At 48.5% G+C, this 57,504-nt stretch overlaps 1 protein-coding gene across 10 annotated transcripts; it reads left to right on the top strand.

Moving 5' to 3' along the window:
• The first annotated feature begins 1,228 nt into the window (after positions 1-1,228).
• On the top strand, positions 1,229-53,102 carry ZC3H7B (zinc finger CCCH-type containing 7B). Of its 10 annotated transcripts, XM_075051730.1 has the most exons (25): positions 1,236-1,800; positions 8,281-8,341; positions 10,865-10,898; positions 11,270-11,467; positions 12,340-12,498; positions 15,556-15,711; positions 15,798-15,878; positions 17,436-17,495; positions 18,897-18,939; positions 23,017-23,276; positions 24,197-24,545; positions 25,532-25,590; positions 26,523-26,685; positions 26,772-26,933; positions 27,793-27,998; positions 32,107-32,207; positions 32,893-33,074; positions 36,827-36,912; positions 42,408-42,541; positions 43,800-43,905; positions 43,991-44,125; positions 45,246-45,354; positions 47,085-47,218; positions 48,020-48,183; positions 48,976-53,102. In XM_075051730.1, exons 2-25 carry the CDS (start codon positions 8,289-8,291, stop codon positions 49,166-49,168), a joined length of 3,327 nt encoding a protein of 1,108 aa, XP_074907831.1. In that variant the 5' UTR covers positions 1,236-1,800; positions 8,281-8,288; the 3' UTR covers positions 49,169-53,102. The 10 variants fall into 10 exon arrangements, 9 of the variants coding, with proteins under 9 accessions (XP_074907831.1, XP_074907834.1, XP_074907833.1 ...); XM_075051733.1 differs by lacking the exon at positions 15,556-15,711 and having other exon boundaries at positions 1,239-1,800; positions 17,439-17,495; positions 25,532-25,644; XM_075051732.1 differs by lacking the exon at positions 15,556-15,711 and having other exon boundaries at positions 1,239-1,800; positions 25,532-25,644.
• The last annotated feature ends 4,402 nt before the right edge of the window (positions 53,103-57,504 follow it).

Below are 57,504 nucleotides of genomic sequence, written 5' to 3'. Positions count from 1 at the left end.
CATTTAACGTACGTTTTGCCCAGCGGCTTCTACAGCAGAGGCCCAGCTTGGTTAGACTCTCCTCATTGTCATGGTGTCATTGCCTAAAAATAAGAGGTAACAAATCTGCTGAAGACATAATATAAATAAACATTGTCTTACCCATGAATAACAGCAATCTTTGGATCATAATAAATATCTAAAAAAAAGTGCATTGTGATTAAATATTGTGAAGAGCGTAAGACAGTGTTCTCCAGTGTCATATGGTACATTATACAATTCACAGCCTATATTTCATAAATTATCAGTTTATTGTGTTGACAGAGCTGCCAGAAGCCAATCCTACTCAATATAATAAAGTCTTTCCTTTTCTGATCAACATGTTTTAAATATTAAACAAGTTTAGTACACTTCAGATGATACCTTCTACCTGCCTCTGAATCTTGTCGGAGTTGCTTAGCTGCAAAGCACAAAGTGACACTCTTTTTTTGGGTCACTGTAAATAGAGAAGCGAGACACTGAGGAGTAAACATGTCACGGATTACATTGGGAAAGAGGTGATAATTTAAACCAGTGTCAGTCTGGAAATGATGATTTGACGGTAGACAGAATCCTTTAGGGAGAGGAAAACCTATCCTACCAGGGCGGCTGGGTGGGGAGCCGAGAATAAAACTCATTTCAGAGGGTTCTTTGAAGTTAATAGTAGTCCAGCTGGGCAGGGGTGGATGAACCCCCCGTCTAAGGCGGTCTGCGTACTGCTGTCTTCACAACCATTTCCCACGACAGAAGAACGTGTGCCGCCGGGCCCCCGCTTCCCACTGGCAGATCTGTTCCTGGGGCTCTGTCTGCATGGGCTGCTGTGGAGATTCAGTCTACTTTCTGGGAATATTGAGGGATTTGGGGTGAAAACAAGCCAAAAATCTGGTTCCAAAAAAAAGTGTCTAAACTCATACGTGTATAAATAAATATAAAAACAGATATATAAGCATGTACATATGTATGTATATTGTATAATACACAACAGTATATAATATAATAATATTATGTTATATACACACAGACTGCATATTCTTTTCCACCCAAAGATTGATGTTTTCAGAAGATTTTATTTACAGGGAACCCCCTCAGCAGTGCGGGGTGGAGTAAGTAAGGTCTGGCTAGAATAGGTAATTGCTCTGCCATAAGCAATGGCTCTGGCCCCCTTCCAGCAAACATACATGGGTGGGCAAAAGGGTCTCTGCTTCACGTATATGATAATCCCATGGCGGGGGGGTGTCTCGTAATTCAGTTCATTGCTGCACTTTGCATGCATGCAATCGCTCTGCAGAGGCAGCTTTCCTTTCTTTTGGGGTATATTTTATATATCGGCGAAGACAACCAGGAAGAAAAATGTTGCATTAAAATAAGAACAGAGCCTCGACTGCTTAAGCACTTTCTTTTTTTTTTCTTTTTTTTTTTTTTTTAAGCCTAATTCACCTTAAAGAATCTCAAAACCAACCACAAGGGAAAGATCTGTGAATTTTTGTAATGGAAAGCGGTAGCCTCTAGGGCCCAGAGGATATGCAGGGAGGCATTTTCTCTTGCTGGTGCAGCTGAGAGCTAGCGAGCGAGACCTGGAAATGAAAGTAAAGAGATCAGAAGGCACATGGAGGGAGCTGCAGGGGCAGCCGATCCAGAAGCAGAATGCTGCCTTCTATAATTAAATAGCACTTACTATTATTATTACTTCTAGTAATAATACATTAATAATATCTCTAGTAATACAATACCATTTATCAAGGAAAGTTTATACATAGTGTGGGAGGGAAAACCCAAGGAGAGGTGAGTCCTTTATTATTATTTTGGGGGGATTATTTTTGTCTTAAACCATTTCTGTATGTGTGTGTGTGTTTGTGTATGTAGAAAGGGGTGGACTCGAGAAACAAGAAAATCTGGATGTTGCTTCATTAGAAAGTAAAGGTTTCAGATAGTAACTGCATGGATGAAACGTTGTGTAATTGCAAATAAAAAAAAAAGTGGTGAAAAATAATATGGGCGAGATTTTGAAGCTAACCCCCTCTTCCGCCAAAAATGTGGGGTTTGCAAAAAAATAATTGTCAGAGATCCTAATCCCACCCCCTGGAAAAAATGTGGTAGTAGTCTAGAAGTGGATAGCTAGGGGAAAAGCCCCTGGGTTTGTATGAAAAACTTAGTATTAATTGCGTTTGTGCCGGTTTGTGGTTTGTGGGTTTGAGAGCTGTGTTCAGGTCTGTATTTAGGCTGCAGTTTTCCCCCTCTTGTTTGGTATAAACCCCATGAAGCAGCAGAGGAGCCGTTGTGGAATAGCTTTTCAGATGTACCTTCCGTAGGGGCTTGTAAAGTTTATCAAATAAGAAGGTTGTGGGATTTTTTAAATTTTCTTTTCCTCCCCCCCCCCCCAAATTCTTTAATGCTTTAGACAGTTTCCGGGTGGCAGGGGAGGTTATCTTTTTTTTTTTTTTTTTTTTTTTTTTAATCTTAAAGCCGCCTCCCAGGCTCCTGGAGATGTGTGATTCTCATTTAAGCGGATGGGGGGTGGGGAAGGAGGAAGAGTATGTTTTGGTTTGTTTTCCTTTCCCCGGGGGAGCCTGGATATCTCCTGCCGCGGGAGACCCCTCCCAGCAGGACCGGGGCGGCGGGCGATGCCGGGGGGCCGGCGCCCGCCCGGGCTGCGGGGGGTGCGGGCGGCGCGGCCGGCCCCTCTCCGTCCCGGCCGGCCGAGGTGGCGCTTTTGTCCGCGGCGGCGGCTAGGCAAGGCCGGGGATCGGCGGCCTAGTGCTGGGGGTGGGGAGGAGGCGAGCGGCGGCTCCCGCTCCACCCGTGTTGGGAAGAAGACCCGGGATATAATTTTTAAAACGAGGCAGGGGAGGGCGAGCTGGGTGGGCGCGAAACCAGGAGCAAGTGGCCGAGGGACGGGCAGCGTCACCCCGCCGCCGCCTCCTCCTCACTCCTCGGCTGCACTGCGGTGCCCTGCGGGCTGGGCCCGGTGGGCCGGGGCAGGAGGAAGGGTGGCCTGCAGGGCACGGAGGGGTTACGCGTGGGGTGGCCTGCAGTACAGGGGGTGTTACGTGTGGGGCACACGGCTGGAGGGAGCTGAAAATGGGGTGATGGGGGCCGGGGTGGTCTCTTGAGGCTTTGACCACCACCTCTGTCCCCCTCCCCGGGCAACTTGCGGTCGCTGCTTTTCTTTTTGGCTGGGGGCGAGGGGATTGTCGCCACCTCGCCCTGTATTCACTGGAGGTGTTGCTGGGTGAAGCCGGTGGTGCCCTGATGACGGCCGCCCCGGTGTGGCTGTGGGGCCGGAGTAGGACCGGTGGGGTGCTGGGGTGTGGGAGAGCGGCCATGGAGGTACCTTGGGGTGGTGGGTGCATGGAGGGACGGGGTTGTCGGGCCCGGTGGGCCCAGCACGGTGGTGGGGACTCCCAGAGCTGTCGGCTGCGAGAAGCGTTCAAACCCAGGGAGTGGGAGCATGGCAGAGGGCAGCCACGGGAGCAAGCGGGGGCCCATGTTTGTAGTGGGCTGTGCGGCTCGTCTTCTGCTTGACGTGAGTCCGGTTACCCATCCTGCTGCACCACTGAGGTGGCCATACTGCGGCCAGTGAAAGACCATCTTACAGACTAGTGCATCCTGGAGTCTTTTGCCTGGAGGAGAGCGCACGCAGCCTGGGGCTGAGCTCCGTTCTCAGCTCTACAACCTGCCACTTGCATCTCGGTGCACTTATTTCTGGCTGAAATGTTACAGTCAAAGCCTGGAAGTCAGTCAAGTGTGAACTCATGGCCATCCCAGAAATATAGTATGAAAAACTTTGCCCAAATTCGGCTCTGGCAGGGTTGGGAATAACACCCAGGTCCTTGATAAGGTAAATTCAAGTCTTTATGTTCATCTCATAGCGTCTCGTAGAGTGTATCTACCCAGTTTGTGATTGAGTCACTCTGTTTACTGGCTCATGCTTCCTTCTGAAGGCAAGAAAACCATTTTGCCTGTCTGCAGCATTTTATTTCCGTCTGGCAAATAGTTTGTAACTCATTGACAAACTATGAATAAAGTCCTTTCTAGATGTTGGACCAAAGAGGATAAACATCTCTGGACTGGAAGGATAAGAGCTTTGTAGTGGAAATATAAATACTCTGGATTCAAATTCTGCTGGTGATTTGAGCAGACAAGTCTGGACAGACAGATGTGGTGGGCGAAAAAAAGAGGATGCTTAGGCACACTGCTTCATGAAATGTTTTCCACTGCGTTTCTAAAAATATTTGAAAGGCTGAGAAAACAAAAGCTAAACAGGCTCTGCGCTTAAAATTAATTATGCATCAGCCATGGTATGGCGTGCAGCAGAACTGAAGTATTGCACGTATGGGTGGCTCACTGTGTGTTGGGTTTGCCAGCGTAACGAGCGTGCAGCTTGGTCCGAGGGTCAAATGAGACACCGTGGAGAGGCTGCAACGACAAGGGGAGACAGAAGTGACCGAGTTTACCAGGGAGGTGGCAGGGGAGGAGGTGTGAGGAGCGAAAGGAGCCCGAATGGTAGCCTCCAGCAGTGACAGGGCAGGCAGGACAGGGGAGAGGTCTGCCACACGTAGAGGAGGGTGCTGCTGTGGAGTCTGATGGAAAGGGAAAGGTGTTTATTCCCGAGAGATGTGAAAGAAGTTGTTAGGGCAGCAGCACGTGGTGTGCATTTTGTGGGTGTAGCCATGAGGAGATGAGTCTTATGTGCAGATTTGTGACATAAGCCTGAAGGTGTGTCAGAGCTTAACAGGAGAAGCTGGTCACCCACTTGCAAGGAGAAAGGAATGTGTGGCAGTATCAGGGAGCAACAGTCTGGAGTGGAGATCAGACCTGTGGTTTTTGTCTAAAGAAGGCAATGGAAGGTTTTAGGTTGGAGAACGTTCACTGTGGAAGATGAGGGTAGGATTGCAGAGAGTAAACAGCATGCAGGGCACAGAGGGGTTTTTTTAGGAGGGTTTTGTAGCAAGGATCAAAACTGTAGCTGGGCATTGTGGGACTTACAGAGGTGCGGTAGGTTGGTCAGCTATCCACATGGAGCAAGGATGGAGATATGTATATTGGATGCAGTGGCAATGGTGGTGAGGAGAGAAAAACCAGTAGGGGAGCTCTAGGATGCAAGAAGAGTTGGGGAGCTCTAGGAAGGAGACGTTCTGGAGCCTTTCCCTGTAGCTCTTTGGCTCCACTCCAGCTTTTGGTGGTAATGTTTGAATGCCCTTCTCTGTGGGTGAGCAACAGTAACCAGTGCTCCTTGTAACACATGCCCACATCCTGTTGTGTGGGATGTTTTAGCAGTGGGGTCAGGGTAGCCATGAAAGCAGGTACTGATCTCTTCGCTCCTTGCAGTAGTGTTTTAAAAACTGAGCTCAGAAGCAGAGGTTGAAGCTTCTGTGCGTATCAGAAGCTTTTCAAGGTGATGATCTGTTTTGTGGATACACATAATTGTGAAGGTGTGCCACAGCATTTTTGGAGTGCAGCCACTGACTTTGTGATGACCAGCCAGTGTCAACTGCTCTCCCCACAGTTCCCAATAATCTCCCTCTTTATCAGATCCGTGGGCTGCCGCTTCACTTCCCTGACTTTTGTTCTCTTCAGTGTGGCTCGTGTCAGGGAGCAGCAAGAGCAGGGCTGCTCCTCCAGGGAGTACAAGCTAGGAGCCGAAGGCGATGATGACGGCCACCAGCAGTGCCCTTGCTAACTAGGGTACAGTCCCACCATATCTGAACAGCGCAGTCAGAACAAGTTGCTGATAGCAGGGGTCCATTGACAGTACCAAAGAAGATGAGGTGGTGAATCAGGTCTAGGGTTCACCCAAGGAGTCCAGCAGTAGGAGATGGTGCCAGAGACAGGAGTGGAGACAAGCTGCCGACAGTGCAGGTCCAAGGTTTGTCCAGGAGAGAGGGCTGAGGACAGGTCCACCTATAGTATAGCTCAGACAAGGCAGTATGCCTGGACTTGAGCTGAAATGGAGCTCCTGGACCATGAATGGGCAGAGGGTGCGTGGGTGAGGGTCTAAGGTGAGGCCCCAAGGTTGGGGGCATTTCAAGCCTGTTAGTGCACTCAGGGACCAGACAGCTAGAAATTCCTCCTTCCTCCCTGTGGTTTCCCCCATGAGCCATTGTGAAGGTCCACTTGACTCTTTTGCTCCCCGTCCCCCAGTTTATCTCTTGTGTTTATCTCTTGTCATTTCCCATGGCGGCTCTTTCCCCACCCTTGTCTCTGATGGCCCTCGCAGTTCTCCTGCAGTGGTCTAGGGTTGCTCTGTCCTCTTTCGTGCCTTTCACTGCTGTCTATGTGGAAATGGTTCCTACTGCTCCTTTTCACCTTGTCTTTTTTCTCTCTCTTACTTCTTCTGTCTTTCCAGAATTTCATACAAGGAGAAATATCAAATGAATTGCCTCTGTCTCTTTTTCTACCCCTCAAGCCTCTCTGCCTGTGGTGTTGGTGATCATATAAACCTCACAATCTCCTTGTTAAATTTCCTTCTTTCTTCCTGATTGCTCATTATCCAGGCTATCTATAAATCATTCCAGGCCTTCTGTTGGTGTTGTGCTGAAGTCTACCTGCTCCATCGCTTCTGTTAAAAGCCTTTGTAGAGATGCTGATCATCACTCACCTTGTCTGTTGGCTTTCCCTTTCTTGCTGCACTGCCCATCCCGTTCCAAATGCAGCTGCTTAAAATCTTCTACCTGGTGCTCAGACCAGATTGCTCTCAAATTTAATGTCTGATGACTTACAAACTGCACAGTGTCACTTGCAAGCTCTTGCTTTCTTCTGCTGCCACTTCTTTCTGGTCTTTCTCTTGTTCCTGCTTTTCCCCCTTCCCCCAACTCTCCTTCTTGTTAAAGGGCAGGTATCAATTCTTCTACATTTTGCATGGCACAGAGCACAATCAATAAGGTCTTGCTGAGTTGTCAGGATTGATTTTCACATACCTTAAAGGTCCCTTCACCCTTTTCCAGACTGAACATGCCAGAGATACTGTAAGACACCTTAGGGATGGTCTTAATGTAAAAGGGAGCTGTGAGATAATGCTGTCCAAGCTGTTGTAGAGTAGAGTTAGAGAAATGACTTTTGTTTTTCTTGTGATCTCTTCAGAGGCAATCCCAGGCTTGGAACGCACAACATCTTCAGCTCCATCTCATCTCAGTGTTTCTGTGCTTGCTGCCTTTGTCCCCAAGTTACCATTCCTCAAAAGCTGAGCATTGTTTGTGATCACAGCTGGTTGATGGCAAGGCTGGGAAATTCACTTTCCCAGCAACTCTGTTTTGCCACAAAGTGCCATCCCTTCTGCCATTTATTCTTTTCTTGTGTGGCAGACCTGTGTACCTTGGGGAAAGGTCAGGGAGGAGCCATTCTAAGCTTTGCTCCCACACTGCAGGGGATGAAGCTCAACTATCTAGTGGTGTGATTCAAGCCCGTTTCAGTTGAGAAAAGGGACATTACTCCAAAATGGCTCCAGCATACTTATTTGTCTGTGCTCACAGAGACCCAGACTGGATTTGATCAAAGCCAGACAAGTTACTGTGCCCATTTGTGTCCCTGGCTAAGTGAGGATAACTCTCTCTTGAGCCTTCCTCAGGCACTGCCCACCCCAATTTAAAACACTGCAGGATGGGGCCCTGTTCCCTCTTCAGAGGAGCATTCCCAAGTCTGTGCTGCTCTTGCCTGCTGATTTTCAGCACAAAATTCCAATTGCATAGATTCATCGCTGTCCTTTTATGTGGACCATGGCAAGCAATTCCATCTCCTTCCTTCATGTCTCTCTGTGATATGCCTCTATTCACCTTACATAGATTACTTGCTTTGTCTGCTGTGCAGTAAACCAGTTTAAATCCAGCCCAGATAAATAGTGGTCAGAATTGCTTATCGTGGGAGGGTCTCAGCATAAATTCCTGAAATGACTGCTAGTGTAGGGGAAATGTTGATTTAAAAATAAAAATTTTTTTTTTCCTTTCCTAGAAGTCAGTCATGATAACAGTTGGTTCCCATTGCTTTGTTTACTGGCAGCCTCAGTAGAGAGCTCAAAGTGAAGTAATTCCTCTTTGCTCATGTATCCTGGCGGTGGCATGTGAGAAAAAGCAGATACTTGGTAGTGAGCTCCTTGCCGTTCTGTATCTGCAGTGTGGATAAATCACGGACTTTGGTGTTCAGGGCATCTGGTCTGGAACATTTTGTTAGTAGTAAATTCAGGCACACACAAAATACTGTGCTGCTTAATTGCCAGCAAGACCTAAAATGACTCACAATGTTTTCTTTCTTTTTCTTCTTCCTGTGCAGCAACTATAATGGAGAGACAGAAGAGAAAACAAGAAATAGAGAAAGGACTTCAGTTCATTCAGTAAGTGGACAACCTCATTGTTTCCTGTGGCTTTGGAGGTGGTTGTCTTCGTATCGAGGATTGCAGGAACTGAGTTCTTCCTATTCACTGCTTTGGGTCTGCTGCATGGGAAAGAGATATTGGTACTGACGATTTTCACTGTGATTCTTCAGGGTGCTTCTTGTCCTGCCAGCTCTCTAAACTTGAAATTCTATCATTTTAATTTCCTTGGGTCTTACCCTCTGCTGCAGTTCCAGGATGATCTTTATAGTCAGCATAATGCTAATAGTACTTGGACCTTCTACTTCATCTTCAGCCTGAAGATCTCAAAGTGCTCTCTCAACAAGGTTATCCCACCTTTCTTAGGAAGGGAAGTAGTGTTTCTATTTTGTAGGTGGGGAAAGCAAAGTAAATGACTTGCCAGGTACCCCGTATGGTGCCTATAAGAGAAATAGATGACCTGGGCTCTTTTACAGTTGCCAACCTGGTAGGTGCCCGAGGTCATTCTTCTGTGAATATCGTGTCACCTTCTAGAGCTTGAAGTAGTTGCTTATGTAGTAGTTACAAGTCCAAGTACTTCCTTATAAAGTAAAGTAGTGTTTTTTCCCTCCAATATTTGAGTTAGCAAAGGCCTCAGACTCAGGTCCAGGTCCTGTGGTGAGTAAGGAAGTAGCAAGATTCTAATCAGATTGGTTTGGGTTTTTTTAAAGTCTGCTTTGAGTCCTGCAGTTGTTATGGCTGAAATCTGTGCATCTACAATAGGAAAAAAAGCCAAATCTTCCATGTTACCTATTTATACCCTGTGGCATGGCAATGATATTTTCACCTGTTGTGGTTTAACCCCAGGCGATAACTAAGGACCACGCAGCCACTCACTCGCTCCCCCCACATCCAGTCAGATGGGGGGAAAGAATCAGGGGAAAAAAAGTAAAACTTGTGGGTTGAGATAAGAATGGTTTAATATAACAGAAAGGAAGAAACTAATAATGATAATAATAACAATAATAACATTACAATAATAATAAAAGGATTGGAATATACAAAACAAGTTAGGCACAATGCAGTTGCTCACCACTCACCGACCGATGTCCAGTGAGTTCCTGAGCAGCGATCCACCCCCTGGCCAATTCCCCCCAGTTTATATACTGGGCATCATGTCACATGGTATGGAATACCCTTTTGGCCAGTTTGGGTCAGTTGTCCTGGCTGTGTCCCCTCCCAACTTCTTGTGCCCCTCCAGCCTTCTTGCTGGCTGGGCATTAGAAGCTGAACAATCCTTAACTTAGTCTAAACACTACTTAGCAACAACTGAAGACATCAGTGTGTTATCAACATTCTTCTCATGCTGAATCCAAGACGTAACACTATACCAGCTACTAGAAAGAAAATTAACTCTATCCCAGCTGAAACCAGGACATCACCCTAGTCTGAGATTAAATGGGGCTGATAACCCAGTTTCAGAGAGGCAGTTGTGAGGTTTATTTTGGTAACATTTATAAAAATGTGCAAGATTCCTGGAAAGAAAATAATGTAGAAATAACAGCGTTGTTGTTCATGCTTCTGGAGTGTATCCTGAACTCTGAACTAGGGGCAGTGTCATTTGTTGGCTTGTTTTGATGTGGAAGAGGGGTACTCCAATTTTATAAGCAGAACAAATGTTTCTACATTTCCTGTAGTTCATTTTAAGGAGCAGCTGATGATTAGGTTAGATTAGATGAAATCTAAAAAATGTTTATGCTCTGACCAATAAGATCATGTATACAGTGTTATATTTCAAAGGTGGGGAGGGCTAGGAAAGGTGCTAAGGATTTCTCTAGAGCCTAGTGTTTTCTCCTTGAAGAGAAAAAATAAATACATGTGAACCAAGCCTGGATGACTCGGATGGTCTGATTTGAAGGACAGAACCTTTCTCCTAACTCTCAGTGCTGTTGTGGGGTAGGTGTTATCCACACAAGCACTGCCAGTTTTGTGGCACGACTTGGCAGCCAAGACAGCTGAGTTAAATGGCCTCCTGAACCTGAAATGTTTTCTTACTTTTGTGGTGTAGGTGTGGAGGCATGTGGCTAAGTTAATACAGAGGAAAGTGATTGCATTTATCACTCTCTCTTTGGTCTCACAGAGGACTTGAGAAGGGCTTGGAGTGCCAGTGTGGTGCCTCTCATTAGAGCTAGGTGCACTTAAAATATGCTTGTATTCTCCATGGCAGTCTCTCATGGGAGTTTCTTAAAGATGTTGTGTTTTTAGGTGGCTGTCTGAAGGCATGTTACAGAGAATTGTGTATGTGCAGAAAATAGCTGAGAATAAGATTCCTCTAGTCTGAGATGCCTTTGGGACCTGACCATCTCTTGACACCACTGTGGCCATCGCTGAGTGTAATGCTCCCTAATTGTGTTCTCTTTGCCCCAGCTGCCTTTGAAGTGATAAAATGTTCAGTAACTCACTGAGATCATCAACACAGGACCAGAAAGATGATTTCTTTATCAGACAAAAGCCCTTGTTTGCCTGGATGCCTGTTTCATGAGCCTCTTATCTTCTTTTTTTCAGGTCCACTTTACCCCTAAGCCAAGAAGATTATGAGGTAATGAAGAATTTGTTTTCTGAAGTTGGGAACCCTCTGGTTAGCAAGATTTGTTCTGTTGCACAGCCATTAGTTTACATACCAAAAGTGGAGAGTGTGGGATGGTCTGCCACAATTTGTCTGTAAAGTGTTAAGGTTCTGACAATGACAACTTTCAGGGAAAGGAGAAGACACTTGAGTGTTCAAGAAGAAAGGAGATTTGACTGGATTATTCTCTTCTACCAAACGATTGATGTTTTATGGGAGAGTGGGGAGGCAGGAAAGTCTTGGTGGGCGGGAAGTTTGCTAAAACATATGGAAGGGAATGGGAAATTGGGAAACCCCTCGTGCCTCTGAATATCCAGTCTGTTTGCTTTCTCCTTGCTGCCCAGGCCTTTTTGCAGAAGCTGGTGAGAAACCTGTTTGCAGAGGGCAACGATTTGTTTCGAGAGAAGGATTTCAAGCTTTCACTGGTACAGTATGTAGAAGGGCTGAACGTGGCGGATTACGCAGCCTCCGACGAGGTGACCATCCCAAAGGAACTCCTGTGCAAGCTGCATGTCAACCGAGCTGCCTGCTACTTTGCTATGGTGAGTTCCTTCCCAAGTCATCCCCAGGGGCCGGGGAGGACATCATGGTCACAGTGCCATGCAGTTGGAAAAGATGTCAAGAGGGGTTTCACTTGGTTTTGTCCACGCCTTGTTCCAACACTGGAGATGATGACACACCGAAAAGTCTGGTATCTCCTCATGATCACACTGTTGTCTTGCAAGACCAGAGGAAGGATGTGAAGGAGAGGGGGTCAGGCCTAGGGTACTGACAGTGCAGTTCTGGTCCATGTTGGTGAGGAGTTAGTACAATCCAGTGCCTTCCAGTCCTGACTGAGCATTTCACTGGAATACTGTTTGAGTATTGCTCTGGAGGCTCCTGCCTCCTCAAGTGAGGCACTGGAAGACAGCGAGAAGGGTTTGGGTCTTGACGGAACTTTCAGTACACACACAGAAAATGATTCTGAAATACTCAGGCTCTAAAAGGCTGCATGCCTCCATTTTCCTAAGGAATCCGGCAGCTTTACTCTATGGCACAACCCCAGAGCAGGTCCATCCTGTTCATAATGAGGCTGAGTCCCATGAACAAAATTAGCAAGCAGTCACATAATTAAAGACTGTCAAATGTAACATGCCCAAGGTAGAGGGGGAGGCAAGATAAGGTTGCTCAAGCAGACTTAATTCTGGCATTCACTGATTTTCAAGTGTTTTGAATTTTGCAAGACTTAAGAAAATGGTCTGTTACTGTAGGCCTGGTGTGTTTGTACGCCGGTCTGTGTATGAGGTAATACATGTATGTTTAACTGCCTTTTATATTCCTGTGTTCTGCTGAGAGATGAAATGTTTGCATTCACACAGAAGGAGAGGTTAGTCTGCTGTGCCTCAGCTGACTCAAGGTGGTCTCTTCCTTGCAGGGCTTGTATGAGAAGGCACTGGAAGACAGCGAGAAGGCTTTAAGTCTTGACAAGGAGAACATCCGAGCACTCTTCCGGAAAGCCCGCTCCTTAAATGAACTTGGAAGACACAAAGAAGCATATGAGTGCAATAGCCGATGCTTGCTGTCCCTCCCACATGTAAGTTTTTAACGTACAACTTTTCTTGATTTCTGTGGCTCACCACCTTCCTCCTGCTTAATATGCTTAGTGTGAGGCTAGAGGATAGTGGAAGAGGAAGCTTGGCTGTTGCTGCAAACATGCTTATGCGCAGAAATTCTGTCTCTCTGATTTGAAGAAGATGTTTGACCCCCTGTGTTTCTTCAGTCCAAGTCCCCCTCTACAGATACTACTAGCCAGAGACACTGGTTAGTGAGGGCAGGTGTGGTGGCCTATTTGTGAAGAGCAAACCCCTACCCTAACAGAATGTGAACTAAAGCCATGAGATTGTTTTAATTAGCTGGTTTTATATGTCCAGTGGGAGTCACTAGGAGCATGGGACAAATGGGAACTGAAGCACTGGAAGGAAAATATGTATACTCTTCCTGTTTTAGTTAAAAATGTCTCATATTTTACTTACTGATTGCTAAGGCAGGCTGATAAAGCTTTTTATTTCTTCAGGGACATGCAAAGGTGTCCTTGACATCACATTTCATAGTTATTTTTATGTTCACAGGTGTGTAAATCTTTGCATTCAGAGGGGACTATCTGCATATACTAGGCCCTAGATATTTTCCTGACAGTGCTTTTGTTGAGTGTCCTTTTAGGCCAAATACTGAATAGGAAACCAGACTGTGATTAGATGGATTCTAGTGAGCACTGGTTGTCCTTGCTAAATTTGGTTCTGATCCATCACAGTAATACTATCACAAGAAAAATGCATCTACATCAGCAGAAGTTAATTTTCCTTTATTATTAGTGTTACAGAAGCAATCTTTGAAAGCCTTGTTAGTGGTTAGTTATTCCTTTTGTATAGCTTGTAAATTCTAGTTTCTTTGACTTGGCAGAACAGGGTGACCAAAACATGAAAGGTATCATGTTAGGGGAGTTCCAAAGAACTGGTTTTTAAACAAACCCTTTTATAAACAAACCTATCTAATATATGTGTTCGCATAAAGCCATAATTGGCTATATTTCACATTACAGTTGAGCCACTTAATTATATGGTTAAAAAATAAATTCAGTTACATTTACATATCTCCCATTATCATCATTACAATCATCATGGTCTACAAACACTTTATCAAACTTCTCTGTGGCAGGAAAGTTCAGCCTACAAACTCCATATCGAGTGATCTGCATTCCCTATTCTAAACAATTAAGTCTTGTAAATTAACATACCCCATTGCCTTATTACCTGATTAACAGAAATCATAAGCCTTCTCTGCATCAAAGGCAAGTCATGCTATTGATCATCTCACTCTTGTTTCCATTACGCCTCTGGAGCACATGGGTACTTCCAGCTTGCATTGCTGTAACAGCTGAGAACTTTGTTGTGGTCAAAGCGGAGCATGTATTAAAACTTCCAATGATGAAGGATCTGCCGATCAGTTGACTCACTGTCTGGCAGAGTTAACTTGCTTCTGGGGGCAGATACTCAGTGCTGGTAGTTTGCAGAGGTTCCCAGCATGGGGAAGTTGATACCCCTCTGTGGTATGCTTTTTTTGGTATGGCATGGGGTGTTTTTAGGGTGTTGGAGGAGAGCATGTTGCATGCCCTTCTTGAGCATCCCCTTGTTTAGATGGGAGGTAGTAAGCACCTGAGGGTGGCATTTGGCTGAGGGAAGGGAAAGCTAAAGGAAGAACTTGGGGGTGGGAAAGAACAAATAACCCCCCACCCCCACAATTCAGGTCTGCTGACAAGAAGGACAGTAATTAACTATGTGTCATTGGGAAGGGAAGTGGTGGCAGTCTAGAGGGAAATACATTGTTGATCTTGTCCAGGAGTCTCAGAAGACATCTCAGAGTTACGTTGGCATGTGGAGTTGGACAGGGTAAATCTGGTAGGTATGGCTATGAGATCAATGAAAAGAAACGATGTCAGAGGTCTTTCTGGTGAGTTTTCCCCAGGAAACAAGACTTCAGAAGACACCTGAGAGAGTGTTTGGAAAGGCAGAATCTCCAGAGGCAAACAGAGCAATGAAAACGTGATTGATTGATGTTAGAAAGATCTGAGAGGTAGAAGAGAGTGAGGAAGGAGCAGTGACCATGAGATTTGACCAAGAAGAGGTCTCTGGAGGGTGTGGGGGCAGTTTCAGGAGAAGAAGGTACATCCTGAAGGGGTGTCAGGTGGAGAGAGAAAAAGAAATGGACAAGATAGAATTTGTCTTCACGTGAGTTCAGAGAAGATGGTGACAAGACCAATGTTGAGGGTGTGGGTGAGCAAGTACAGTCAAAAAGTGATACTCCAAATTGAAGGGAAAAGTTACTGATACTGTGGGCAGGAGGAACCAGAGGCTAGTGAGAGGTTGAAAGGGAAGGGATGAACTTGCAGGGAGAAGGAGGTTGGAAAGACCAGCATGGCAAGTAGAGAGAAGAGACCAAGCTTCAAGGCTGGAGATGAAGGAGGGATATCACAATAGGTTGATATTTTTTCTTCTTTGAAGAAACTGTTAAAGCACTCCAATATTTTTGCAAACAGGGAGAGAGGAAAGCAGAAGAAAAGAGCTGCTGGTGATAAGTGAAGAAGGTTGTGGCAGGTTGTTAGTCCAGGCAGGACTGGAGAGGGAGGAGCAGGGGAATGGAGCATGGCCCAGAACTTTGTCTAAAGCCCATGGTGGTGTGTGAGTGGGCATGGGCGGTGAGCAGGGAGGATGGTAAATGGCACGCAGTGGGGAAAGCAGAAGGATCTGCCTGACGAAGCTGAGGCAGTTTAACCAGAGCTGGAGACAGTGAAAATGCCTTGTAGCTAGTAAGTTGGAAACTGAGACTTGGTTTCAGCTTTAAAAACAAGCAGACAAGCAAAACAGGCTAGTGAATACTGTCTGCATATCAAAACTGATTATTAACTCTGCAGCTGACAGAGAGGGAAGGCATGCAGGCTCCTTCCCAGACATGGGGACCTTGTGGAAGCTGCGTCAGCCCACAGCAGCCAGCCTTGGCAGCCTCTCCAGCCATCTTGCCAGCAGGATTCATGAACCCCACTTTCAGAGAGTGGGCGCTTTCTTGGAAGCAGACGTTTGATTCTGATTTTCTGCAGCATCAAGGCCGTGTAGGGGAGAGCTCCTGGTGCAACCCCAGTATCTCAGCAGGACTGAATGACAAGAGCCCTCAGCTCTGCATGGACTCTCCTAGGGCTGCTCTGGCAATTGTCCACTGGCTGCTGTCTACAAGTGAGGCTTCTTGGTGCAGCCCAGTAAGGATAACTGCATCCCTGTTTATTTCGTTGTGTGTGCCACAAAGGCAAAACTGAAAGCATCCTGCCGATGGTTTTGTCCCCAGGATGAAAGCGTCACGCAACTGGGACAGGAGCTTGCCCAGAAGCTGGGACTGAGGGTTCGAAAAGCATACAAAAGACCTCAGGTATGACTTCTTTTTTCTTAGAGGCTATCCTTTGGCTCTTTCAGATTTACTTTTTGCAAAAGTGGTAGGTGCTGCTCTGCAGTTACAGACACACGTACACTACCCTGCAATCCGTCTAGCGGGCGGCTGGCTACCCTCCTTGTCCTGACCCTCTGACTCGCTTTGCCTAGATCCATTTCTAACCCCATTGCTGCTGTGTCTACTGCCAGGATGTTTCCTGAGTCCCCAGCTAAGCCAGCCAGAGCCAGGCTGGTACTGCAGGAGAGGTCTCCAATGCACTGGGAGCCTGTGTGTTTTTGAGGAGAGGGACGTGAGGCCTGATCCCAAAGGTTTTGCATCACGGTCCTTTCCCTGTTATGGGATGAGAAGGGTGGGATCCTCTGCTGCATTGGAGGCATGGCTGGTTTTGTAGTGCGATGGATCATTAAGGGTTCCTGCCCCATATCTAGGCGTACACCTTCTTTGTGGTGGGGAAAGGTCTGAGCTTTGGGAGGACAACAGGTACACATCTGGTCAGATGCTAGGAAAGAAGGCAGCAGAAAGCGAGTTGTGGGTCCAGTTAATTGACAGCAGTGGCTCAATCCATAACCTGGCTCTAGAGGAAAGTGCTGCTTTAACTGGAGTACTGTTGGTGTTTAAGTGTGTACTCTGGGATGGAGCTAGAGGGCGTTAGGCCACTGCTAGCACTCTTGGATAAAGCTGCCTTGGTCACTTAAAATCCCAGGATGTGTTTTCAGGAGTAGGGAACATTAGCTAGTAGTCGAGGCTTAGCTTTGCATACGTATCCTTGGCCCCATGCACAGTGGTATATTAAACAGCCAGCGTGTTCCACCTCCAGAGGGGCACCTTTGCAGTATGCAGTGAAGTGATTGGTGGGCATCCAGTTTGCAGAAAGCTTTGGAGGTAAATTTGGCCATAGCATCTTATTCCTCTCCATGACCAACCTCACATGTGATTGGCATACCCCCAAAAAACGCTTGACATTGTAGCAGCTCTCAGCACTCCAAAATGATTCTGTCTCAAAGAAAGGGAAGTTTTATGCAGAAATACTTTTTGTAGCTGCTCACTGTGTTGGCCTTGCCACCTTTTTGCTGCTGTCATGTTACTCAGCTCTGATGGGCTTAAACCACCTGTATGTTAGACAACTAAAAATGAAAAACTGCAAAATGCTTTTTATTATTTGAAATTTAGTGATCAGTATTTTGATAACACCTTGCTATCTCTTGTGCTGACTTCCAGCTTTCATTCCAGTGCTCTAATGCCTTCCCAAAGTAGTAATTTCTCAATGAAAAGACAAAAACTTCTGTTCCTCGGGGAAGTTTTTTGTTTCCTGATTGTGTGTTGGATGTTGGGTGTTTTGCACCGAGGTGTCCAGAACAAATATATGGCCCTTTCAGTGTTCAGAAATCTGTACCCTTGTGTCACAGTAGTATGCCTTTTGGGGCGGCTTTTATTTAGGGGCAGTGCCTGGAAGGAAACTGTATTGTAACCCAGCTTTACCTAGTTTACCAGCATTCATGGGCTGTCTCTGTTCTAAGACCTCTCTCTTCCTTGCAGCAGGAATTGGAAACATTCTCGCTACTCAGTAATGGCACGTCAATCAATTTGTCAAACCAGGTAGAATTTGGATCCTATGGTTGTTACTGTTAATGGACTGTGCTAGTAGAATGCTTTGCAGTTTTATTTACATGCAAATTTATAACTGTCTTTTAGGATTTAAATGTATTAATTAGTGTTTTCAGCTTTTAAGGAATATTGCCAAGGAAATTAATTTCTTTGAAAATATTTCTAGTGACAACATTTTTGATGTCAGTAATAGGATCACTGAAGATGGTTATTTTTCTTAGTTATTGTGAATGTTTGTTTTCTCGTGCATTTTAAGTAAGTTTTAGTCTTCAAGTTTTTATATAGTTAGGGCAATGCTAAGTAAAAGTCAGAAAGTGCAACTGATGAAGAAACATACAAAATTAAATCATGCAATGTACTGACCAAGGTACATACACAGTTTATGCATTCTTTGTATTGTCCTGTCACCTGGGGGATCCAGCTTGGGCAGGATGCTGTACAAATACCAGGCTAAATCAGAAGAAGTTGCTGATTTCCTTGTTCCACCAGTGGGCAAAAAAAACCCCAAACACTTGCTGTTTTTACAGGCTATTTGGTACTTCACACTACTCCTTAAAGCAAACAAACTATAAAATGTAAAAATTGTCATTTTGTACAACAAGATGGGATATTAAAGAATTAGTTTACCTCCCACCGTTCAGTGACTTGCCTTCACATCTGTCTAGGAAAGCCAGTCGGCTTTCTTTAATATTTGTGCCCAATTTTTCATTTGAAGATCTTTCCTTTTGCAAGAAAGGAAAATAGTGCAAAAAATAGAAGTTGCAAAAACTATTGCAGTAGATGCAGTATCTCAAGAGTAATGCTTTGTTTGTGCCTTTTTAAGCTTAAGCTGAAGGCACACATACGTAAGTACGTGTTTATGTTTCTGTAAAATATGGGCTCATTTTATTCCGTGCCTGGAGCTCCAAGTCAGCAGTTGTCTTGGCGGAAACCTTTTCCTGTTTTGAGTTCACTGTAAAAGTTTGTGGTTGTTAGATTGCAAAACATGTGAAGTAAGAAAAGGAACGTTGTGTAAGATCAGGCTAATCGGATCTCACACTGCATGGGGCTGACCGATTGATGTCTTGGGACACAGCGTTCTCATCCACACATGAAAAACCCTGTTCTATGTACAGATTTGCTCACATGGTTGGGTATTGTGCAGGGCTGGTACTCCTTTGCAGCAACAGGGTTTGTCCACTGCTGGAGGTAAAAATGAATAGGTTCTTTGAATTAATGGTCTCTTAAAGTTCGTTGTTTTTACTGCTCTCGCACTGAAAGAGGCCATAAAGGAAAAGAAAGGGCCAGATGCATTTAGGAGTAGTAGAGTCTCATCTGTGAAGTGTGAATATCTTTTTAAAGATTAATTTCTGGTGATATTTTTCTCTCCCCTTTTCTACACCCTCTTTGCAGACCACTTCCAATGGATTGGGTTCAATAGATGACATCGAAACAGGTAAAGACATCTCTCTTCTCTGATTTTTGTGGCTTCGGTAAGGTATCTGACCAGGCTGAAAGGTACACTGTCTTCATTTGTGTCTCTTCTGCACACTCCTTGCTTTGGTAACTAGGAGGAGGAAAAGGTGGTGGGAAGCAGGAGTGTTTGTCCTGCAGAAAGGCTTTTTGTCCAGGCCCAGTGAGAGATGTCTGGGAATTAAAACGGTCTGCTGAGGTACCCAGATCTCTCCAGTTGTGCTTTCTTAAAGCTGGGCTTGGCAAAGCTTCTGAAACTCTGCTCCTAGCCAAAACAGTCCAGATAAAGTGAAGTTAAGGTTGTAGGTGGCTGTTCGTGCTCTAAGCCCGTATAGTCCTCCAAGGCATTGAGATGGAGGAAATGAAAACAAAGGGAGCTGGGAGGGACCCAGGGAGAGCCGTGTTCAGGGCTAGGCACCCAGGAGGAGCAGAAGGAGGGCTACGGGGTTGCTTTTCTCATGCTGGGAAACAAGTGACCTTAACTCTGCCCCTGTAGAAAGGTTTGGTATGTGCTTTACCCTTTGCTGTGTGCTGGAGCATTGAACTCATGCCTCTGAGCACATTAGTCTTTGTTCCTTTGAAAGGTAGCTCTGTGTGTGTGTGTGTGTGTGTGTGCGCGCAAAGGTAAGTGTGAAGACTTACCGCCGCAAGTAGCAATTGCTCTTTTTATAGAAAGAAACTAATTTCATTATTAGGATGCTTTGGAAAACATGTTAGTTCTCTGTTGAATGCCACTTCAGTAACTGAATGCTATGTGCAATCATAAGACCCAGTTCTGTGAATTAAGGAGAGTTTTTCACATTATCTTGCGGTGCTAAAATGAACTGGACTCCTGCTGCAGAGTAAAGAGCGACTGCATCCAGTAAGCTATTTTATCTAATCAGGATTTGGTGTAAGAGCAGCATGCCACCTTTGCTGCATTTCAGGCAGAGAGAACCTTTACTGCTAGGAAATCTTTGCAAAAGCACTGACATTACATGTTATCCCGTTGCCCTGAGAGCGATATGCCACCAGGAGGGCTGTGGGTGCTAGGTAGCTCAAGAGTTTCAGATTCAAGGAATTTTTAGCAAGGGTGGTTTTTAGTTGTTGTTTTGTTTTTAAGATGCAAAATCCTGAAGCCCCTTTCCCCATGATTTGCTTGAAGTCATCTGATTAACTCAGCCCTGCCCTGCACAGATCATGGCTCAGATCTGGCTCAGTATGGCCTTTGGCCAGCTAACGCACTAGGGAACCACTGCTATTTTGGGAAGCAGAGCTAGAAAAAGGGCTTTTAAAAGCACTGTACTCACCCCTCTGGGACAGGCAGGTGTATGGCCAGAGAAGCTACCGGGCAGGGGGCATGGTATGAGAGACTTGGTTCGGGGGAACGGATGGACAAGACCCTCATTGAGCTTATAGTAATAATAGGTGGGGCTTAGTGTTGTGGCAGTGGCAGGAATCAGAGGGAGGCAGGTGTGTGCCTGTGATTTGCTCGTCAAAGAAGACTTTTACTTTTTTAAAATGGAGCAAACATTAGGTGAATGCAGAATGTGCATGAGCTTTCTGGAAGGAGAGTACATGAGGTATGGGTATGGTGGCTGGTGAGTGAGGTCAGCAGATGGGGTGTCCTGAGGAAAGCAGGAATGGGAAAGGAGGGATAGGGGAAAAGATTGGACAGAGGGGAATGGGAGGAACTGGCCGAAGGAATGACAGGGTTTGGGTGGTCAGGGAGAGGGGAGCAGACATCTCCCCTCTGCCCCTTGGAAGTTGTGGAGCCCCTTGGTCCCTGCTCTCTTCCTCGCCCTTTATGTGCACTGAGCTGTGGGGGATCCTGTATCGTTCTCTGCCTTTTGATCGAGCGTTAGCTTTTCTGGGTTTTGGGCCTCTTCGGGTGTGTGAGGGCCTCTTTCCTCTGCTTCCCCAAGTGGGAACCGGAGGGCCTGGTTCATTCCTCAGAGAAGGCCTGAACTTCTGGATCCTTCGGGGCCCTGCCATTGTGAACCCTTTTGGTGTCCCCCCCACATGTGTCCCTGGCCCTTCCAGTGCATCCTGAACTTCTTGTTGGCCCCTGGAGGGATCTTGACAGTACTCCAGATTTAAACATCTGAAAAACGGGAAGGCACAAGCCATCCCTTTGTACTGAAGGAAGTCCGGCTGAGCTGCCAGTGATGAGGCCAGCACCAAGGGAAGCTGGATGGCTGGCTCCCGAGTGCGGCTGGGGGGCCCACGCAAAAGGGACGTGAGCTGAGAGAAGTTGTTGCAGAGAGGGCAAGGGGTTGGAGCTGAGCCTGATCTGAGGGACGACTGCAAAACTAAGGACGTTTACAGCCTTCCTTTGAGCCACTGCCTATGGGGAATGTGTCCAGCTGCAGCGTTGAAAACCTGAGTTGGATCCCATAAGGTACTACATGTGCTTTCCTTTGATCGCATGCATGAGGTTGTGGAGAGGGACCTGTGTCTGCCCCTTGCAGCTTCCCCGTGCTTTCCTTGCCTTTTGTCACAGCTTGGCCTCCGGTGCCTTGCACAGCAACCTCAGCTGTGGTCCATCCGTGTGGACCGCTCACAACAAATGCCGGAGGAAAGGTTGCAGGGGGTGGTGGTGTGCTCCTGGTGGGGTTAGAAATAAGGCAGCCTGCATGTGTGTGTCGTCTCTGCTGTTGTTTTGTTCAGGACTTGGGGGTCTGCAGGAATCGCTGAATCGCTGAGCTCTCTAAGGGCACCAACACCGTCCTTGGTCAGTGAACGTGCGGTGTAGAGGATAGCAACATGGCTCACTTGCCCAGTCCCAGTTACAAAGGGTTGGCTGAGTTCTTGTGGAGGCTGAGTGAGCAGAGCTTGTACAGGCAGGATGCAGCATTTCTCACTGGATCAAGATTCATGTCTCGGAAGCTTGTCTGGTTTCTTTCCCATTCTTATCAGTCTTCCTCATAAAAGCTGTTGTCTCTCCTTCCAAATTTTGCCTTGCTTATAGCCTTAGACCGTTGTAGCTACGGTGCAGCCACAGCTATGTGGGTGGAGAAGGTAGCATCTTTGTCTTATTTCTTTTCTTTTATTCTAGGACATCTGCACAGGGGCAGAATTAAGGTAGTTTGGGTGCTTGGTTTGAGAACTGCAAATGTAACGCTTCATTTTCCAAATTTCTAACATTTTAATTTCTTTTTTTTTTTTAACCTTTAATTTTTTTGAGAATAAAATGCTCTTCTGTGAAGAATATGTGCTTGTAACCTTAACTTCACTTAACAGAGGTTTATATTGCATGATGGGAACGTCTTACCATTTCAGTAGTGTACTGGAGAGGCAAGGAAGCCTTAGGGAAAATCACTGCCTCTCTCCTGCCCTGACCCTAGCTCACACAAGTTCCCAAGGGGATGTTTGCTGCTGAGGTGTTGAGGGAGAGTGTGAGCAGCCATCTCCCACCTGTGAACATCAGGAAGCAGTCAAGAGCAGGGAATTTACGTGGGTAAAGACAGCTGAGTGAGTCTGATGGAGTTTTTGGGTAACACATTGTTAGCACAACCTGGTCTGAGCACCCAATCTCTGACTCTCTTCTCAGCAGGACATTGTGTGGTTTTGTCTTCTGCCGTTTAGGATGCCTGAGGTTTTAGAGAGGGTGTGCAAGTAAGCAAGCTTTCAGCTGGGATATCGAAGCTCCAAGGAGTAGAGAAGACAGTGATCTCTGCAAATGCATTAGTGAGGAACATTAAAGAAAACACCAGGTGGTGGGTTATAGAGAAATCAGATTATGTGCCCCTGGCTTTTAGTCCTGGCTGCAGTGAATTCAGTAACTGCTCAGCCACAGTTTTTTTGTTTTTCCTGGTTACTGTACATGCTTGCCAAATCTTGACAGTCTGGGCGCTGGCCCTTAGAGCATATTTCAGCTATTGGTGAGCCACTGGAGACTGGGAACAAAAATGAAAGGGCAAGAACTCTTCAGACCAGAGCCCCTCCTCTCAGAAAATTGGCATAGTTGTTTTTTGTGATTTGACAGAGTTGTACAATGTTGGTTTTGCCAGGCTGTGCTCTGCTTGCCCCCTGCAAGAGGCTCTCCTGGGTGACTGGCTCTGTTTCTCCCTCATCACAGACTGCTCTATGGACCTGCAGTGCCTCCCAGCTCCCGTGGTCACCTCCATCCCTGTGAGCGAGAGGCTGGCCCCTTTGCCCTCTGACTCAGATGCAAAGGGCTTGCCTACCTCGCTCCCTGCTGCCAGCTTGCTCCCGTCTCCAGACTGCATGTCCCTGCCAGTGCCTGAGAGCGTGGAGGACTTCACAGATGGGGACATCATTGGGGAAGAACTGGATTCCCTCCTGGACTCCCTTGCCGAAGGGTCACCATACCCTCTAGTAAGAGTGGGCGCTGCATGAGTCCCCTGCTTCTTGTTCCAAATAGGTCCTTGCAGCACGTGGATATGCATTCTGTCTCTCTCTCTCTTTCTGTCACTCTTTCCTCCTAGCTCTTCCTCTGGCAAAACTCATTCATTCCTTACTTTATTTCTGCAACTGGCTTGTGAGTATCTAAAGAGCTTGCCTCCAAGCCTGCTTTGCTGTGTGCAACTTCAGGGAGCTGCCCCTCAAAAGGTACCCAAGATAGTCTTCCCCCAACCATCACCTTCCCCCTGGCCTCTGGTCTCCTTGGAGTTGAAGCAGGCCTGAGGGTAGAAATGAGTGTTCTGAAGCAGGAATGGTGGATGTATTTTATACAGTGGGCATGCTCTAATCTCCTTGTATTTTGTGCAGGCTGCATTCAGCCTAAGCTCTTTGAACAGGTCTGGGAGCTGTAAAGACAATCTGTATTCATACTTACGTTGGATATTAGTTGCCAGTGTTGCTGATGTTATGTGAGCCAACCTGGGTCTGGAAGCAATATAATCATATTGATGCAGGACACGTCTCGAGCCAAAAAGCTCTGATGAGAGGTACCACAACTAATGGTCGTTACCCTAACCTCAGCGCTGTGTGTACTCAGCTGCACTGTTTCTCGACTTGGGCTGGTTTAAGTGCCCAGCGCAGGGCTCTGCCTTGCAGACTGATGAACTTAGGTAGCCCAACACCTCCTCAGGGACCTCGGTCCAGACTGTGTGTGGTTGTAGATAGATTGGAAGGTCTGTGGGAAGTCTGCAGGCGGATTGAGCTGCCAGGTATCCTTTTGCTTCACATGATACAGCATGCACGTGGGTGGGAGCCTGTTGCCCTCTGTGTTCACTCATTCTCTGCCCCTCATTCCTAATGTGCTGTTTATCCTCCCTCTTCCCGATTCCCCAAAGTCTTTGGTCCAGGGCACCATTCCTACCAACCTGCCGACGGAGATGCCCCAGCTGATCCCTGTGTTTCCGGGGGGAACTCCACTGCTGCCCCCAGTCGTGACAGCCAGCATCCCTGTCTCCACCCCACTGCCACCTGCCTCCTTCGGCCTGGTGATGGATCCCACCAAGCAGCTCTCCTCCTCCTCTGTCCTGGATGCCTTCGAGGCTCCGCCGGGAGGAAGTGGCGGCTCCACCTTAGATTCGCTGGATTCCCTGGATCTGCTCCCCTACACAGATTCACGGCTCGATGCCCTGGACTCCTTTGGGACAAGCAGAGGGTCACTGGATGCCTTGGATTCCTTTGCCATTGGTAGGTGTGGGACTGATGGGGTTTTGTGCTGCTTTAGCTGTGAATGCATGCCAAAATTATTTCCTTCAGTGCTGAGGGAGTTTGCCATATAGCTCTGCTGGTGCCGCAGAACAGGAGTATAAATGTAGAAGAGGGCAGGGAGTTGTCTTGGACAGAGCAACTGAATATGTCTAGCTCAGGAGTAGTGAGAAAGGCTATAAGTGTGTAATCCCAGATAACCAGTGTGTGCATGGTGTGAAATCTCAAGAGGAGAAAGGAATGCAAAGGTGTATAATGATAAGTGATGAGATTTAAACCTGGCTTGGTGTCCAGGACACCTCCCTTGGCACAATTGCTAGATTATAACGTGATTCTTCCACCCTCGACAATGACTCTTTGACATTTTGGACCAAATGAGCAAAATCCTGGTGACTATTTCAGATCGTACAGGACCTTGCTGTGCTGGGCAGAATGGTAGAGGCCAAGGTGGGTCTCTCCCATCTCTGGATTCAGGTCATCAAGTGTCCTGTTGCATGGGGCACTGCACTCTCACGTCACAAGGAGCAAAGCTGTGGAGGATGGTGGGGAAAGAGTAAGTCCCCTTCTGTCCCAGGAGGGAAGGCAGGCTGCTTCTTGGCTAACTTGTCCCCACTATTGCAGTGTGTTGGCAGCAAAAGTATTTTGAGAAGACCAGAGTCTGGCCAGTCAGCACTTCAGTACTCGGATTCACCTCAGCATTGGGCTATCTTGGAGTTGCCGCCTTGGGAATGCCAGTGTTCAGCAGCATAGGGTTGGGTTCAGTAGGGTTTGGGGCACAAGAAGGCCTTTCCTGGAGTTTTTCCAAGACTTAGACAGGTGGTTTGGGGAAGAAGTATTAAAATGTTATGAAATAAATAAAGCAAATAGATTTAATAAGCATTTATTTGTCTTTTTGTGAGCAGAACTACCTCTGAAAGTGAAATGATTGTTTTTGTTTTGTGGGGCTCTTTTCCCCTTCTTTTGCCCAGAAGAAACTAGCCCTCAGGAACTGCGACACCCACCTGGCAGCCAAAAACCATCCCCTGTGGTGAGTGAGCCGCTCCCCCGTGCTGATGTCCCAAGGTGCTCTGGAGCCAAGGTAGTAGTGACTTGGGTGATGTAGGTAATTTGGGCCCCTCTTCTTAACCTGCCCCAGTGAGTGTTGCCTCCCATGCTGTGGCAAGGCAGGTAAAGATTTCCCCAGAGTCAGCAGGAAGACATTTGTTGCATGTTCATTTTTATCTGCAACTCTGCATATTGCCAAAGTAAACATGATGTAACTTAGGGTCAACAGGGGATCATGGAGGCCAGTGTCCCACTATATCTGGCAACCACATAACACCGAAGGATGGGGTGGAGGAATCCAGCTTTGTCTTAAAACTAGTGAGGTTCTTTGCTCCTCTCTGCCCCTCTCAGGAGGCTTTTCCAGATACACTGTCCTGCCCCTGTCCCATGTCTCCAGTCTTGGAGGAAAAGGGGAGGATTATCTATGGTTAGCAAGCTTGGAACAAGAATTATTCTTAAGTTTCTGGCATCCTGCTATCCCTGTTACTTCAATGCAGACCCAAGTCTCTGTCCTCAGATTAATCTGCTCCCTGAAGACTCACTGATAAGTGGTTTGGTTTTTTTTCCAGGTTGGGACGGGGTTGATTTGAGAGTCTTCAGATTCAGAATTGGTCATGATAGAAGGAATGGGAAGGAGTGAGGGGGGCATTTTTTTCTGTGGCTCATGATAGAAAACTGAGGTCCCCTACCAAGAGAGAAAGAGGCACGTCTTTGAAGTGAACATACCATGCTCTTTGTTATCTTTGAAAAGGTTGCATGCAGCTCTTTTGGAGGTGTAGTTTCAGATGTGAACATTTTGATGAGAGAGAAAATGAGGAAGGTTTTTGAGAGACTGGAATGGGGCAAGGTATTAGAGAAGTTTCTTACCCATATGGTTGCAGAGCTGAGAGGAGAGGTACGTGTGTTTTTGCTCAGGTCAGCCTTGGTGGAGTGAGTCATTCAGCTGTGCCCAAGGTCACCGAGCACCTGCTGTCCCAGCCAGAACCAGTAATGCCCAACACAGCCCTGCTGGTGAAGAACCCCCTGGCATCTACTCACGTCTTCAAACAAGCCTGTCATATCTGCTACCCCAAAACAGGTGATGCGTTTGCTCTGCCACCCAGAGCGCTGGCCCAGGTGAGGGTTTGCTTTTCCCCGGGCTGATGGGGTTATTCTATCCTGCAGGGCCCAAGGCTGGCGATTACACCTATCGGGAAGGCTTGGAGCACAAGTGCAAGCGGGACATCCTGCTGGGCAGGCTGAAGAACTCAGAAGACAAGACCTGGAAGAGGATCCGTCCTCGCCCAACCAAAACTAACTTTGTAGGATCCTATTACCTGTGCAAAGGTGATCTGGAGGGGATGGCGCTGTCGGTGGCTGGGAAGGGGCTGTACAGTGCATGCCAGGGGAGGTTGGGAGGGGACTTCCAGTTGGTTTCACCTGCTGTCCTTGGGGTCTTCCTGTCCCATCAGCAGCCCATGAACTGGGAGGCTCAGTACAATGAAAGGCAATGAGCTCCCATGCTGTGGAGAGCAGGCAGCTTTTAAAGTGGTGGAGCAGAAGAGTTGCAAAGGCATAGTGAGGTGCTGTGCACAGCCAAGCGCTCAGAGCTGCCCTGTTGATATGGGCTTTGCTGAGAACCTGCCTCCTGTCCATGTGCCTGCATTAGCCCCACTTGACCCAGCAGCCCCATGGCAGGACTGTGGTTCTGCCTAGGGAGAAGCTCTCTCTGCCTGCTCCTTTGCTCCAGCCCATCCCTCCGCAATGTGACCGGAATGGTCCCTGTGGCAGTGTCATGACAAAGTACCTAGTGAAGTGGGGAGATTGCAAGAGCCAAGATAACAGAGCTCCTTAGTGCTGGGCCACTAAGGGAACTTAATCTGTATTGGCTTCAAAAGGGGTTGGTTAAATCGTGGTCTGTCCCTGGCCAGGCACTGAATTAATGCAGGCCTCCATTTTGAGACGGTTTCCACAACAGATAGCATTATTTGAGATTGTCACCATTCAGTAGTTTGCATTAGCTTTCCTGAATGTCTTGGTATAGGCAAACCTGGGGGGAGATGTCTTCTCTTTTTTCTTTAACTCTGTGTTTTCTTGCTTTCAGCTCCTTGTGAGGTGTGGGCAGTGGGAGGAGACGAGAGAGAGTTTAGTTTCTGACTGGGCCGCCCTCCCTGTGTGGTGGTGTGTGCTGTTTGTTGCTTTGTAGATATGCTTAACAAGCAGGACTGTAAGTACGGGGATAACTGCACCTTCGCGTACCACCAGGAAGAGATCGACGTGTGGACGGAGGAGAGGAAGGGGACCCTCAACCGTGACCTCCTCTTTGACCCGCTAGGTGGGATCAAGCAGAGTAGCCTCACCATTGCCAAGCTCCTCAAGGAACATCAGGGCATCTTCACCTTCCTCTGTGAGGTACAGAGCTGGCGGGAGGGAGCAGGCACTCTTCATCGTCTTCTCAGTGTGTATCTGGACCATTGATATGTTGATAGTTGCCATCACAGAAACATGATGGGATGACTCGCACAACTGGAGTGCTGCAATGGATGGCTATAAACTCTTCAGAAGGGATAGGCAAGGAAGGAGAGGTGATGGAGTAGCCCTATATGTTAGGAAGTGTTTTGACTGTCTAGAGCTTAATGATGGTGATGGTAGAGTTGAGTGTTTATGGGTGAAAATCAGGGGGAAAGCCAACAAGGCAGATATCATGGTGAGAGTCTGTTATAGACCACCCAACCAGGATGAAGAGGCAGATGAAATATCCTATAAGCAGCTGGGAGAAGTCTCACAATCACTAGCCCTTGTTCTCATGGGAGACTTCAACTTACCACATGTCTGCTAGAAATACAATACAGTGGAAAGGAAACAGTTTAGAAGGTTCCTGGAGTGTGTGGAAGATAACTTCCTGACACAGCTGGTGACTGAGCCAGCTAGGGAAGGTCCCCGCTGGTCCTGTTGTCTGTGAACAGAGATGGACTTGTGGGTGATGTGGTGGTTGGAGGCCATCTTGGGCATAGTGATTATGAAATGGTAGAGTTTTCGATTCTTGGAGAAGTAATGACAGGGGTCAGTAGAGCTGCCACCTTGGACTTCAGAGGGCAGACTTTGGCCTGTTCAGGAGCCTGGTTGACAGAGCCCCTTGGGAGGCAGTCCTGAAGGGCAGAGGAGTCCAGGAAGGCTGGATGTTCTTCAAGAAGGAAATCTCAAAGGTGCAAGAGCAGACTGTCCCCATGTGCTGAAAGATGAGCTGGTGGGGAAGGAGACCAGCCTGGCTGAACAGAGAGCTTTGGCTGGAACTCAGGAAAAAAAGGAGAGTTTATGACCTTTGGAAGAAGGGGCAGGAAACTCAGGAGGACTACAGAGATGTTGTGAGGGTATGCAGGGAGAAAATTAGAAAGGCCAAAGCCCAACTAGAACTTAATCTGGCTACTGCTTTAAAAGACAATAAAAAATGTTCCTCTAAAGACATTACCAACAAAAGGAGCACTAAGGAGAATCTCCATCCTTTAGTGGATGCAGAGGGAAGCATAGTGACAAAGACTGAGGAAGAGGCTGAGGTACTTAATGCCTTCTTTGCCTCAGTCTTTAATAGTAAGACCAGTTGTTCTCAGGGTACCCAGCCCCTTGAGCTGGAAGGCAGGGACAGAGAGCAGAATGAAGCCCTTGTAATCCAAGGGGAAATGGTTAGTGAGTGACCTGCTGCACCACTTAGACACACACAAGTCCATGGGGCCATATGGGATCCACCCAAGGGTACTGAGGGAGCTGGTGGAAGCGCTCACCAAGCTACTTTCAATCATTTATTAGCAGTCCTAGCTAACTGAGAAGGTCCCAGTTGAGTGGAGGTTAGCAAATGTGATGCCTATCTACAGGAAGGGCCAGAAGGAGGATCCAAGGAACTACAGACCTGTCAGTCTGACCTTGGTGCTGGGGAAGGTTAATAGAGCAGATCATCCTGAGTGCCATCATGCAGCATGTACGGGACAACCATGTGATCAGGCCCAGTCAGCATGGGTTTATGAAAGGCAGGTCCTACTTGACTAACCTGATCTCATTCTATGACAAAGTGACCCACTGTTGTGGTTTAACCTTAGCCAGCAAAGCAGCCACTCAGTCACCTCCCTCACAGTGGGATGGGGGAGAGAATCAGAAGGGTAAAAGTGAGAAAACTCGTGGGTTGAGATAAAGACAGTTTAATAGGTGAAGCAAAAGCTGTGCACGCAAACAAAGCAAACCAAGGAGTTCATTCACCACTTCCCACTGGCAGGCAGGTGTTCAGCCATCTCCAGGAAAGCAGGGGTCCATCACGCATAACGGTGACTTGGGAAGACAAAACACCATAACTCCAAACGTACCCCCTTCCTCCTTCCCCCAGCTTTGTATGCTGAGTATGACATCATATGGTATGGAATATCCCTTTGGCCAGTTTGGGACAGCTGTCCTAGCTGTGTCCCCTCCCAACAACTTGTGCATCCCCAGCCTACTTGCTGGTGGGGTGGTGTGAGAAGCAGAAAAGGCCTTGACTCTGTGTAAGCACTGCTCAGCAGTAACTAAAACATCCCTGTGTTATCAACACTGTTTTCAGCACAAATCCAAAACGGAGTCCCATACCAGCTTCTATGAAGAAAATTAACTCTATCCCAGCCAAAACCGGCACACCCACTTAGTGGATGAGTGAAAGGCTGTGGATGTTGTCTACCTAGACTTTAGTAAAGCCTTTGACACCATTTCCCCCAGCATTCTCCTGGAGAAACTGGCTGCTCATGGCTTGGACAGGTGTGCTCTTTGCTGGGTAAAAAACTGGCTGGATGGCCGGGCCCAAAGAGTGATGGTGAATGGAGTCAAATCCAGTTGGTGGCTGGTCACAAGTGGTGTTCTGCAGGGCTCAGTATTGGGGCCAGTTCTGTTTAATATCTTTATCAATGATCTGGATAAGGGGATTGAGGGCACCCTCAGTCAGTTGGCAGATGACACCAAGTTGGGTGGGAGGGTTGATCTGCTGGAGGGTAGGAAGGCTCTGCAGAGGGATCTGGACAGGCTGGATCAATGGGCCAAGGCCAATTGTAGGAGGTTCAACAAGGCCAAGTGCCAGGTCCTGCACTTGGGTCACAATAACCCCATGCAATGCTACAGGCTTGGGGAAGAGCATCTGGAAAGCTGCCCGGTGGAAAAGGACCTGGGGGTGTTGGTTGACAGCTGGCTGAATATGAGCCAGCAGTGTGCCCAGGTGGCCAGGAAGGCCAATAGCATCTTGGCTTGTGTCAGAAGTCTGTGGCCAGCAGGACTAGGGCAGTGATCATCCTCCTGTACTCGGCACTGGTGAGGCCGCACCTTGAATACTGTGTTCAGTTTTGGGCCCCTCACTGCAAGAAAGACATTGAGGTGCTGGAGTGTGTCCAAAGAAGGGCAACAAAGTTGGTGAAGAGTCTAGAGCACAAGTCTTATGAGGAGCGGCTGAGGGAACTGGGGTTGTTTAGTCTGGAGAAAAGGAGGCTGAGGGGAGACCTTACCGCTCTCTACAACTACCTTGAAAGGAGGTTGTGGTGAGGTGGGGTGCAGTCTCTTTTCCCAAGTAACAAGTGATAGAATGAGAGGAAACAGCCTCAAGTTGTGCCAGGGGAGGTTTAGATTGGATATTAGGGAAAATTTCTTCACCGAAAGGGTTATCAAACATTGGAACAGGCTGCCCAGGGAAGTGGTGGAGTCACCATCCCTGGACGTATTTAAAAGTCATGTAGATGTGGTGCTTGGAGACATGGTTTAGTGCTGGGCTTGGCAGTGTTAGGTTAACGGTTGGACTCAGTGATCTTAAAGGTCTTTTCCAACTTAAATGATTCTGTGATTCTATATGTTCCAGCCAGTGCCCTGCTCCAAGGAGGGCAGTGAGCAGTGGATGCAGCTGTGTAGGAGAAAGGAGAGGTAGTTTTCCTCCTTACCCCTGCAGCTGAACCAGGTGCACACATTCTCATGGGATTACCTGTCTCCTCGTCTGTCTTGAGATGTTGCTTTGAATTGTAGTTTAGCCCCAGCTACTTAAGAAGTCAGAACCCCGTAATGCAACAAATTCCCACTTGATGTCTGTGCTGAGCCACTGAGTCGGACAGTTAAGGATTGGCTTGTACCGTCTTGATGCTCTGCAGCAGAGAGTTCCCCACACTGGCAGCAGTACATGTAAAGGGACATGTTCTTTGCTGTGAACTGGCTGTTCTTTTATTTTTCCCCATCATTTCCCCCTTGTTCTTGCTCTGTTGGCTAACTGGAAAAGAATATGTGGCTCTGACCAAAATTTTTCCAACCACAATGGAAAATACTATTGAGAATAATCCAAAAAATGTTGTCCGGAAGCTTTTCCAAAATTGTGCTTGCTTTATTTTAAAGCCCTACCACAAAGTTTTCAGCAGGCTTCTTCCAACTTTGAACATTAGAATAGGCTGGCTCTGGTTCTTCTTCCCCTTCTAAGTGAAGTGGCTCTGGTTCACTGCTCTCTAAGATTTTTCCAGCATGCTAATTCTTCTTTTCTCAGATTTGCTTTGACAGCAAACCCCGGATTATCAGCAAAGGGACCAAGGATACACCATCTGTCTGCTCCAACCTTTCTGCCAAACACAGCTTCCATGACAACAAGTGAGTGAACGTTTTTTGTGCTGATGGGAGCAATCTCTCACAAGTCCAGCCAGTTCAGCTCCAGGGCCCTGGTCTCTTTCTTTCCTCCCTGTGGGTTCCAATCATAGGGCAGCTCAAAGCATGATAAATAGCACTATATGTTTCACCCTGTGTGTTTGCTCCTGGTGCTGAGGGATTTCAGGCATCAGCAAAGCCCTTTGGAGTCAGCCTGAGTTTCCTATTGACTTAATTTGCCTTTCAGCTTGGCCTTTACATAAAGGTCAAACCAAAGATCCTCTAACTGAGGATCCTGCCTCTGACTGGCTGGTAATGAATGTTTAGGAAAACAAGCATAAGAAACATGTCAAGTACACAGTAATACAACCCCTTCTGGTTCCTGGCAACCTGAGATTTAGGGACTTGCTGAGCCAGAGGAGTTGGTATCTTTGTTGCATGTTTTGAAATGTGTCTGATTTCTGGACTTAAGCAGAGCATCACCCATGGGCTGAAGAGATTGAAAATACCTACCTAGGGCTGATAGGGTGGGAGGGCAGGGGTTTGGTTTTCCCAGTGGGAGTCTGCCTCTCCCAGAGTTGATTTTCTGTGTCCTTTGACTGCCCAGTCAAATGTCTGAAAGTCACATATAAGGAGGAGGGAGTGAAGATGTGATCCTCTGGTGCTTCATGTTTCTCTGGCCTGGCTGCAGGTGTCTGGTCCACATCGTGCGTTCCACTTCCCTGAAATACTCCAAGATCCGCCAGTTCCAGGAGCACTTCCAGTTTGACGTGTGCCGACATGAAGTGCGTTATGGCTGCCTGCGCGAGGACAGCTGCCACTTCGCTCATAGTTTCATTGAGCTCAAGGTCTGGCTGCTGCAGCAATATTCAGGTGAGTGTGACTTGGTGCAGGGCTGGTGGTGTGTACACCTGAGTTTCTTCCAGTGTGTACCCGGGGCCAGCTGAGAGGGGAAGAGGGTGATTTGGGAGTACTAGAAGTTGTCACTCACTTGTGTATATACTTACTCTGTCTCCTCAGGGACACATAAAAGAGGGCCAAGGTGTTCTGTGAGATGATTTGGCCCTTGTTCCTTTACATGCGCTACTGTAATTTGCAGACCAGGAAGCCTTTTCCTTGGGACCAGCTGCATAAGTTGAAATGCTTATTAGGTAGGGCTGAATCCCCAGAGGGGTTTTGCACTTAAATCCTGTGCAAGACCCTAATTAGCAATTGGGCCCCTGACTGAGTGCCTGGTGCAGTGAGAATGGCAGCATGCGCAGGTGACAAAGCAGTTACATAAAGGAAGGCTGTGCATTTCCAGTTTCTCTAAACAAATTCACTGACTGGGAAATGACAAGATACTTGGTGTTTCCCAAAAAGGCTTTGATGACATGCCTCTGAAGAGGCTATTGCAGAAATGATGTTCAGGTCACTCATATAATGACACTGCCACATCTGGCACTTTCAGTCCTCTCTCTCTCTGATATGTTGGAGGGTTTCTCTCGCTGCTCTCCTGTTAACCGAGTAGATGGTGGTCCACCCACGATGCTACCAACATCTTTTTTTCACCACAGGGTCTTGTTTAGTGCCAGGCCCAGCCCGGTAATGGGAGTACTTCAGAGAGGAAGCACGTAATGGATGTTTCTTACCATTCTTTGATGTAATTGGGGGCAACCTCTTTAGTTTCTGTAGTTCAGTGCAGTCCTTGGCCTTGGCTTGGCTCATGAGGGACAGTGATGAACAAGTAGCACACTGTGGCGAATGCCATCTTTGATTCTTCCCATTTGGCCTCGCTTACTTGTGGCCACAGGAAATTAAAAAATTACACCACCTGAGTTTCTAAGACAGCATGTTGCCTGTGAGCCGTAGGCCACTATTGCTGCCCTACATGCTTATGGTACTGCCTATAGTACTCTGGGCACTCTAATATTCAAGCACCTTGCTTTTTTCCCACCCCATGGTTGGTTTATTTTTGGTGGTGGGTTGTTTTGGTTTTTTTTAGAAAAAGTTTCTTTGCTCCCTCCTCTCCTCCCTCCCTATTCCTTCCTCTTCAGCCTGTAGAAGAAATGGTTAGATTGATTTTTTTGCTTCTTGCCTTCTTTACTTGAAGAAGTGATTTCCAAAGGGGAAGCTGAGGAGATGAACCAGCACACAAGCCATGAGTTTAGCTGCAGAGGTGGTCAGTAAGCCTTGTGCTTATTCCCATCTTTTCCAACAATGGGAGAGCCATCATCTTTTTGGTTTTTTTTTTTCTGCAGGGCTGTATATATGAGCCTGCTTTCCTTGTGAGTGGAGTGGTAGTTTATTACCTCTCTTAAGTGTAGCCCTCATTACTGAAACAGAGATGAAAGGTAGTTGTTGCCATTCTCTGGGAATGCTTTAGCTTTGGAGCAGAGAGTTTGATTTGGGCACCATTTGCTTGGCAAGAATAGGAAGGGGGCATCATTCATAGCAGCTTGCATTTGAAACCAAGGGGCTGTTGCATTTCACAGCCATTTGAGCTTTTACAGAGCTTGTGGCTTTGTTCATGGGGATAAGGGATTGTATTGGTGGAGTAAAGGTTCCCAAGATCTGAAAATGTGGACAGGCAGGACTGCTTTCTTTTTCACTGTGGCTTTTCACAGACATATCTTCCTGTCTTCTTCTGTCAGTGGAAATCACAGTCTTTGTCCTCACTAACAATGTTGCAAAAGGTGCTGAAAAGTTTTAAGTAATCAACACATGGGCTGTTTAGTTCCCAGATCATCTCTTTGGGACAGTTCATGCTTTGGAGAGCTGGTGTGTTGGAAAACATCCTTTCATATTTGGGAGGGGTGGGTTTTGCAACCACCACATTTCTAGACCGTGTTGTTGAGTTTGTTGAGATTTCTGGGACTGGAAGAAGGCAGTCACTTGCTAAGACCTTAATTTGAAATTCAGTTTTCTGAACAAGAGCTGTATATGCTTCTGCCATTGGTTCCGCACCCCAACGATCACAGTGCAGGTGTGCAGAGTGGAGAAGATGGGAGCTACTTTGGCCCTTTCCCTGCCAGGTCCAGTGCAGCACGTTAACTTTTTGCTTTGATTTCCCCAGCTTTATAATTTTTGTCCCCAAAGTGCAGATCAGTGTTGTGTCCAGCCCTGGAATACTTGGACACGGAAGAGGGAGTTGCAGTTTTTCTAACTCTACACAGTTTCTTCTGGGATTAATGGTTAAGAAGGAGAAAATCCACAAACAGCTCTGATCTGGGAGTAGTACCAGCTATGCAGCAGCTGCCATTTTGGAAGCCTGAGCAAATGTTCTTGAAGAATGGTAAAGTTCCCTGAATGCTTTTCATCCTGTCCAAGCCCTGTACAAACAGCATTATTGTTGTCTGGCAGGGACCTGGACAGCTGAAATCACAGATGGGGAAACTGAGGTCAGGAATGCTGTGACTTGCCCAAGTTACACACAGCCTAAGCTGAGATGAAAACTTGTGTTTGCTGGCCCTTAAGTTCTGGAACATGCTGGCTCCCAGATCAAAGATCATGTCCATGTGGCATGCCTGGGGAACACCTCACTTCACGCTATAGGCAAAAGCAAAGCAAGCAATTTTGCAACCTCTCTGTGCTGGGGGTGCTGCATCAAGGCCATCCTCAGCACCCCACTTGTTACAACGGTCAGCTGACTGCAAGATACTCGCTTCAGTTTGTTTTGGCAGCTATTTTGGGTCTTCACAGCACTTAAATAACATGGCCTTTTTTGTAACAGAGTCCTCACATTAACCAGACAGTTCCTACTCTTAGGTACTTTTCTCTTGCTGTTCAGTGCTCTGAGAATCGTAGCACCCATCTAGCTGGTTGGTGCTGGCAGGGGCTGTTCCCTCACCACTTAAGTTGGTCAGGAGCTAATTCCTTAGATAAGGTCGGACCAATCCTTTTTCTTGTTGTCTGATGTTGCATTTCTGATTCTTGAAACCTTGCAGATCTTTCCTTGCTGGTTACATACTAGCAGCTGTTCCTTTGTTGGTTTTGCACTGTCAGTCTTTCCTTGCTACCTTGGTTGTACTTGGTGTTTGTCTGTGTTGAATTTCAATTTTCCTCTTCGCCTATTGATTGATGGGCAGCCCCCACAACTTGAAGTGTGTAACGGGCTGATTGATTCCAGCAGAGATTAAGTGAGCTTTTGGGGTCTTGGAGGTGCTAGATGTCTCAGTGGGATATCTGTGATCTTCCAAGCTAGTGGCAAGAACTCCAATATACAGTAGATCAACAGTAACAAAGCATTGTCTTAGGGCCTTGGGTAGGATCTGTTGATGCGGTGTTGGGGGACAGCCTTGGTCAAGGTCTTGACCCCTAGTCAAGAATCATCATCTTGGAGGCAGCATCTGGGTCCTTTGCAGACAGCCTGAGCAGAATGCCAGGTCTGAATGACCCCGGGAGACTGAACTCTTCCCTTTTCATTTGGCTTGTGTGGAGAGAGGAGCTTCCTTAGCCTGTGCTTAAACACAATCTGTGGTAGGTCCCCTCACAGCCCATGTCCTGACATTACCAGTGGGACTGTTGGGAGCTGTCAGCCACACAGGGGTTCCTAAGCCCCAATATGGGAAGTCCTGCAACCCCTCCCCCTGTCTCTTCTCTTGGCCAAAGCAGGGTAGCTCAGTCCTGTCTCCTTTTGTTCCCAGGAATGACCCATGAAGATATCGTGCAGGAATCAAAGAAGTACTGGCAGCAGATGGAGGCACATGCCAGCAAACCAGCCAACAGCATGGTAAGTAAGGTGCATCTAGCACTTGCAGCCTGTTTTTGATCCCAACTGTTCCAGCACTTTCTCTCTTTTCCTCCCACTGCTGTACCTGACAGATCCCAGGCGAGCCATTGAGGAGGAGGACAGCTGAGAGCTTTCCTGGTTGCAGTGCTAGTGATGAGCTTTGTGCCTTGTTTTGCAGCATTGTTACCTGTTCTGTTCAGTGGTGGAGTGAAGCCTCCAGAGCAGGGAGGGCAATGCACAGAGAATGGTGCTTCCTGTGACACCTTGCTAGTGAAATCGGGAGACTTCGGGGCCCATGGCCACACAGAGCAGGGACCAAAGGTGTCCTGCTGCCCTTCAGTGGCCGAGGGACAATACAGCAGTTTGAAGGACTCTAAGAAATGACTCATGACCCACAGGACTGCTCTAAATGCGGGAGTGGGTGGAACTTGCAGCTCAGGTGCTATTGAGGCTGGACAGAGATCGTAGTGGTGCTTTGCCAGGAGGAGGCTGTGAGCTTTGCGTCTCTTTGTGCCACCAGTCTCTCAGTGTGGGAGAACACGCTCCAGCACTGCCAAGAGCTTTCTCTGGAGAGGTGTGTTATAAGCAAAGGACACCTCTTTGTTTGCTTTCTTCAAACCTGTTGGCTACAGGTGGTGCTGCCTATTCCTTTTTTTTCCACCAAGGGGGTGTTCTGCAGTGTAGGAGCAGAGCCCACCCAGTGGATGATTCCCAGCCCAGCCCTGAGGCTGAACTAAAGCAGTTTTGCCACTAGAACAGGGAGTTTTTTATTCTCTAATTACTTTCAGAAGATACGTCTAATGAGATGAGAAACTTCATGCCTCCTAGCAAGCTCTCGGGTGTAGGGCCAATTCCCTCCTCTGCAAAATGGTGGGGAAAGTATTGTGAATCCTTTTTGTTCCCACTTGACAGCTTGCTTTCCCCTTGTGGAGGCCTGAGCTCACCACCCCTTGGCTTGTGCTTTACTGTCAGAGCAAGGGTGCTTCAGTTTGGTTTGGGACCTCTCACCTAGGAGTCCCTCTGCAGAGACCAGCACTGAGTGCAGCCTGGGAGCACCCCGCAGAGGAGGTGTTTTATAGGAAGGGGATCTGAGTCACTCACATGGTGTGTAGCAGCTTCTTTTGGCTAGGTTATGGGCCAGCAGAAGTGTTCTGAAGGCTGTAGGGCACAGATGCTGGGGAAAAGCAGGTCTCACTGGCATGGGTTAGCCCAACAGGAAAGATGCAGGTGACTGCATTCATACTTGCAGTGGGCTCTGTGTCCACCTGTGTACTGGTTGTGCTGCATGAGATGGAGTCATCCTTGAGGAGATGCTTGGCAACATACCTGTCTGGCCTGTTCTGCTGTTGTGGTCTGAAATGGTTGGGGGAGAGGAACGGGAAGCAGCAGTCCAGAGTAACTAAGGTCTCTAGTTCCCAAAGCTGTCTGACTTGATTAAGGAGTATGTTCTAGCCTCTCAGGAAGCTGAGAGGACGGGTTTCTACAGCCTGTAGTATATGAGAACTGAGCCTGGATGATCTGAACGGTCCCTGCAGACAGAGCTGGCTATGATCTGTTTCTACTGGGTGTGGGGACAGAGGCAGCTGCGTGCATCTCTACAGTGGAGGAAACGAAGTATGAATTTGTCAGTTTGTGACAGTAGTTGGATATATCAGCAATCCCTGCCCCAGCGAGAGTGAAGTCTAGTGCCTGGTTCTGTCCTGCCTGCTATGGACCTGCCTGCATTTTCCAGAAAGCTCTGTCTTGCCATTCTCTGTGCATAATCTGGGGATAAAAAAAGACAGATGTTTTCCTGTAAGCCTTGCAGCTTCAAATTCACCTTTGTCTGGAGGTGCTGCTGTTGGAAGGACAAGTTATTCAGCGGGCATGGTCAGACCATGTCCTCTGAAGCATGTGGGATCTGGATGCTGAGTGAGGGTTTCATTTCTGGCTGTTGGGTCTTGCAGGGGGCAGAGGATCAGGAAGAGAAATGCTGGCGCCTGCTACATCAGCTGTCAGGGGATGGGCAGAGAGCTGCAGTTTCTGGGCCCTATGGGCAGTGTTAGGGCTGATGGCCAATGACAAAGTCTGGTTGTGCCCCACAAATACCTGTCACAGAGCTGGACTGCACTCTCCACCCTTCCGGGGCATCAATTTGTGCAGAGGGAAAGCAGCAGCCTTGTTGGTACAGTCAGAAAGTGCCTACCAGTGGCACCATCAGTTGTCTGTAGGGATTGGCAGCCTGGCACTGGCACTGTGCAGGGAGACAAAGGCAGTCAGACGCATATGTTTGCAATAGCAAACCGTGGCTTTGGCATCAGCACGTACTCATCCAGAGGGCTGTGCTCCGGGATGAGACACTGGCTTGCTGCCGAAGACCCCGGGGGCAGGACTAACATAGCTGTTGAGAGATGTTTACTTTTGCCATTATTTTCTCCCATCCAAGCAGGCTAACATGACTCAGAGTTTTCTCAGCATCCTTCCAGCTTTCGAAGTTGGCTGCCTGGCAAAGACAACTTCTCAGGAGTGCTGTAAAAGCAGACCCCTCCTTCCCCCCATCCCGTGTGATCCATGCTCAGCCCGGTGCCCTCTGGTCAGCGGAAGCAAAGCCTCTCCCAGGGATTTTGCTGCAGTTTTGTCACAGCTGCCAGTTGGACTCAGCGCCTGGGGCCATCCGGTTGTGCAAAAAAGAGGCAGGCAGCATACAGGGACCCAGCAGCTGTGACAATGCAGGTCAGGATACTTAGCAAGAAGTGGAAGGTGAAGATACACTACTTGCTAAACACCTGCCAGGGATCTCACACTTGGCCCCACAAGTTTGGCCCCGTAGAGGCTGCTGTAGGAGTAGACCCAGTGGCTGCAGATTGAAGATGCAGTTAGCAGGAGAGATTGTTGTAGGTAGCTGGGTGTCCTCCCATCACATCCCTAGGAATTGAGGGGTTTTAGTCCTCATTTCTTCTGGTTTTTGAAGGCAATTCTGTTTTTACTCCACTAGCCAGCTGCAGAACCCCCATAAAAACTGGCTGCAGAATTAGCAATTGAAGCATGGAGAGGGAAGTGTCTAATAAGGGCTACTTGCACCTAAGTACAGCTCACTCAGTTGAGTGGCTGAGTAACCTGGGCTCCTCATACAGTCCCCCAAGGCACGTGGCTCCTCCAGAGAGCATTTCAGTATCACTGAGAGGGGTTCCTGAAGTTGGGAGACAGGAGTGGCCGTGCTGGGGCTGTTGCTTTCTGCAAAGCCTGAAGTGGAGAGCTGTCATGCCAAAGATTTTTATTTATTTGGTTGCCATGGTGCATAGCTAACACTATATTGTCTGGCTTCATAGCAAGGGGTGGTGCCACAGCTCGAGGCAATTTCGCCTGGCTTCATCTGCTAGAGCCTCATGTGATACTAATTTCCACACTGTTGGTTATCAGCAGCCTGCCAGGTATGTGTCTTGCCTTTACAAATACAGTCATGTAGCAGCAACAGCAGCAGCTTTGATTTTTTGCTTGGCTCCCAATCCCCTGGGAGCATACATGCCCACTGGATTGACCGGCGGTTTGCATGACTGATGAAGAAATGCACAGGGCTTCTTTTGGTTAAGAATTTGTGGAAAAAGCAGCCCAGATCACCCAAATTACCTGAGAAATATTTTCTTTCTTTATCTCTGATCTATTGTGCCTTCTGGAGCCACTCAATTTTTATTTTTGCTGGGTCAGTAGATTTGAGCCAAGCTTCCTGGCTGTGCTGAGAGATCTGTCGCCTGGAGGATTATATGGCAGATAGCATGGGGCTGATAAAGGAGAACATGCCGGCAGAGCCATTGTGTTACCTTAGGCCTGTAGGTTTGGTAGGTCAGTGGAGAGCTCTAGCGTAATTTCTTTTGGAGACCAAGTGGAGATTAAAACTACTGTTCAAAGGCCACACATCTGAGAGGGAGGCACCTTACTGCCTGCTGTGATATCTCAGGTCTCAACCCTGCTCATCCTGCAGCCGGCCGCTTTGATGTGTTCCTGGTGGTCACCAGCACTGGTGAAAGCTGACAGATGAACAAGTCATGAGCTGGATGCCACCAGAAAGGCTGTCCTGCAGGCGAGTAGGCCAGAATCGCTGCTGCTTTTCAAGAGAGGTGATGGTTCTCTGGAAGGGTCTTTTTCTGGGACATCCAGAGCAGTGATGGCCTCTTGTAGTCAGCACAGACAAAGGTCAGCTCTCTGCTCAGCTTTTCACAGCGATGGAGGACCCTTTGTATGTCAACTCTGCTTCTCCAAAAGACTGGGTCTGGAGGATGCAGAGTGGTAGTTCATAGCTTATGTGGCGTTTCCTGGGAGATGCTTTGAATCTGCACCACCTGTGCTTGCTGTTTTCCCTTTGCCAAGGGATGCGCATAGGGTCCACGCTACTGCTAATCAATTGTCGGCAGAAGCCTGCTCCTTGGGGACATGGTTTGCCTGTCTGCTCCTTACTAGATGCTCAGGGTTAGAAGTCAAAGCACGGCAGCTGGGAAGATTAGCAGTCAGAGAACAGTTCTACTGGTATGTGACCTTTGTGCTTCATGGTTGGCTCCATGACCAGGGTGTTCTTTTAGGTTCTTGCTTTGTGCCCTCACATACTCCTGGGCCTGGGGCCACTGGCGTCCAATCAGGTTTGCTCTTTGGTTCGGAAATGAACGGAGACACCAGCCTCATGTCTTCCAGTGGTGATACAAAATGTAAACACCTTTCCAGATATTTGCCCAGAAAACACAAGGCAGCAGTGATATGGGACTGGCTCCATTCCCCCCCCCAATATGTTAGTCATAATCCCAAAAGAACCTTCTCAAGGAGACAGGTAGAAGGCCAATGAAGTTAAGCAGCTGAGAGGATATGAAATATGTGCCTTGGCAGTTGTACCTCTGTCCAGAGATGATGATTAACTGCCTGTGAGGCTTAGTGCAAAGGAACTGTGAGGGGTGGAAACCTGCCCAGAAATGGCTTTGAAGGGTATTAACAAGAGGACCCAGCTCGGACTTCAGTGCGTCAAATGCTAGACATGACATGAGCCTCTTGGTCCAAAAGCTGGAGTGGTGGGTCCTGTGCTGTGGCACAGCCTGGCCCCCTCCCAAGGGGGCTCTCTTGGCTGCGTGACTGAGCTCCCCCCCATGGGTAGCAAGGGGGACGTGGATTGCCCTCCCTGTGGGGAAGCGGGGATTAAGCGCTGGGGCAGGTCTTGCAGAGCTTGCCTGTACATGGAGATACGCTGCAGGGGTTTTGCAGCCAGGCCTGGTCAGTGCTTGAAGCTGCCAGGCTGGCTGTGCTTTTGGCCAGACGTCAAAGCCCAGGAAATCATGCTGAAGCAAGTGGTGGTTTTGCTTCTGTCTGGTATCTTGACGGGCCACCAGCTAATGCTGGCAAAGAAGAGCTGGACTGTCTCTGATTTATTCTGGCTTGTTGCTGGCACACAGGTGTGTGGGCAGCCACCAGCATCTCCGTGGCAGTTTGGGGGGTGCATTTTGGCTCTGTTTGCCTGAGGTTGTGGTTCTCTTCCCCAGGCTTCTCCCCGGGCTCCCACGTCAAGCACCTTTGACCTCCAGATGAAATTTGTGTGTGGCCAGTGCTGGAGGAACGGGCAGCTGGTGGAGCCAGATAAAGACCTCAAGTACTGTAGTGCCAAAGCCCGCCACTGGTGAGCAATGCAACCTTCTCTCTCCCCCACCCCTCCTCAAGGGCAGGAATTTCTCCTCTTACCTCCTCCAGGGCTTCATTTGGCTTCTTTGGAAGAAGCTGTAAGGTTTCCTAGCAGTCTCTCGCTGCTTGGGGTGTTTGTCACTATAGGAAGCATTGCAGATAGCTGTTTTCCAGTTTCCAGCTCTCTTTACTGTTTGTATTTGCTGCCAGCATTGTGCAGACTGTTACTTCTGGTGCATGCAGTCCAGCTCCCACAATTCCCTTTTTTCCCAGTTGCTATCATTTCTTCTTAGCAAGATCACTAAGATAGTTCTCCTCTGCACTTGTTTATACTCCTAGCTGTTTGCAGATGTCTGTCAGGTCACTATTAGCAGTGATTCAAGGTATTCTGCTTCCTTTTAAATTAGTTTCCTTGGCTTTTTTATTGCTTTGGTTGCTCTTCTCTGACGCACGTCTTGTCCATTTGCACCTCCTGGCTCCTTGGGGCCTGTAAGCATGTTCAGTGTGATAGAAGAGGAATATCAGCTGGGAAGTCACGGGAACTGTGGCACCTCTCAGCCAGGCAGCCTGGCAGGATAGGATGGAAGGGTTTATAGGATTTCACTGCCTTTTTGGCTTGTGTTATGGGAACAGTCCAGCATCCTACTGCAAATGTAAGACCTTTGATGAAAAAGAGACAAAAGCAGCAGCTGCTGGAGGAAGTGAGCAGGTGAGGATCACTTCCTGGAAGGGGAAGGATAACACCTCTCTGTGCAGCTGCTGAACAGAGCTGGGGGTTTTGCTCAGGGTATCTCCTGGTGATCACTTGCTGGAGCCACAGAATTAATACTTCCTGGCACCTGTGCATAAGACAGTGCTTGTAATGACTTGCATTTCTACTGCACCTTTCAAGCAGAAAATATTCCCAAACATTTTTCATGGATCTGATTGCACAAGCATTGGCTGTGTTGAAGGGTGGAATGTAGCTGTTTAGTAATCCATGGTGATGCCATATGAGACTTGGGGGAGACTTTTGTGGCTTTATGAGAAGAGATACCCCAGGAAATATGTGATAAGTACAGGGAGAAATCCTCCTAAAACACCCTTCTTGTGGCTTCTGTGTCGCAGATGTAATGTGTCTAAGAGCAGCCGGATAGTGCAGGGACAAGCTGGACTGGAGAATCTGGTCATCTCGCAATATTTAGAGGTCTCTGAGGAAAACAAAACCTTGTTCTGCTCTTCCTTTTGCCTCTCTTGATTTATTCTCTCTTCTTTAGTTGGACGAAGGAACGTCGCGTCCTGCTGGTGATGTCCAAAGCAAAGAAGAAGTGGGTGTCTGTCCGACCACTGCCTTCCATCCGCAACTTCCCACAGCAATATGATGTAAGCTCTATGCCTGGCATGGCCAGGTGCCCATTCCCCTTCCCTCCCACCGTGGTGCAGTGTTTTGAGGGCTGGTCCCTTGTAGACCTGGCAGGGAGGCAGGCACGTGTTGGCTGAGGTGGGAGGCAAGGACAGACTGATGGCAGCAAGATCTGAAACACATCCAGCAAAAGAGTGGAGCAGGAAAAGGAGCAGTACCCCTTTAAACCACTCTACACATGTATGTGAGTTTCTGACGTTGCTGTTAATGCAGTCACTCTCTCAAGAAGGAGCTGGCACAGGGTTTGGGAATGAGATTTAAGTCTCCCCTTAGGTCAGGGTTTCTCAATGTGGGTGAGAGGTGAAATGGAGCGCTTGGGAGAAGCCCGTCCCTGCCTTTGCTGTGGCTGTGCTGCTGTAGATTGTGAAATGTGCTCACGATGTGTTTTGAAAGCAAAACTAAGAATTCAGCTAAAAAGCCACGTGCTGTGAGGAAAACTGCAGCTATCCAACCTCCAACCCCAGCCTTGAATATGGCGACTGATAGTTTCTCTCTCTCTCTCTCCTTTCCTTTCTCCCTGAAAGGAGGAAGCTCCTCTCCCCCTGCCCTATGGGATCTGCTGCCCTTTACTCCATGGGCAAGCACAAGGCCACGTGTGAGGCCTTGAGTGCTCTCCAGTTGCAGGCCAGTTGCTAGAAGCTGGGGAGGGGAGCAAGAGTTATTTACAGCTGCTGCAGTAGGAGACGAGGCCAGCAGGTGAGTCGCAGATTGTGCAGCAAAGCAGGTTGCCATACGAGCGTGTGCGTTCCTGAGCTCCCACCCAACCCCAGCCAGAGAGGAACAGCGTCTTCTCCCCAGTTTGTGTGGGCCAGCTGGTCTCCACACTGCTGTCCTCCTCTGTTGGCAGGACTTGGTAGCTGGGAGGTCAAGTTGTGTGCGCGCGAGTGTGGTGGTCAAAGCAACCGGTAAGGCCACTCTTCACCCGCTTGGAGATGGCTGGAGAATGAGTCACCCTTGGGGACCAGCAACGTGACCAGCAGGAGACACTGTTGGGTCGATCCAGGTTGCTCCCTGTGCTCTCCCCCAGGGCCAGTGCTAAGCGAAGCTGCACCCAGTTGCCTATGGAAATGTCAACGAGAGAGAGGCCAGGTGCTGAATGGAGCTGCCTGCATGTTTGTAGGGAAAACGTACCCTTTGTGTCATCAGGAGCCTGAGAAAAAGAAGCATGAGTTAATGACGTGTGAAGTGTCCTGTTTGCGACCTCTCCTATGTGCAATATAATGTCCCAGCTGAAAACCCACTTTGCAGTCTAGCAAGGAGTGTTTGCGCAGATACTAAATTTTGCTCTGTCTTTTAACAGTTGTGTATCCATGCACAAAATGGCAGGAAATGCCAGTATGTGGGCAACTGCTCCTTCGCCCACAGTCCTGAGGAGAGAGACATGTGGACCTTCATGAAGGAAAATAAAAGTGAGTGGGGGAAACATGGGCCAGAGAGGTTGGGGAGAGGGAAGAGGACATTTGGGCAGTGGATGCAGGTTCTCTTAAGACATACTCTTGACAACAGAGATGGAGCTGTGCGGAGCTGGTACCATGAGCTTAGATTGGATTATGGGGCTGTCTACAGTAATTTAGAGCTGCTATTTTGTTAAACATGCACGTATATCTCGAGTCCGTTGCTCTGGAACTAGCGCACATTGGTCCCATGTCTTGCACTGCTCCATTGCTGCCCTCCCTTTCTGCAGCTCTTTGAGTCCACCCTGTGCTGTCCGTCCAGTTGCCGTACTGTCCCAGGCCTGGCTCCGTATGGAGCTCTGCCCAAGAACCAGTCCTGACCTGTAGCTGCTCCTGTATCTTTCTTGTCTGTCTTTTATCTGCCTTGGCTTTCTTGCCCATTTCTGCTCATATCCTTTGCTCCTGGGCTGTGGCACTCCCTGCTCATGGCATTGTATTCAAAGGGGTGAATTTGAGATCCTGAATGAGAATATTGTTGGGTGGTACTTGTGTGGAGGAGCTTATCTGGAATTAATTATGCAGGCTCCCAGCTTACCTTTTGGGGAAAGCTGGGTGGTTGCCCATGACTTGGACTGCCAGCTCTCTGGCAGCAATCCTTGTTTTTTCAGGCCAACAGAAAGCTCTTTGCAAGGCCCAGTTGTCCAGGTGCTCAGCTAGTTCTGTTGGGAGATGCTGGAAAGCCTGAAGGGTTTCAGGCCTGCCCTGAATTTGTTCGGTCTTTGTGCTTGGATGGAGGGTCTTTCTCTCTGCTGGGCCGAACGCTGTTAGTTGTTACAGTTCAACTCATTTTGTTGCTGAGGCATTTAAAGCACATCAGACCAGTCTGGGTGTGTTTGCTCAAACACGAAGGTGAATCTTCAAATGACAGCGTTGTTTCAGTTTGGGGGAATTTGCATTCATTATCCCCAACTGCCTTGATTTCCTCAATTACCCATTTAGTGAGGAGTAAATCACTAACACATCGCACTTACAGCATCACATCAGTGTCTGCAAACATTTATGTTTCCATTGCTGCTCTCAGGAGCTGATCTTGGAAAGACAGATGTGCAGTCAAAGCTTCTACCCAAAATTTCCCTTCCCACTAGTATGCTGAGTTGATTTTAAACCACAAGCACCAAGAGACATTGACTGCACTCCTCTGGACAGGTTTTGAACTTGGAGCAGGCTATCATTAGGTCTTCCTCCCCTCCCCAGTGCTTCCTGTGGCCAGCTTGCTTAAGGGCTCTCCTCCCTCTCGAGTGCTGAGGATGAAGCTGAGGCTTAGAGGGAGGGGACGGATCTGAATCCAGCCCCTGCCTTAGCTCCCTGGCTGGAGTGAGATATCTGCTGAGGTCAAGCAGAATGAGGCCCGATGGAGAATTACCTTGTGGGGTGAAGTCCATGGAGATCTTGGGGCACTTTCCCTTCTTCCTGAATACTTGGTGTAGCTGCTGTCGCAGTTGCCCCTTGACTCATAGAAGAGACCCCCCATGCCGGGAGGTGTGGTGTGAATTTGGTTCCTCTCCCCGGGGCTCTCATCTGGGCAAGCGACATTGGGCCTCCTGAGCACAGGTCTTCAGTCTGATGGCAGCTGCTGCTGCACTGGAGAGGGGAGGGAAGGGCTGCCCCAGCGTTCGTCCTTTTCTCGTAGTTAGCGCACAGTGCGCGAGGTTGTCTGAGTGACTTCACGGGTCGCCTTTGTGCAGTACTAGATATGCAGCAGACCTATGACATGTGGCTAAAGAAACACAATCCTGGGAAGCCTGGAGAGGGGACGCCGCTCACCTCGCGAGAAGGGGAGAAACAGATCCAGATGCCCACCGACTATGCTGACATCATGGTAATCAGCTGCTCTCTTGTCCTTTATCCCTCCTCCTCCTCCTCGGTGCTGACAGCCTGCCCCTCTCCCGTGCTCCAGGTGTGAGCTAGCAGGGACTGTCTGCTCTTGTGGGAAAGAGCCCCTGCTAATGTAGGTTAGATGGACAGCTTGGAGCAGCACAACCAGGGCAGCACAGATGAGGCGGGAAGGGATTGACCCGGGGTCAGCAAGGCTCTGCAATGGCTTTTCTGTTAATCCTCGAGTCAGTAGGAGTCTACCTTAGGTTCCCTTTTGCGTGGGCTCAGCCTCTCCCCTGCTTCCTGCCTGCTCCTGGGAAAGCTGGCAAAGCCATTGCTGGCCTGTCAGAAAAGAGGGAGAAGGTTGGAGAAGAGCTGGGTCTGGAGCACAGAGGCCTGGGAAAACTAGAGGGAGATGTGTCCCCTTAGCTCAGGGGTGGTGGCTGGTCTAAGAGTTTCTTCTGCAGAGTCCTGCCTCGCCTGTGCACCTGGGGGCCTTGCAGTCAGACCCCACCTGGGCCGTCAGCAGGGGCGGGGGGACCACGTCCGTGAACTGAGCTGTCCTGTTCTCTGAGCCCGTTTGAGTTGTAGGTAAACCTCAACAGAGCATCTCCTCTGCTCCCCCTTAGTGGCGGCACAATGCCCTAAAGATGACGTGGCAGGGAAGTGTAGGAGGTCGTAGACCGAGTGGAGCTTCCAGGATGCTCTGGAAAGAGAGGGGGAGAGGCAGTGTCAGCACAGGGAAGGCTGATGGGGGTGACTGTTAATGCACTGACTGGCCCTTTGCCCTGTCTGCACCGGTTAGATGGGCTACCACTGCTGGCTCTGCGGGAAGAACAGCAACAGCAAGAAGCAATGGCAGCAGCACATCCAGTCGGAGAAGCACAAAGAGAAGGTCTTCACCTCGGACAGCGACTCCAGCTGCTGGAGCTACCGCTTCCCCATGGGCGAATTCCGGCTCTGTGAAAGGTACCGTTGCCTTGTCTCCCTCCTGTGCTGCTGCTGCAGGGACAGGGCAGCAGGCCCAGGGCCTCCATCATCCCTCCTCCTCCTCCTCCTTCACCATGTCCTCCTCCTCTCACAGAGTCCCCAGGGACTTCTGGTTGCAGGAGTGGGACAAGCTGACAGGTTTGGGTAATGGTGAGGCTGCTGTTGGATCCCAGAGGTGCTCAGCCACACTACTGAGTGGTAAAAATACATTCCTGAGCACGTATCTTTAGAAAAGGAGAGTGAGCTTCATGTCTGCACCTGTGCTCTCCATGGCCAGGATGCTCTCAGCTCTCAGGCTGCTGAACAGTCTGCTTGTCCTGATGCTTGGGGGAATCCCACGTGCTTTATTAAATGGCTTGAATGTCTCACACTCTCTGAATCAGCACCTTGAGGTGTCTTCAGGAGGCTTGTGATGGTTAGAAATGCCATTTTGGTTAGAGAGAGAAGGGTCTGTCTCTCATGGCTGTTACCTGGCATTTCCTCTCTTGTGTGGTGGTTTCTCGTCATCCCTGCCAGTCCCGTTCCAGTTCACGTTGTTTTGTTCTGTTCACTAAATCCCCTCACAGACATCGCTCTGTCCGCGGCTCTGTTTCTGCGCCCAGCCTCCACGTTGCCTTCCCCGGCTGCACGTGGGTTTGTAGGAGAATCACTTCACCCTTAGAAAGGAGAGTTCGCAGCATGTGTCTGTGGGCCCCAACCAAGTATCCCAGATGGGGAGCTCGAAACTCTGTCCTGGGGGTGCCTTCCTGATCATGCTCCTTGTGCTGGCAGGTTCCAGAAGAGTAAGGCCTGCCCCGAAGGAGAGGAGTGTCGCTACGCCCATGGCCAGGACGAGCTGACGGAGTGGCTAGACCGGAGGGAGGTGCTGAAACAGAAACTGGCCAAAGCCCGCAAGGACATGCTGCTCTGCCCCAGGGATGACGACTTTGGGAAATACAACTTCCTATTGCGCGATGACGTATAGTAAGGGGTGGGGGGGAGCCTGTCGGCTGGAGAAACGTGGGGTGGGTTTTCCAAGAGTGGCAGTAGCAGGGAGAGCGGGATCTGTGTCTCGCAAAGAGAACTTTTTCTTTTCTTTCGTTTTACGATTATGAGACAATGATTTATTAGTGGTGAATGAAATAGTGAATTTGATTCTTCTTGGCCAGCGAACGCCATGCTCACTGAGTTTGTGATCCATCTTCTCACTCTTCTTTCCCCCAAATTCTCCTTCCTCTCCATCTTTTTGTTTTCGCTGTCCTTCATTCAGAGGAATGAATCCAATCTGTACTGGGCTGCGAATTGGAGAATACCTCCTTGTGTCATTCTCCAGCCCTTCAGTTCGGAGTGTGGCTGCAGAGGTCCAGAGGACAAAGCTGAGAGAAAGGGCCAGACATCTGGTGAAAAGGTGACCATGAAGTTCATGTGCTCCTTTTCTCAGTGCTGCAGAGCAAGCCCCACTTACGCTGCTGCAGCCGGCCTGCTCTCCTGGGAGTTCAGTACCAGAAGAATTAGGGATTGAGGTGCAAAAGAAGGAAAACCACTAGATCTGGCTTAAAACATCTAGGCTTAAGCTCCTGCTGTCTATATTGCCCTGAGGCATCAACTGGTGCTGAGGAGGGTAACAGCCATCTGTTATAAAGAGCATAGCTAAAAGCAGCAAAGTAATAAAACTGCTTGCAGCAGCAGGAACTGGATTGTAGGTGACTTCAGACTGTTTCAGCTGACTGTACCCAGAAAGCAAACTGGTGACTCCTCATTAGATGCCTTTCCCGGTGTGCGACAGGTATTCAGGGTGGGTAGCTTTGGTTTGGTTTTTTGGCTGGTGTGAACGGTGCAAGTAAGACTGAAGCCATCTAGAAGGTGTAGTGGAGACTGTGACACACCCTGCGTCACTGTAGTCCACGCAGCAGTATCAGTCAGGAGGAAGGCTGTAACCAAAAGGAGCCTGTGTTTCTTGTGTTGCCTTGTATCCTGAAGAGAGGGAGGGAGGTATTGGGGTTCCCTTCTTGCTCTTTAAATGGCCTGTGTTACTGATTATTTACAGTATATTTTTCCCTGCATTTTTCCCTGTACTGCCAGAACTGTGTGGGGACCCATTTAAAAGGACACCATGGAGCAGCACGGGCAATGTTTTGCTGATGGGAATCCAGCTGTAAGAGTATTTACCAGCACTGGAGGTCCAGCCCCTTCCTCCTCAGAGCCGGGGCAGGGAGCTTGTGGACACGCAGTGCAGCCAGGATGCGACCCAGAGCAGGGACCGCGGTGGAGGGTGAGCAGCACAGTGGGACCCAGCCATGCGCCTGCTCCTGTCCCACCTGATGGGCACCACGATGGGGGAACCAGTGATGCTGAGCTCTGAGCCAGGAGTTTTGGCTTTTGTAGTGGTATCAGTGAGAGGCAGTACTGCTCTGTATGCCAGCCTTGTCCTTTCTGGCGGTCTCATCCTGTAAGCAGTAAACGTGTGTCCTGTCCTGAGCTTCCCTCTCTTTCTCTCTTCTGCAGTCCAGCTGCGCTCTGCAGTTTTGCATGCATGGATGGCACCATCCACTCCAACACAAATACATCTCCCTTCCAGCCTTCGTAGGGGATGTCTTTTTCATACAGAGTCTCCCAGGACAGCAAGCTCAGAGCCCTTGGGGCTGACAGGGCTGTATCCTTGGTAAATATGATCTGGCCGCGAACTGCTTGGTGCTTTGGCATTGCTGGGTCCCCCTTTTCTCTCCCTGCTCCCATATCCTTGGGGTTCCCAGCTTCAAGAGAGATGGGATGTGGAAGTACAAGAGATGTGGAAATGCGGGAGATGCTGGGGGGGCAACTGGCACCTTTGTAAACCAGCCTCTAGGGAGGTGCATCAGCTCCACTGGGGTAGTTACGGCCCAGGAGCTGCATGCGCTGCATGCTGGTCTTGGGTCTTTCCAGAGATACTATGTGCTCTAAGTAAGCTGGACGTGCCTCTGAACTTGTTTGCTCTCCTTTAAAATGTGGATGGCGATCACTGGTTTGGTATGAGCTTCCCTTCCTAGCTGTACAGCACCTTGAGATCTGGCCTGGAAGGGGTCAGGACCCTGACATCTGATGATACACGGGTGGCTTATTGGGAGAAGGTGGCAGTGGTTATTTCTATCTCTGCCCACGTGAGGGGAGAAGGACAGGTGGGGAAGGATCCGTAGTGCTATGGGGAAAGAGAGTGACCAATGCAATATCAGACATGGCAGTTTTTGAGTGGTCAGGTGCTGTATTTTCTCCTCTGCCCTTTGCTGTAGCTGTCCAGATTGTACCTTCTCCTGGTGCTCCTTGTGCTCAACTGGTCAACTTTACAAACAGAGAGGCGGGAGAGGAGGTAGGCTTCAGCTCCTGGGTTATCTTGTTCTGCTCTTCTTGGGCAGTCGCCAAGGAAGCAACTCTGGATCGGGGAACGTTGGAATGTGTTTTTTCTGTTTAAAACAAACCTGCATCTCTCATGTGACTAGCGTTCGCTGCGCCGTGATTTCTCATACGATAACTTGTTTAGCTTACAGAGTGGGTCGCTGTCCCCTCTCTCCGTCTCTGCGATGAGAGCTGAGCTGCTCAGCAGGGCTTCAGAGGTTCAGACTGGGGCCGAGGCGGGGAGAGGGCGAGCGTGCGTGAGGTGAGGGAGGCCCACGGTCACGGGGGTTGCGTCGAGTATCTCTTTTTGTTTTCCCTGATATGATAACCTGGTCTGTGGTGTTGCAGTACTTTGTCACCAGACTTGTTTTAGTGTGTATATATGTGACCCCTCCCATGAAGCATATATACACAGGTATTAAATATATCGCTCTATATAATATTATATGTGTGTGGTATCGAAGGAATCTTTTCAATGAGGGTAAAGGAAAAGGACTCGGGCCAGGAAACGCAGCATCTCCAGTTTAAATATGAAGACTTTATTTGGGTTAGGGAAAGGGCAATAGCAAAGAGGGGAGGGTTTTATATAGGTAGGTATAAATTTTGAGATGGGACAGGTTTCCCTGTTCACACTTTTGAAACCCCCTAGGATGCCCTCGCAGTCCCATCTCAGTGAAAGAGTATTATACCGCTAACTAGCGAGTAAAGTTTTAATGATAAGGCTTTGCTTATATTATTTAAAGGGATATTGTGAAAGGCAGGAAGCTTCACACTTGACTTCCCAGGCTCGCTTTATCAAGCCAAAGAGGGTTTTCTTCGGCAAGTTACGTACTCTCAGCAGAACTGCTCAGCACTCGAGGCTCTACAACAGATAAACCACAAGTTGTAGGGCTGCTTTAGTGGTGCGTTCACAAGACCCTGTGATAACTCTCTCTTTTCTTCATTCACATGAGGGAAAAGAAAATTTTGCAGCACAGAACCAAATCCAAGGGTTATTAACAACAGAAGTGATGTTTTAATTTTATAACATTAGAAGAAAATCTCGTATCCTGTAAAATAACCACAGACACACACTCACACAGAGTCAAGACTTTGATTTAGATCAGCTTGCTAAATGCTGAAGGACTTAGTGGAAATCTTTTCCCAAATCCTTTGGTAGGGGCAGGGATTTAAGTGATGCTGGTGTTGGAGTTAACCTGACCTTTACAGGGGGAAGTAAAAAAACAAAAAATACCCTACTTAGCTTGTATGAAACTGTATGTCAAAAACGGATGGGTTTTAGCAAGTGAAAGGAAAAGATAGCAAGGGGATGCTGCAGTTCTGAGCTGGGTAGTAATGATTTCGAGTCCTTTAATATGTCTTTGTATTAATATAATTTAAGAATACCACGCTTTACTATTAAAAAAGAACTTAGTATCTTTCATAAGGTCTAGTATCAGGATAATAATGTAGATGTTTTAACAACATTTTTGTTTCTGTTCTTAAATAAAAAAAAAACAAACTTGCTTCTTTTAGCCTTTGTAATAGAAAATAAAAGTGTGCACTTTAAACCCTCTCCTGATCCAGTGTGTGTTTGCATTTTTCAAAGAGCCCGCAAAGGCTTTTTATCTTGGTTTCAGGTTTCCCTGCTGTAAGGAGGCAAGCAAAGGGAGGACTTCAAGCATTGGATTGCTTTCGCTTTCTCCCATTTTTAAGTACAATCTATTGCTCTTCTTGCTGAGTGGAAAATTGCCTATGTGCGTATTAACAGATTCTGCAGTTCTTCATCAGATGCACGGCTCTGATGAACTTCATGTGTGGTTTGTTTTTTTTTTTCCCCCAAGCACGAAGACTCTACGCGCTCTGCATTAACACGTTGTTTCAGGTGTTATGGTAACCTGTGTTTTGAAACCTCCAGTAATCAGGTCTCGTAATCACCTTCATCTAGAGGTTGTTCTGCTGTGTAGGCTGCTCTGTTCAACTGGGTCAGCCAGTTCTTTTTCCTGCCAGCATGCACCCTGCCCGGGAAAATGCCCTTAGCCCTACTCACCAAGTCGCATGCAGCTTGGGCCATGAGAAGCATCTGTGCAGATTCCCACTGGAGAAGATGCTGTGTAGTGAAGATTGCACCTGGGGAAGAGGTTAGTGTGACAACATTTATTAGTAAAACTGTTTTCTTTATTTTTCAAAATCCATCATGAAGCAGATTAGTCTGGGATTCTTGATGACACCAAAACTGGAGATGTGGCAAAGACAAGGGAGTCCTGTGGAGACACCCTGCCACTGCTGTTTAAACTGCTAGAGTGACCAGAAGGTCATTCCCAGTGAGACCTGAGGAGAGGAGACTTGTTACGCATCTCCCCAGTGTGCCTGGATACAAACATGACAACTCATACAGGCCTGAAGACAAGCTTGTAGTGCAGAGGGAATGGGGAGACCAGTGCACTTTTAAGGTGCATCTATTGAGTACGTACGACGTGAGAGAGGCATTAGTTTTACCCTCCACAGATTATTGAGGCCATGCTGACAAGAGTGAGGGTAGCTTCTCCAGTACAATGGGGACCAAAACTGTCAAATTGCGAGACAGACAAAGCATGAGGAGAAAAACGACAGCGTTTTCTTGCAGGTTTGAGCCTCCAGCTGTAAACCCCTCTCCACTGGTGTTTCTTCATTGAAGAAAATAAACTTGTGTGTTGGAGAGGCAGGGAAGGGAGTGGTGACTTCAGTATTCACATCCTCCGAGGAACTTCAGCAGACATTGAGACAAGAGGGAGTGCCCCAGGTCTGCCAGGAAGGATCCAGGATTGAGAGGAGCAGGGGTAGAGACCCCCGAGCGGTGGGAGGAAGGCTTCCTACCAAAGACCTTTAATGCCATCCCACAGCAGCCTGGCAGAGGGAGTTTGCCTTGCAAAGCATGCACGCTGCAGATGGGATGCCTAAGTAATGCTGTGACTGAGTCGGTCTGCCCACGCTATAGGGAAACATTTCTGGGCAGTGACAGCAGGTGATGCAAACGCTGTCATCACTCTTCATTGTTTTTGCTGCAGCCGTTGCAACCAAGAACAGAGCCGTGTTGTGTCCTGTGCAAGGAGAGCAGCAGACAGGAGGTCTGGGGTGGAGGGCGCGGAGGAGGTAATGCTGTAGGGCGCTCGGGGGCAAAAACATTGGGCAGAAAGCGGTGTGCTAAATAGTGAAAGAGCCCTGGGCAGGAGTGACTGGTGGGAGGGAGGTGCAGGGGGAAAGGCTGTAGGAGCACCAGCTGGAGCAGATAGCCATTTGGTGTGGGGTGGAGGAAGGTGCTGAACAGACTTCCTTGGGTGCCTGTGGGGTGGCTCTGGACAGAGGTCCTGAGGACAGTTAGCTCCTGGGGCTCCTCAGAAAGCCACTGGCACTGCTCAGGAGCTTTGTGCCGTGTCTCATCCAGCCTCACCCCTTTCTCCCCAGGATGGGAAGGGACACGATGGGGCCCATCCATTCCCAATAACCTCTCTCCCTTCCCAGCTGGATTGTCACTTCCCCGCTTCTCTGCGGTTCCCCTCCAGGTAAGAGCAGCGTGTCCTGGTGCCCCCAGGGCAGGGCTGGTGGTTTCTGAAGGCAGATCCAGGTGCAGCAAGGATGAGAGCAGGGATCCGACCAGAGGACAGCTCCAGCTGGCTCCTTCCCCATGTGCAACAATCCTGGCCCTGGCGGCTCCTGAGACTGCCCGTTTCAGGGGTGCTCCTCTCTGCAGTTTAGTTTATAGGTGGCAGTGCCCCAGAAAACTCCTACTTTTTCCTGGGAGCCTCAGGAGGCACAGACCTAGCAGAGAGTCCCAGGAAATAGGGTTATTTGTTACCGTCTGGATTAATCCTCCCAAAAATGACATTTACCCAGGGCTGGGATAGAACTCTCTAAACCCAGATGCCAGAGTAGATTTGGCTTGCTTGGAATCAGAAAAATACCCAGCGCTGGAGGTGCTCTTTGTTGTATTTCCCTTGTTCTCTGTGGATTTCCTCTTTCTGCCTTAGCTGTGGGCTTTCGGTAGTGCTGGGGCCCTCCAGGCAGACGGTCGGGAAGGATGAAGAGCTGCATAGTTTCTCTAATTGAAAACCAAGGCACGCTCCCCTGTCTGTACCCCAGCAAAGCTCAGAGGCAGAGAGGGAAAGTCCTGCTTCCGCAGGAGCGAGATGGCGTCAGTTTTCCTTAGCCAAACGGCTTGAGAATGACTGCAACACGGCTGGACGTTGCCCCTGGGAGCTGTGGTGGGGATTCAATACAGAAGCAGTGTTTCAAAAGAAGCTCTCGGCAGGCTGGACCTTGTCCTGATCGAGACCATTTGTATCCTGGCTTTTGGGGATCAGCGGCAGCCAGACTGCCCAGCCTTCTCAGGGGATCGGTTGTTGTCTTTCAACCCGTGTGCCTTCCCCAGGCTCAGCTGACTCCCGTATCCATCCGTTGGGCTCTGACCTCTTGGGCCATGGTGCTGCAGGATCCCTGCTCCTGGCGGGGGCCACGTCGTTCCCAGGAGAGGTGAGTGAGCCTGGGAAGGGAAGGGATGGCCAAGGGACAGCCGAGGTCCTTACAGCCAGCCTCTCCATTTTGAGAAGGAAGCAGCTGGAGGAGCGTCTATCTTCCTTGCTGTCCCACCCAACGGTCTCCCACAGACCCTGGCAGAGGCCCAGCAATTGCTGTCCTTGGATTTCCCCATCCTGCTTTAAATGCCTTGGTTTATTGCTGCTCTTGGCACCTCCTGGGCTCTGCCTCCTGCCAAGGCTTGTTCAGAGAGCTCCCAAAGCCAGCTCTGCCCAGGCTCCCAGAGCGTTTCTGGAGCAGGGAAATGCAGAAAGGCAGCTCTAGGTGTCATTCCTGCCCAGGGCAGCACAACTTCTGGTGATCCCAAGGGCCTTTCTCACGTTTTCTCCCTGCCTAGCACCTAGTTTTCTGGCAAATGGCACCTCACAAGGGAAGGCCACGTGCAGAGGAGCAGGGCTGCGGTGAGCCCGGCTGCCACGTGAGCACCACGAGAAGGGGGAGATGTCTTGGCAGGGGGGTGGGGAAGCAAAGCTCATTAGCTTTTTGGCACTCATTTTGGGGAATTAATTTTTAGAAATCCTTTCGCCTCAGGCGGGAGGTGCAGGCGGTTCCTTCCACTGAACTGTACCGCTTGCTTGGGGGATCCCAGCACTGCTCCTCCACCGAGGGAAACAGGCACGCATCTACACATACATGGGCACGTGTATGCCTGCGATACTCTGCCTCATACTAGGAGCTAGTACAAGAAAAAAAAAATTACAGACATCTGCAAAGAAGCAGTGACTGACCTCTGGCAAAGGGTTTGCTTGGATAAAAGAAGAAAGAGGAAACCATTTACCAAGCTGGGTTTGGTGCAAGAACCAAACTCCGTGGGTGGGCATGGAGCCTCCATGCAGACCATGAGGAGTAGGCTTGATGTGTGGGACCTGCAGCAGAAGACATCTTGCATGAGAAGATACGGAAATTTCCAAATAATGGCTGTGCTGCCAAGGTGAATGGTCTTGGGTGACTGAAAAAAAGCTGCTTCGAGAGCCGCAGGATTTGTATAGCTTCTAGAGATTTTTACAGATTTTTGTCCTTATTTCCAGATACACTTCAGGGGAGTAAGCTACCTTGTCTGTCACCACAAAGTCCCCTCAGTACTGCTGGCTTCTGCCTGTCCCCTCACTATTGCCTGCCAGAGGCAGCACGTGCTTTGGGGTGTTGGCTGCCAATGTGTGTGCCCCAGATCAAAGAGAACAAATAACAGCAGGTTTTCTCTCTGAGGAGGCATTAATTTGACTCTCTTCTTCCTAGCCTATCTTTCAAATAGAAAAAAGATATTTAAATATATTTATCCCTTTGGCAACCTGAGTAGCGTGTTCTCGGGAGGGAGGGTTAGATGGATGGATGGATAGATAATACTGTTGTGTAAGCTTTGTGTCCTCAGAAAATCAGAAAAAATTGGTTTTTATTTTCTAA

The sequence above is a fragment of the Buteo buteo genome, chromosome 19 (assembly GCF_964188355.1).
Source record: "Buteo buteo chromosome 19, bButBut1.hap1.1, whole genome shotgun sequence".
Lineage (NCBI taxonomy): Eukaryota > Metazoa > Chordata > Aves > Accipitriformes > Accipitridae > Buteo > Buteo buteo.
The sequence above is the reverse complement of the archived record's forward strand: the minus strand, read 5'-3'. Positions and strand labels throughout refer to the sequence as shown.

What these genes read in the sequence shown, in the direction of transcription:
- ZC3H7B (XM_075051730.1), top strand. Translation starts at nt 8,289, where the DNA reads ATGGAGAGACAGAAGAGAAAACAAGAAATAGAGAAAGGACTTCAGTTC. An exon ending in TCTTCACCTTCCTCTGTGAG is followed by an intron (nt 27,999 to 32,106) that starts GTACAGAGCTGG and finishes TTCTTTTCTCAG; the next exon opens with ATTTGCTTTGACAGCAAACC. An exon ending in GAATTCCGGCTCTGTGAAAG is followed by an intron (nt 48,184 to 48,975) that starts GTACCGTTGCCT and finishes TTGTGCTGGCAG; the next exon opens with GTTCCAGAAGAGTAAGGCCT.